The 54,634-nt window shown below is 37.5% G+C and overlaps 2 protein-coding genes across 4 annotated transcripts; both read right to left on the minus strand.

Moving 5' to 3' along the window:
• Window positions 1-409: 409 nt before the first annotated feature.
• On the minus strand, window positions 410-27,515 carry otoa (otoancorin). The gene is made up of 27 exons (XM_062991620.1): window positions 27,441-27,515; window positions 26,593-26,614; window positions 25,747-25,786; window positions 22,302-22,425; window positions 21,652-21,720; window positions 21,372-21,559; window positions 20,523-20,695; window positions 19,186-19,310; window positions 17,674-17,813; window positions 16,508-16,616; window positions 15,792-16,013; window positions 15,537-15,698; window positions 14,454-14,594; window positions 14,291-14,346; window positions 13,705-13,825; window positions 10,777-10,895; window positions 10,527-10,662; window positions 9,837-10,030; window positions 8,492-8,582; window positions 8,209-8,371; window positions 6,347-6,537; window positions 4,920-5,072; window positions 4,666-4,808; window positions 3,657-3,793; window positions 3,381-3,478; window positions 2,364-2,511; window positions 410-489 (listed from the first exon to the last, which is right to left on the minus strand). Exons 1-27 carry the CDS (start codon window positions 27,513-27,515, stop codon window positions 410-412), a joined length of 3,420 nt encoding a protein of 1,139 aa, XP_062847690.1.
• Window positions 27,516-36,413: 8,898 nt separating this feature from the next.
• On the minus strand, window positions 36,414-54,128 carry LOC134310319 (RIIa domain-containing protein 1). 3 transcript variants are annotated; one of them, XM_062991873.1, is made up of 5 exons: window positions 53,872-54,128; window positions 49,941-50,017; window positions 45,827-45,873; window positions 39,712-39,785; window positions 37,443-37,571 (listed from the first exon to the last, which is right to left on the minus strand). In XM_062991873.1, the coding sequence occupies exons 1-4, from the start codon at window positions 53,950-53,952 to the stop codon at window positions 39,718-39,720; spliced, it is 273 nt and encodes a 90-aa protein (XP_062847943.1). In that variant the 5' UTR covers window positions 53,953-54,128; the 3' UTR covers window positions 37,443-37,571; window positions 39,712-39,717. The 3 variants fall into 3 exon arrangements, with proteins under 3 accessions (XP_062847942.1, XP_062847943.1, XP_062847944.1); XM_062991872.1 differs by lacking the exon at window positions 39,712-39,785 and having other exon boundaries at window positions 36,414-37,571; window positions 53,872-54,124; XM_062991874.1 differs by lacking the exons at window positions 37,443-37,571; window positions 39,712-39,785 and adding an exon at window positions 42,733-42,817 and having other exon boundaries at window positions 53,872-54,127.
• Between the last annotated feature and the right edge of the window lie 506 nt (window positions 54,129-54,634).

Raw genomic sequence — 54,634 nt, forward strand, 5'->3', positions numbered from 1 at the left:
TTCATATAATTAAAGTAGTTTCTTTTTAAATAGCAGTAATTTTAAAACCTTTTATTAACCATGATTAAATAAATTAAACCCTTCATCCAATTTCAGACAAATATAATAAATGATTTTCATATTGCATGTTGTATCAGTAAATACAGAATAATATACGTAGTATAATTATTGGGCCCAATCTTTATCAAACTACCATTGCTTTCTGTAATTTACTCCTCCAAAAAGAACAAATGGTTGTAGTCACTAAATACAACCATCACTATTTACAGTGGATTCATTGCATGTACAGTAATTCTATTTAGTCTTTAAATTTCTTTAAGGCAAAATATAAAATTTTGCATTGATTTTTAGGGTCCACTGGAATATCTTCGTATACATTTTTATAGCAAGCCGTGCAGTGTTGTTTTCCTTAGAGAATATATCCCAGCAACAGCAGGATAAGTGGCTGCAGAAGAACAACAATTCCCACCATGCTCTGCTTTGGTGCCACTAGACAAAACAATAGACATAGGTTGAAAAACGTTTTCACACACGTCACAAACATTTTCTGTGTTTATGTAGTGTTGCTGCAAGTAGAGAAGCTAGTTATTATTTTTAATATTTTTGTTTTTATGCATTTTCTCCCCTTTTTCTCCTGACTTTTTTAGCGTATCCAAGTAGCCGACTGCATTTTTTCACCTGCATGAGGCGTGTTCATATGCGGATCAGCTTTGTGTACAGAGACACATCCTGATCAGCATTATACCTCGACTGTGCATGCGCCATCAATCAGTCAGCAGAGGTCATAACTGCCTCAGTTATGAGAAGTCCCTATCCATCTTCCACCCTGTATGAACAGCAGCCAATCATTGTTCATGTATGCGCCCAGTCTGCCGGTGTGCTAGCGTGTTTTTACTGCTGCGCCACCTGAGCGCCTCTAGCCCAGTTATTTTTAATGTATGATATTAGAATATAAACCATATAATCAAAGATATGTGGGCATCTGTCCATGAGCATATTGAACATTCAATTTCAAAATCATTATATGGAATAGGCATTTGTGGCTATAACAGCCTTCACTCTTCAAGGAAGAGTGTGTCTGTATAAATGTGTGTCCATTCAGATTATTTGTGACATTTAAACAGTTTAACATTAAAATGTTGCAATTTATCCAAAGGTGTTGAATGTGGTTGGTGCAGTCATGCTAAAACAGTAAAGGCCCCTCTTTAAACTGTTACCATGAAGCAAATAATTTATTTTATATACAGTAATTTTATTAATACACATGACTGAGAGTCGAATCTAAAAACAGATGATTTTATTAATTATAAAGAGTCAACACCAAACTTTTTACTATTCACACAGCAGAATTAATCTGTATGAGCATGGCAAAGTAAGGTTGGTTTAGTCAATGCTATTGCTCCAAATTTGCTGTTAGTTGCTGTACTGTAGAAGCAACAGTAATCACTAAGTTTATGGTAAATACACCCTAATGAATTGTTTCACATACAGAACATTTGTCATGCTATGATTTTTTTTTTGGTCCTTGAATTCAAGTATGTATGTGTATAATAAGAGGAATTATTTTAAAAAGTATTTTACCACTACTTATACTACTAAAACGCCCACTACTACTATCACTACAATAAAAATAATATTAACTTTTTTTGTAATTGATGGTTAAGACAAAGTTAAATAATATTTAAGTTTCTCTACCACTAAAATTAATAATCTAAACTGGTTTAGATTATAATAAGCAAGCAGATTTTTACAATACAGTGGTACCTTGTAACTCAATCTCCCCTAAACTCAAAATCTTTAAAACTCAACGCCCTTCTTTGAGAAATTTTTAACTTTAAACTCAACGTTTCCCTTAAACTCAACGTGTGAGACTGCTGCTTTGCTCAGCACTTGGCTTAAGCGGTGTGGTAAAACATCATGCGAACATGAGACGAATCTGCATTTGCTCCACATGTATCTGTGTTTAGCTTGATTTATCTCCTGTTTTACTTTTAAACTTGTGTTACAGTCAAGGTTCTAAGAAATGGTAAGAATGTGTGTTTAAGTAAGTTAAGTAATGTGTGAGGCTTGTGTTTTAGTGAATATTATATACTGTACAGTCAAAGAAAAAGGACAGTTCCAAAAATGATAGAAATTCCAAGACAGCCATATCAAAGTTGTTCTTACAAGTATAAAAAACTATTATATCTATACATTTATTAGTATATAAACATATACCATTCATCAGTGCTAACTAGGCAGCTTTTTTCTAGCTAAATTCATTTTAAGCAGCTTGCTCAACACTGATAACAGGTTGTTATTATTGCTGTTGAAAGGTTTTGGTATTAGTTTGTATTGTTGTGGTATAAAAATATATAACAAACCTCCATTTGGCACTGGGGTTGAAGACCTTACTCCGATTGATTCATCCACAGCGGCTCTTTGCTCTACTCCCAATGCAGCACGCTGGGACTGTGTTAGAGCCGCAGCATTGTCTGGTCCCAAAGCCCTCAGCTGACTTAATGACAGCACCTGATCAGAAAACAATAAAATAGTTTTAAACTGTGTTAAACAAATATTACAAGGTATTTAAGCAGGCTAAAAACTAGTTCTTGAACCAGTCTTAAAGCATGCATGAATGAAACCCACATGGACATGGGGGGGAAATAATAAACCCCACCAGTATTGGGCAGCACCAGTGCTGCACTCCAATGCTAACCCGGGAGTTAAATATCTTGTTTAAAGTTATCATTTATACACTACATGGCCACAATGCGGACCAAAGTATTTCACACACACATTGCTAATGTGTATTTTATTATATAAAATAAATGATATGCTTTCAACATTCTGTTCCGCCATGACTGTGCCCCTGTACACACAGTAAAGTCAAGCAAAACATGGTTGTATGGGTTTTGTGTAGAGAAACTCCTGTGGCTTGCACAGAGCCCTGGCCTCAACCTTACTGAACAACTTGTGGATAAACTGTAGTGATGATTTTGAGCCAGGCCTTCTCCATCTTGCCAACATCAGTGCCTGACATCTCAGCTGCTATGGACACAAATTTAAACACACTCCCACAGACACCTTTCAAAATGGAAAAGTAGAGGCTTTTATAGCTCGGTGCAGGGAGGCTAGTATCTTTAAATTTGGAATAGGATGTCCAGCAAACTTACTGTAGATAGAAAGAAGCAATAAATCATTGGTTAACCTGCAAAGTTTGAAAGCAAACTAAAAATAGCAATTCTGAAGAGTAAGGAGTCGAATGAAAGCAAAAGGAGTTTGATAAGTCAATTCATATACGCTGTGAAATAAGCCAGAATCTCTGTTGCTAGTTTGTGGGTCTGAAGTGTATTTAAAAGATAAGTAGACAAAATGAAAGGAAAAAGAGGGGGACTTACTGACAGGCGGTCAGGAGGGATAAGAGAAATGGCAGATGGAGAGATCAATGGCAGAACTGAGGGTTTCAGACTGGCTAGCTCAGAGGCATTCAGGGCAGCTAGAACCACAAAAATACAAATTAATAAATTACAAAACTGTTTACAAGACGTTTATGGTTTCTGTGTATCTTCTTATTACGTATTTATTAATGACTCATTAGTGTTATTTGACTAAAGGCATTTGTGTCCACAAGCTTATATACACTTGTAAGGGACATATTTGTCCCTTAAACAGACCAATTATGTTGCCCATGGCACTGATGTCAGCTTCCACCCAGCCTTTTGGATCACCGAAGGCAGCAATGGCTTTTTTCTTCAGACATTCCATGATGTTCGGAGGACACTGGGCTTTGCCTACATCCACCACTGCATCTCTGATTTACACAAACACACAGAATTAAAAATATTATTATTATTAAAATTATTATACATTTTTAAATATATACATTTCCAAAAATGATTTGGACAGTAAAATGTGCATGTTGGTTAAAATAACAAACTTGTCAACATTTATGCAATAAAAATAAATGAATACATGTGCCAGTCAATTTGTTGATGTGATTAACACAGCATATCAGAAATTAGAGCACTGTGGTATGTTGACCTGCTCTAAAATTGTGCTCGAGACCGTCTCAGTCAGGGCACTCAGGTGGCGCAGCGGTAAAACCCGCTAGCACACCAGAGCTGACATCTCGAGGTCGTGGGCCTATATGGACAAGGATTGGCTCGTCCATTGGGTTGGATGCCCAGGGATTTCTCATAACTGATGCAATTACGACCTCTGCTGGCTGATCAATGGCGCCTGCACAGAGACGGGGGATAATGGAGAATAGTGCTTGACTCTCCAAGCAGGAGACTGAGCTCCATATGAACTCGTCATGTGTGGGTGAAAAGATGCTGTCGGCTGTTGCACACGTGGCGGAGGGGGTGTGTGTTAGTTATGGCTCTCCTCAGTCAGAGTGGAAGTCAGCATCAGTAGAGAGGAAGCGTAATGCAATCGAGTAATTAGATACGACTAGATTAGGAGTTAAATTGGGAAAAAATGCAAAAAAAGACCATCTTGGTCTGGACCAAGTCAGGACTAAGACCCAAAACAACCAAGATTTTTAGTATTCAAGAACAACACAAATGTTTAGACTCTAAAATCCATGAGAACAAGATTAAGAACAAATGTTTTTGAAAGGGGGGCTGAAAGAATCCTGTTATTGTTTTTGTTTTTTTAATACTGTGTGGACTAAAACCTCACTTGAACTCTGTGGTACTGAGCTGCTCTGTCTCGTTAGGCTGCAGTCCACAGATAAAGTTACCCAGGCCTGACATATCAACCGCTCCGAGTTTAGATGCACGTATTCCAGTTCTGTTCGTAAAACCCCACCAGATGGCTTCCGCCTGCAAAAATGTTCACATTAGTGCTATCACTTCTAGTTCTAATTTTAAAGTATAATTGATTATGTTAATATAGTGCATCTTGGTCTAGCAGCATTTAACAATGTGTGTTACCTGCATTTGGTTCCATTGGCATGGGGATAGAACTTCCATAGTGTCCATTGAGGTAATGTTAAAGCTCTGGAGCTGTTTAGGATCAAAACTCACAGACACACAGCCCATCTCCAAAATCTTAGATTCATTCAGCTTTGTTACATCACCCCATGCCTGCAACACAATGCAGAATCATCATGTAGTATTTATAATACAACATAGGTCATTGATTAAGTAGTCATTACAAGAAATCCAGATTTTTTTAGTTCACTTTCTAGCAAACCTTTACACCTTGCCATTATGTTTTAAAGCAGCTATAGGACCAAAAGTATGTGGACATCCTTAGCCACACCCATTGCAAACAGATATATACAATCAATTATATAAAATACATTTACAGTACATGCTTGCAACTTTGTGTCAACAGTTTGTGAAGGTTAATAAAGCCTGGGTTTGGCAAATTTGGTGTTAAATCCAGTGGCCTACACAAAACTGCAACATTGTTTCCTCAGTTCCCCAACCATTAAAAAGTCTCATTAAACAGAAGATGAAACACATGAGTAAACAGTTCTTTTAGTTTGTTGCAAGCATCAAATTCTAAATATGTTTATATATTTACAGTGAAGTTGATCGGTGAAAACATTGAAAACCTTTTCTTTCTAATTTTGTCAGTTAAATAAAAATTAAAAAGAATGATCAGATTACAGATTCTTCTGTTTATTGCGTTTTACAAGAATGTCCCAACTTTTTTTGAAATTAGGTTTGTATATGTAACTTTATATATACGAGGTTCTTCAAAAAGTTTCTGCACTATTTTTAACTCTATTAAGAATTTAAAAAACACTTTTCTACATAGTCACATTCCGATGCATTTTACCCAGCATTGTACCAACTTCTTAATGCCATCAGCAAAAAATGTTTTTGGTTAAGTGTGTAGACACTGATGCACCTCTGCTTTCACATCATCATCACATGAAAATCTTCTTCCCCTTAAAGCTTCTCTGAGCATCCAAAAAGGTGGAAGTCAGATCTGGCTATATCCGGACTATAAGCTCTCTCTCAGTCTCTCAGACACGATCAATCACTACTCCTCCCACCCTCACCGTTTCTAACCAATGCAAGTGAGGTGAATTGGAGATACAAAATTGTCCATGACTGTGTTCGATATAACCTTGTGAACTGATGAACCTTGTGTGTACTGAGTAACTACCTGTCCTGTCATGAATGTAACCAAAGTGTAAAACATGACGTTAAAATCCTAATAAACAAACATATTTATGCTTATAAAATATCTTTTTTGTTTATATTTAATATGTATATATGTTAATATGTCTGAAGTCAAAAACCATTGTGTGTAAATTTTAAATGGTATAAGTGGTTAAATGTATAAGCGGTTAAATACTTTTTTCCCTTTACTGTATATCAGCAGTGCATGGTTGTGTATGTACCTCTATGGCTTTGTTTCTTAGTGCCACCAGTTGCTCTGCACTAAAGTTTCTTATCCCTCCCAGGATAGACATGCCATCTCGGAACGTCTGGACTGTCATGTTGGTCAGCTGAACAGGGCTCCAGAACGTGTTTGCTCTCCCCAGTTCCTCAATCACTGCCAAAGTAGGGGCTAACATAGAGGACAGTGTAGCTAAAGAAACAACAGACATGAAAAAGGAAGACGAGGAAACATGTCAGTATTGTCATGTCCAGTGGCTGTGGAAATAATGAATTTCACGCATACACAGTGGTCGCATTTCAGTCATTATTAAGAACTACAGTAGTACCATTGATAATCATTTTATTTTAGTGTACTTATAATAATCAGTATACAAACCCAAACAGATACAGTTTAACAATACTTTCTCGGTTATATGTAACTGTTATTGTGCAGACTGGTTCTGTTTTTGATGTGTTTTTGATGTGTCCCTATCCTTAACTGCTTAATTTATTGTAAAGCAATTGTTATAAATAAACCCCTAAACTAATTTATTTGTTAAATAAATTTTCCAAAAGACATATGGATTAGTGATTCAATTCGTGTTTGTATCACATTAAGTATTACAAGTTACATTACTTTGGGCATGTGTCAGGGTTCAACAGAGCGAGCAATATTCAACAACATTTTTGACTATCCGTTTGGTCTGTTTTTAAATATAGAAAAGATATTTTGGTTGGAAAGTGAGGGTGGGAGGAGTAGTAATTGGTCATGTCTGATTGACTGAGAGAGAGCTTATAGTCCAGATTTAGCGCCATCTGATTTCCACCTTTTTGGACGCTCAAAGAAGCTTTAAGAGGAAAAAGATTTTCATCTGATGATGATGTGAAAACAGCGGTGCATCAGTGGCTACACGCTGAACCAAAAACATTTTTTGCTGATGTTATTAAAAAGTTGGCTTGACGCTGGGAAAAATGCATCAGAAGGTGACTGTAGAAAAGTGACGTCATTTGTTTTTAACATTGTTAATAAATAGAATAAAAAAGTGTGGAAACTTTTTGAATAACCCTTGTACATTGTGGTGGACTTCTTATATGCTATATTGACAAAAATACTGGGACACATTTTATATTTTTTGACTTAATGTGTTTCATCCACAGCAATTGCTAACAGGAGTAATTAGTCAGTTATACAGTATACAAGAAATTTTTATGTGTTCAGCAGTTTAGGCATAGCCCTTTCCTGTTCTCTCATGACTGCGCCACAAAGTTTGGTTTAAGGAAACTCCAGTGACAGAGCCCCACTAAACAGCTTTGAAATGAACTGAAACATCAATTGGGGCTTTCTTGACCAACATTAGTGCCCATACAAATGCTCTTTTACCTGAACGGGCACAAATTCCCACAAACATACTCTAAAGTCTTATGAAAAGCTTTCATATAACAGTGGTTGTTGTTATGGCTGGAAAAATCACATAGAGGTCACTCTGTTTTAATACTATTTTTTGGATGATAAATGGGAAGTTGACCAAGCTTATAATCAGGTGTCCAAATATTTTTGGTCATATAGTGTATATAAAAATTTGGTAACCTACAAAAGGTTTTGCCTTAACTATAATGTTTCTCTAAACACGCTGGGCTAACAATACAAACTGGCCAACTGCAACACAGTTCTATCAAGAGAGCTAAATGATTGACATTATTGATCAATAAGAAAAAAAGCTTGCTGACCTAAATGATAATTCTGAACAGCTCTGTACACTATATGGCCAAAAGTATGTGGACACCTGACCGTAAACTTGATGGACATTCCATTTTAAAACCATAGACATTATTGTAAAATTGCCCTCCTTGATCTCTGCATTGTGTCAGTGTATAAACCCACCGGCTCTTTTGCGCCTCAGCTGGGGACTTGTAGTTGTAAGCTGGAACAGTTTGCGTTGCAGGGCCATAGGATCTGCCCAGGAGCGGAATTCCTCTGGAGCCAAAGGGTCAGCCTGTGGCGCCATGCCGTCCAGCAGTTCCGACAGAGATGCTTTTAGCCAGGTCTACAGTAAAGAGGTAGGTGTATGAGCTTAAAGGTTCTTCTTTTATTGTATAGTAGGTGTACAAGATAGATATAGAAGGAGAGAAAGTAGGGCTGACTGAAAGCACTACTCCTAACTCACTTTCGAAGGCATCATCTCTAGGGCGGTTTCATTCAGTAAGATGAGGGGTCCCAATGATTTCATGACTTCTTCTGACCAGGTAGATGGATCTCTGATTCAAATAACACAGACATCAAAATATTGAAGAAGGAAATCTTATTATATCAAGTACATGCCTCAGTATCACAAGTCTAGTCATGTCACTGATTTTTTTCTGATAGAATCAGGCTTCTTCCAACACAGCTTATTTATTTACTTATTTATTTATTTTACCAGACATTATTACACAATAAGGGCAATTTGTCCAACTTTTTAGATTTTGACCAAAGTAGTTTTACTGTCTAATCTATCCATCATTCCTGGTTTTACTGTTGGCTGAAGCGGAGACTGGATTGCTACACTTACATAACAACCAGTGGTCAGTAAAATGACAAGTAAAAAAACATGCAGTTGTCAGCGGGATATTCCGCTAGCACACCAGCGCCGAGATTCTGAACTCCTCAGTTTGAAACTCGGCGTTGCCACCGGTTGGCTGGGCGCCATCTGGCGGGCATAACTGGCAGAGCCTGCAGCAGATACTAATTGGCCACCGTATGTGCTAGGGTGGGACGACCGGACTATCTGTGGGTGGGATCTTCATACGCGAGAAGAGGAGGGCTGTGCACGTGTCGGAAGAGGCGTGAGCGGTGACATGCTCTCCTCGGATGCAATCGGGTATCCCTCAGCAGCAGAAGACAAATTGACTGTGCTAAATAGGGAGAAAATGCATTAAAAACTGCTAGTCCAACAAAGCTTACAATGTGAGGTAAGGTAGGTAGAGGTAACTTGCTCTAACCTACACCTGTGCTATTGGCTGGTTGAAGATCGTACATACAAACATGACTATGTCTGAGGGTGGGGGACTGGCTGAGGCCATGCAAAGGACTGGCATTCAGTCAAAGGTGTTTCTGAATTGCACAGGAACCATAAACTGGACCTACCACAACCCTGACCAGGATAAAGTGGTGGTGAAATGTGAAAATGAAATAAAAGTCAAATGTTTACGCAGAAGAAAGAAGTTCTTGCTCCAAATTAAGATCAAAGATTGTTGCTGGTGACATGTTAAAAAGCAGAAGCAGGGACTGTCTAGCACACCAGACTGTATATCCATGTCAGTGTAAAGCTTGTTGGGCTGTGGGCAGTGTCAAGTATAATAACTACACATCTACCTATACCTATAATGAGACTAAAAAGCCAAACAAGTATGTGTTTAAATGCCTCACAGAAAGTTCCAGATATAACTGAAATCCCAAGATTACTACGACATAATACCTTTTACTCTAACTTAAACATTAAATATGAGGCTCTGTAAGCCTGTGGACATTACCCATAGGTTTTCGTGAGCAGTTGGAACAGGGGTTCTCTGTTAGGTCTGGGGATGTGTTTGCAGGTTGCCAGTGCCTGCAGAGTGGAGTTAAGAGCTAGAGCGTTCAGAGATGAGATCCAGGTCGGGTCCACCTCACATACAAGAGGTCCCAAATATAAGACTTCCGCTGCTGACAGGTCAGCTGGACTCTTGCCCTGAGGAACAGAGATTAGATCAGTGCTTGTGGTTAATTGCTGCTTCTTGTCAGTGTGTTCATGTCCACTTTGTGGGCAGGATGTACTCTGTGGGCAGGTCAGAACCCCTGGAGCCGAGAGGGTTAAGGGCCTTGCTCAATTGAATATGAACCCGTTTGCAGAATGCTTAACCAAAGTACAATACTGTGGCTACCCAGACACAAAAAGGTGTTTTAGGTGTCTCATAGGCTGCAATATCCAATCAAATAATTGTTTCTTGTATTATAAATAGTTCTGTAGAAGAAATTACTGTAGTTACATAGTTTACAATAAATGTGTTGCATTTTACATGAGTAATACTGTAATAGATGTGAAGTTTTAATGTTAATATCAGTGTCTGATAATAGTGTATAATATTCAAATACGAAGGGCAAAGGACTGAGGTTTGAGTATCTACAAGCTCTTTAGATTTAATTCAAATTAGATTCGAATACAATGTTCGATAGATGTGTTGTACCAGACAGCTTAGTGCTTTGTTTTTGAGTTCCAGCCTTGATGGTGCCCTGTTAGGTAGGGAGGAGAGGTTTGCTTGATTCATTTTCTCCAGGAAACGAGGACACACAGCGGCTGGGAGTCCTTGAATCGCCTGTGCACTGTACACAACAACATGTGCTTATTAGATCTGTGTAATATTAATTTGTTATAAACTGCTTATTATGTTAATGAATCTCATTTAGAATGATTATTGTAGAGCTGAAATATCATACGGGAGGTGAATGAGCAAAGAAGCTGGAATAGCCTGTAGCTCTGAGTCGCTAACTGTCGTGAAATATAGGGGCCTCTGTGCTTCCAAACTCTGGAACAGTTTGAGAGCCATGCAGCGTATCTGAAACAGATGTGGAAACAGAAATGCGTTTCAATCATTTATCAATAGACAAAGAACAACTGCAGAAATCATTGGATCATTCTTTACAGGTTACAGAGTAAGTAAAGCAACCAAGACACCCCTTGTTCTTTCTCATCTGGAAGCACTACGTGCAAGACCAGTGGTTCTCAAACCTTTTGAAGCTCAAGACCATTTTATGTGCCAAATAAAGAAAACATCCACACACTCAAATAGATTTATTTCACTTTTTTAATGTGAAGCTTCTAAATTTCAATCAAACTAAACTCAAACTAAGACACATTTGCACAACCATATCAAGGCCTACATAATCCTCTTTTTCATTCTTATATTTTTATATGCTCTTATTGTACATACTTATACCTATATCCAGTATACATATTATATATTGTAAGTATTGTATATATTTCTATAATTATATTTTTTATTTATATTTCTATATTTATACATACTGTATACCTGTATGTATTGTTTATAAGAATAGATACACTACTGTTCCTATTATTATGCCAGATGCACAATTGGCACATACTTTTTTTGCTTGCCGTATGTTGTATATATGCACATTGTACTTTTGCTATCCATCCATCCATCCATCCATCCATCCATCCATCCATCCATCCATTATCTATCCATCATCCATCCATCCATCTATCCATCCATCCATCATCTATCCATCATCCATCCATCCATCTATCCATCCATCCATCCATTATCTATCCATCATCTATCCATCCATCTATCCATCCATGCATCCATCTATCCATCCATCTATCCATCCATCATCTATTTGTCCTCTATCCATCCATCCATCCATCCATCATCTATCCATCATCTATCCATCCATGCATCCATCTATCCATCCATCCATTCATCATCTATTTGTCCTCTATTCATCCGTCCATCATCTATCCATCCATCCATCTATCCATCCATCCATCCATCCATCCATCTATCCATCCATCCATCATCCATCCATCATCCATCCATCCATCCATTCATCATCTATTTGTCCTCTATCCATCCATCCATCATCTATCCATCATCTATCCATCCATCCATCCATCCATCCATCTATCCATCCATCCATCCATCCATCCATCTATCCATCCATCCATCCATCCATCCATCCATCCATTCATCATCTATTTGTCCTCTATCCATCCGTCCATCATCTATCCATCATCTATCCATCCATCCATCCATCCATCTATCCATCCATCCATCCATCCATCCATCCATCCATCCATTCATCATCTATTTGTCCTCTATCCATCCGTCCATCATCTATCCATCATCTATCCATCCATCCATCCATCCATCCATCTATCCATCCATCCATCTATCCATCCATCCATCCATCCATCCATTCATCATCTATTTGTCCTCTATCCATCCGTCCATCATCTATCCATCATCTATCCATCCATCCATCCATCCATCTATCCATCCATCCATCCATCCATCCATCCATCTATCCATCCATCCATCCATCCATCCATCCATTCATCATCTATTTGTCCTCTATCCATCCGTCCATCATCTTTCCATCATCTATCCATCCATCCATCCATCTATCCATCCATCCATCCATCTATCCATCCATCCATCCATCCATCCATCCATCCATCCATTCATCATCTATTTGTCCTCTATCCATCCGTCCATCATCTATCCATCCATCCATCCATCCATCTATCCATCCATCCATCCATCCATCCATCTATCCATCCATCCATCCATCCATCCATCCATTCATCATCTATTTGTCCTCTATCCATCCGTCCATCATCTATCCATCATCTATCCATCCATCCATCCATCCATTTATCTATCCATCCATCCATCCATCCATCCATTCATCATCTATCTATCTAGGGCAGTGAAAGCTCAGTGGTTAAGGTACTGGACTAGTAAACAGAAGGTTGACGGTTCAAGCCCAGCCACCACCAAGTTGCCACTGTTGGGTCCCTGAGCAAGGCCCTTAACCCTCAATTGCTCATTGTGTTCAGCTCATTGTGTAAGTCGCTTTGGATAAAAGCGTCTGCTAAATACTGAAAATGTAAATGTAAATGTAAATCTATTTGTCCTCTATCCATCCGTCCATCCTCTATCCATCATCTATCCATCCATCCATCCATCCATCCATCCATCCATTCATCATCTATTTGTCCTCTATCCATCCATCCATCATCTATCCATCATCTATCCATCAATCCATCCATCCATCCATCCATCATCTATCCATCATCTGTCCATCAATCCATCCATCATCTATCCATCATCTATCCATCCATCCATGCATCCATGCATCCATCCATCTATCTATCCATCTATCTATCTCATGGACCTGGCTTGTAACCCACTTATTACTTATGCTTAGCAGGTGGAAGTTCCTACACAAGAAGATTTGCTAGAACGTACTTTACATTAGTCCTAACTCATTTCTCATTCCAATATCTATAGATTTCTCATTCTTACTGTTTGTCAGTTTGCAAACTTTGCACTGGAACATTATCAAGTGGTGTGTACTACCTAGTGTCATCTATCGTTTTTCTTATGGCTCATTTATTCTCATTTATAATAAAAAAAAAAACATTTGTCGACCCCCTAATATCCAGTCAAGAACCCCGAGTGGTATCTAGTTTCAGACCCATTGTGCAAGACCCAGTAACCAGTGGTCAGCAATACTCTCAGTAAACAAGCAAGCAGCAATTTGATGATATAAGGTGTACTTGAGTGAATAAAAGGTTACAAACATAAGTACTATCTCAAATAAAGGCCCTCTTACCTGTGTTCTAGAGAGCATATTTTGAGAATTGGCAAGTGTTTGAGTTACTTCCAAGGAATCACTTTGACTGACATCTTCGATCATTTGGCAGGTCAAACCCTGCACAGCCTGGCCCAGCTTTCTATAAAGTAGAGCAGAATAACATGTCTACCAGAAAAAAATAATCAATATCACATTTATTCAAGACATTTTAAGTTCACAATTATGTCCATCATTTTTTAAAGTCACGTTTTTTTTAAGTAGGAGGAAGCCAAAGTACCCAGGTAGAACATGAGTGACCCCACACAGACAGTGACTGGACAATGGGATCAAACCCAGGTCCCTAGGACCCAGGCTGCTGTGCAGCACCCACTCTTCCACCTGCACCTTCCACTGTGCCTCATAGGGCAGTGGTTAAGGTACTGGACTAATAAATGGAACGTTGATGGCATTTAGCAAAGCTCTTCTTCAGTTGATTGGACTCTTTCTGGTTCCACTGTAGGTCACTTTGGATAAGAGCATTTAACAAATCCACTGACATAAATGTACTGCTTCAACCTTATATGTACTATCTAGTTATTTAATTTTCAATTCTGTATCAACTTACCTTACTTGTTCAGGTTTGATTCCATTACCCACAAGCTTCTTTACGAGGTATAGGGACTACAGATAAAAACAGATCAGAAAAAAGGATGAACATCAAAGTCATGAATCAAGTCATGAAGTGAAGTCATAAATGTAGATTTATATAACAGGACTTGTTCGTGTACCTGTGTGCGGGACCAGCTACGACCACCCAGCTGGTCCACAGAAGTGAGGTTTGCTTTGTCCAGAGTGGAGAGAGAAAGAAATGGGACGAGAGCGTTTGGAACCTCCCTCACTATATTAGTTGCATTTGCATCAGCACACATCTGAGAAAAAGGATACAAATGTAAAGATAAACTACACAATTCCAACACTGGTGTGGTTGGACATACAGATATACACTGATCAGCCATAACATTAAAACCACCTCCTTGTTTCTACACACATTGTCCATTTTATTGGCTTCACTTACCATATATAAGCACTTTGAAGTTCTACAATTACTGACTGTAGTCCATCTGTTTCTCTGCATGCTTTTTTGGCCCCTTTCATGCTGTTCTTCAATGCTCCTAGGTCCACTACAGAGCAGGTATTGTTTGGGTGGTGGGTCATTCTCAGCACTGCAGTGACACTGACATGCTGATAGAGTTTTTAAACATCTCACTGTCAGTGCTGGACTGAGAATAGTCCACCAGCCAAAAATATCCAGCCAACAGTGCCCCGTGGAAGCGTCCTGTGACCACTGACGAAGGTCTAAAAGATGACCAACTCAAACAGCAGCAATAGATGAGCGATCGTCTCTGACTTTACATCTACAAGGTGAACCAACTAGGTAGGAGTGTCTAATAGAATGGACAGTGCGTGGGCACGGTATTTAAAAAGTCCAGCAGCGCTGCTGTGTCTGATCCACTCATACCAGCACACTAACACACACTAACACACCACCACCATGTCAGTGTCACTGCAGTGCTGAGAATGATCCACCACCCAAATAATACCTGCTCTGTAGTGGTCCTGGGAGAGTCCTGACCATTGAAGAACAGGATAAAAGCAGTTTAAAAAGTATGTAGAGAAACATGGACTACAGTCAGTAATTGTAGAGCTACAAAGTGCTTCTATATGGTAAGTGGAGCTAATAAAATGGACAGTGAGTGTAGAAACAAGGGGGTGGATTTAATGTTATGTATATCAATGTATATTCCATAACTAAAACCAAAGTTGATGAATACTTGTATGTCCTGTAAAATCTTCACATATTTTATGCTTACCCCCAGCAGCAGTGACTTTTTCTGTAAACAAGACATCTTCTCACTTATGTTTTTCAGGCCATCATTTCCCAGCAGTCCTTGTGCTTTGACCTTCTTGAGTGCCTCACTGTCTACTCCTCTCACCATGGAGCCCAGGAACAGTAGATTTTCACCAGTGATATTCTACATCAACAAAAAATATATGGAGAATTCTGTTAAACTGGCGACAATGTGACGAAGACTAGCAAATGCTAGAAAGTATGTGTCTCTCCAAACCTTAGTCGTTTGCAGGAGTTTTTGGGCCAGGATTTTGGCCTGAGCTGGGTTCCAGTCGGCCTGACGCAGGTTAAACATAGATTTATTTAGGGCGTCGAAGCTACAGTTGGACAGCTTGGACGGAGGGAGGATGGACACACCGAAGCCCAGAGACTGTAGAAGCTCAGGGGTGGGAGGAGCCAAGAAATCCACTGTTAACTTCTTCACCAACTCTCTTTTGATCTAAAATAGTGACGCAGTTAGTGATGTAAAATCAAAAGCCCTTTTTTAGAAAGCAACTATATGGGCAAAGTCAGTGGGCACCTAATAATGAACCTGTTGATGTTAGAAATGGCTGTTAATACCCCTTCCTCTAGTTGCAGCTAGCCTCCAGTTTCCTTCCCTGTTTTTGCAATTGCAATTCCTCTATGACATGCACTACACCTCACTGGCTGAGGATGGTCACAGGCTAAGCTAGGTCAAGCTAGGCTTTTCGGACATGCGTGAAGCCGCAGTTGACACTTTTCACCTCAAGGTTTTGCTTTAATCAGGAGGTAAGGAGGTAATGCCACACCTAAACCCCAATTTCCTCAGACATTGCCAATTGATTCTGCTAAGTACCCAACCTGTCTCTAGCATCATTGACTCTGGAACCTGGGTCTTCACAAAGGTAGGCTGGCACATAAGCCTGCTGCATCACCCAAGTGAGAATGCTTCATTCTTACACATTTACTTACCATGTCGTTACCAGAGTTATCACAATCTCCTAGTTGGGACAGCAGCTTCTTACTTAATGTGTCATTCAAGCCCTGGGTGTCATCAAGGAAACAGAGTAGACTTCCAAGCCTGGACAGAGAAACAAGAGATTTTAAACCTGCTTATTGGTTCTGACCATAGAGTAATCTGTCAATATCTACAATTCTGTTATTAAAAAATGTACGGAACACTTCTAAATATAAGTAATGGCCAAAAGTATGTGGACACCCCTCTTAATTGTTGACTTTAGGTTTCAGTATAAAGTAAATGGGTATGTCTGAAAACCTAGTGTGCTGCCTTGCTGCCTACCTAAACAGCTGCCTAAGCAGAGAGGATTCTATTAAGACATTGAACTCATAAGGCAGATTATTTAGACAGCAATAGCTATGAGTGCGATTACGTCACCTATGAGCAGTTTTTGCTCATAGGTCATTCAAACCAATGGCCTGAGGCGGCACAACCCACTAGCATGCCAGCTAACATTTCCCTGACAAGTCTGAAGCTTTGCTCCGCATTCAGCTACCATACTGGTCATTTTTTGTGAGAAAAGTTGTGCCACACAGAATGTTGGGATTGCCTTCACTGCTAGAAAAGCATCGGATGCTCCCTCCTCATTCAGTCGGATTATAGGTGAGAATTAAGGCACCTCAGTAGGCAGCATTTTAATGTCTCTAAGAATTTAGACAGACTTCTTTTCGGGAGCTTGCGCAGGATGATGTAAAATGCGTTTATGCAGAGAGCTCACTAGGTTTTTAGACAGACCCAATGATATGCCTTTAACTGTGGAGAAACCCATATCATGTTCCAGCACAACTGTGCCCATGTATTTAATGTGAGGTCCATAAAGACATGTTTTGACAAGTTTGGTGTGAAAAAACTCCACAGGCCTGCACAGAGACCTGACCTCTATCCCACTATATATCTTTGGGAAGAATTGGAACGTCGATTGTGAGCCAGGCCTGCTCATCCAGCATCAGTGCCTGACCACACATACAGACACACTTCAAAGTCTTGTTAAAGTCTTTCCAAAACAATAAAAGTTTTTACAGTCGTGGGGTTTAGAATTTCCAAGCTTATAGTCAGGTGTCCACATAATTGTAGTCATACAGTATAAGAACCCTGGTATAACCAAATAGATGTGGCTAACCTGTCTAACTGGTTTAAAAAATTCTGTTTGAGGCACTCTAGTTTGAGTCGTTGCAGAAATATCCGGCCAGTCCCAGTGTTCATCTTGCCCACATTGCTAAAGGATTGCAGGAACTCAGGGGTTTGGAAAAACTTACACAGCTGTAAGAAAAGGCAAATAAACATACTTTGTTAATAAATAGTATTTAGTAGTCCCACCTACCACACACAAGCTACCAACCTGAGGGTGATGGCTTTTATAACAAACTAGATACCTACATTTCTTTGACATTGGGCATACAATTATAGTTCTCATAATTTGGCTTCCTTCAAACATGTCGAAAATATAATGAAAGTTGACTCATAACATTATATATTTTTTACACAGAAATTACATTATTCAGTGGTGCAGGTCTTAAGCTCTTTACACCAAGGTGGGCATCTAAAGGGATTAAACTTTGATACAAAGGCTCAAAATGTACAGTTCTATTTGAGGCTGGATGTAATCCAAGTCTTTGGTTCTGTGTTGTATGTCCTCATGAGTAAGCTTCTCTGATGCAGTTTCTTTAAGTTTGACACACATTGCTCAGTTTCGAGTAAATGGACACCCAAAATTAGGGAGCCCCATGTTACATATAAAGTGCCAATGTTCAAAGGTCTTAAAAGTTGATATATGCGGTTTATTACAAGTCTATCTAATAGAATATTAGTTATCAAATAGTTATACTGTAGAATATAAGTTGAATAAACATGACACAGTGCCCAAGATTTGATAGTCATTCTGATAATGGGCCTGGAAATCCCATATGTACAGTAATTAATTAAAAAGCAATTATTTAAAAAGGTCCAATCAACTGGAACTGTGACTTGCCTGGACAAAGATCCAAGTTTGTTTTGCCCCAATGCACAGTGCAAAAAATTGTAAAAAATAAAAGGCAAAAATAAATCCCCAACAATCACTGTTGGAGAGTTGCCAGGAGTTTGCTAAACACTACTGGGACTTTGACTGGAACCATGTTCTGTGGTCAGACAATATGAACATTGAGCTTTTTGGCAACAAACATTCAAGGTGGGCTTGGCATGAAAGGAAGGATGACTAAAATAGTCATTAAGTAATCAGAATTAATTTACTTTAGTGAATGATTGTTTTTTTTTTTACTCATCTTTACTAGGGGTGCCAGTCATCATGGAGGGGACTGGTTTTATAAATTTGTTTCATTAATATTAACCGCTTCATGGTCAGCGTTGCTCACCTGAAAACATTGAGTGCAAGGCAGGACTATATTGGACAGGGTGCCAGGGCTTCATTATGATTGTTGGTGTTATATGTATATTGTATATAATACCTAATTGTGTAAGCTATTCTCATTAGATTCCATTATTTATTACTGTATTAATTGATAATAGGATAGTTACGATATATACTTACAGATAGGCATACTATGTAAACCACTGTTACTTTATAGTGTTGTTAATAGGGAATATTTCTCCAGCCCCAAAAGTCTTATAAACAGCACTGGTGTATGAGACTAACCTCGTCTGTAGGGATGGCCTTTACTTCATCAACAGGCAGTTGTGAAACAAAACGTCCCATAATCTTAAGTGAATCAGCTTTCAGCCAAGGCATTTTTGGAGGACAGCCATCAGATAATGGATTAACTAAGAAATAAAATTATATTTTTATTGAAGTAGTAGTCATTACACACAAGTAGGTGCTTTATACTTAGACATTCGGATTCTATTCACATATAAAAATACTGTAAACAATGAACAATATACTTTGTTTTTCTCTGTCATGGTTTTATCTACATCATTCTCAATTTGGTTTTGTTATAACGTGGCTGGGGAAGTTATGTAATAGTGGACTCATCTTTCTCATGAAGTTAAATGAGATACTTTTGTCATTGCCTCTTATACTTAAATGCACTGTGGCATTTGATGTTATTAAAGAAATGGCTGTAGGTCTTGTATATGTACAACAGACAAAGCTACCAGTACCTTCTCAATATCATCTCATGTTCTCAATATTTCTTTTACTGGTGATTGCACAATTTTAACTGAACCACTATTTTTTCTTGTGTATTATCATATGTGTACTGCTGTTTGATGTCCACCAAATTTCTTAATAAATTGATGTTGGCATAAAAAGCACACAAACTAAACTCTAGAATTTGTTTCTAAATGTCACATTTGATAATTAATTTGCCAATTACTTAAAATGTTAAAATATTTAATTTATAAGATCATACAAGAAATATTCCATAACTTTCACAAAAAAAAAAAAATTATGTGTCAAATTAAGATCCATTTTTAATAGAGGAGTCTAATGAACAGTAGAATAAAATTACATGGCTATAAATTTGTCCAGCTGAATTTTGTGGGAAAAAAATGTTTGATATGTTATAAGGGTACCACACCAGCAAAAAACAAATGTACTTTGTTTACACTAATACAGTAAAGTGTGTTCATTTTGTTTATCCCTTTTTAAAGCTTAAAGGCAGTTGACATGTTGAAATTTTAACCATGACGTCATGCTTTGAGCCCCAGACTGGAAAAACCTGGCAACCTCAGAGATGTAAACTGCATGCAGATAAAGCCTTAGACAATTTAAATGAGTAAACTCATGCAAGTGTGCCTTCCTTGTCTGAATGCAAATTACTTCATGCAAGTATGATTAATGAAGCAATGTATTATCTCAGAAATCTCAAAAGTCTCTACACAGCTCTATGTAGGGTGTCCAGATACAAAAATTAAATGTGTGCATCATTTATTTAAGTCTGGTTATGAAGGAATAATCAGATAGACAAAGTACAAGTACATTCAAGGTGTGTATATACGTATATCTATATATATCGGTTGATGGAAACTTACAGAGTCCAGGTTTTACTGGGAGCATTGGAGTAAGGATGCTGGAGAGAACAGAACGACTTTGGTTTAGCTTACAGCTGGGGTCATTGTCTATCACTTTATCTTTCATCCACTGTCTGACTTGATCCTGTTGCCTTTCAGTCAAAGAGCTAAATATGTCATTGAACATTTTCATTCTAAACAAAAAAAGAAAAAAGAAAATTAATTGGATTAAAAAGAGTCAAAGAATTTTTTACAACATTCTAGTAGTTCCAGTGTTAAATGGCCAACAATGACTAATAATGTTCCCCATCATCTTTGTTGACGCTTGTGAATACATACTTTTAGTTAAATTTATAAATTAGATTTTTTTATGCACTGGACGTACACACTATGAGCATTTTATTAGGTACACCCATCTGGTATGCACATTCCTTGATGATTTTATAAGCTACACCTACCATACAGATGAATTTTCTGGCTATACAACTACTGACTGTAGTGCATATATTGATCTGTACACTCCCTCATACCCCATTTATCAATCATAATGTCCCCACTAACCAGATTTGGGTGGTGGACACAAGTAGAAATGACACTGTAGCGTGTGTGGCTCTTGTATATGTGTAGCAGGTGCAGGACTGTTGTTGGATTTTTATATAATAAATCCTGTTAAGCAAACTCTTTAAACCATGTCTTTATTGGTCTTGCTGTGTGTATGGGGCACAGTCATGCTGAAAAAGAAAACGGCCTCCCTCAAACTGCCACAAAGTTAATGTATTTGATACAATAGGTGTGGATAAAACACCTGAACTTATCAATTAGGACAGGTGTCCACATACATCTGGCCATTTTACAGACTTCATAACTTACATTTCAGCAAGTTGGGGCATCTGCACTGTCTGTGGTAGCACTAATGGAGTAGATGATGTCTCCAGGAAAGGTCTAGCTCCCCACAGAAGTTTTTTGAGATTCCCTACATCAAGCTGTGTAGCATTCGTTACAATGGTCATCCAGGACTGAGGGGCCACCAGAGCTCGTATAAAACAGTTAGATTTGTCCTTAATTGGAAGATCAAGAACAAAAGCATTCAGAAGCATTTTAAGAAGATCTAAAGATCTAGGCCTCTGTAAGTGATATCCAGAGTACTCACTGTGTTGTTCATCATGGGCTCAATCATTTGTGTCAGGTTAGTAGAGTTCCAGACTTTTTCTGTGAGGACCTGAAAGCAGTTAGATAGGAAAGAGCTTTTCATTTTCATTTTGAGTACACATAGCTATAAATGTTACTACTGTTGAATTATGAATATACTGGATGTCAGTTCCTCCAGGAATTTGCAGTTGCGAATTCAGAAAAATTAAACCAAATCCCACAAAATTATCAGGATTCGAAATTTTGTTCAGTCGCTCCATTATTTGCTTAATAAACATGTAAGTGGGACAGAAATGTATAATGTTTTTTTTCTTTCAGGGTTACCACAGTGAATCTGGTCCGCATACCTGATTTGGCACAGTTTTTATGCCAAAAACTCTCCTGACGCAACCCTTCTATTTTCATTTGGGCCTGGGAGCAGGACTGAGAGTGCACTGACAAGTGCACCTCCCAGTCGCTAAGCTGTTTCAGCCACCTCCAACCCCAGGACATAACCAATCATGTCTGTATAGATGCCCAACTGACTGATAGTACAGATAAGATTCAATCCCCAGATCCCCAAAGTCTTAATAAATCTGCAAGTTTGTATTTTGTATATATTCCTGATGGAACTGCATTGTATGTATGATTAGGTATATTTTTGCTAAATACCGATGCAGGGTCCAGCTCAGGTCTCACGGTGGTGCGAGGTACAGAGGAAAACAGAGCAGGTAGAGAAGAAAGAAGACCAGAAAACACTGGGATGGGGTTTCCTGACACTTGTTTTGGAAGAATGCTGAAAAAAAAAAGATGTGAAGTAACAAACAATTTATTTTAATTATGATACCTTATTAATCACCATTTAAAATTATGTACACTACATGGGTAAGGCTTTTCACAATATTTTGAAGTGTCTTTTTGAAGTGGCCCAATTGTGAGGTCAGGCACTGATATTGGAGGGCTTGCAACTGTGGTTTCATTATACCACAAAGGTGTTGAGTAAGGTTGGGGTCAGGGCTTGGTTACAGGCCAAATACATGACTGCACACAAAGGCATCCTGAAAAAGTGGAAACAACCACTTGTAAAAATATATTTTACATATTTTTTTCTATTTTATTTATGCATTTTCTCCCAATTTAGTGTAGTCAGTTGGTATTCTGCTGCTGGGGGATCCCTGATTGCAGTCGAGGTGGGTATATTGCTGCTCATGCCTCCTCCGACCCACTCACAGCCCTTAGCGGAAATTTTTTTTCACCCATGCATTCTGCACAGGCTCCTCTCTACCTGCTAACCAGGGTCCTTACACAGCGTATGAAGACCCCACCCACAAAGTCCGGTCATCCCGCCCTAGCAGAAACGTGTCTGCTGCAGGCACTGCCAGTTATGCCTGCTAGATGGTGCCCAGCTGACCGGTGGCAAACCGAGGAGCTCAGAATCTCGGCGCTGGTGTGCTAGCGGAATATCCTGGGCGCCTTATATTTTATATCATTGATTTTAAACACTTCTTAGTAATGGGTGTGGCTCAAACACACCCTTGGTTATTAGAAGGGGTGTCCATACACCTTTGGCCAGACAGTGTACTGTACTGGTGTGAAATGTGGACAAAACAGTTGCTAAGTCTCAAAGTCCTCAGCAGATGACATAATAAAGTTCAGGCCACACTGACACAGCTGGTAAAGTAGGTGTTGCACAGCAACATGGGTTTTGGGGACCTGACTTTGAGGATCAATGTTGTCACGACCTGTGAAGAGTTTTGCATGTACTTTTGCATACTCCAGTTTCCTTGCACCTCATACCAGGATGATGTAGTTACTTCATAAATGCTTGAATGAATGAGGTGACACAATGACGCAGCTCGTAAAGGGAGCGCCTCACAGCAGGATACGTAATCCCTTCAAACCTGTGTGGGTATTTTGGTTTCCTGCCACCTCTGAAACAAATGCAGAAGGTGGCTGTTCTAAACTGATCCTAGGTGTGAGTCAGTAAGTAAATGTACAAGTGAGTGTGCATCCTTTCTGGTAGCACTGGACCCATCATGAATAAAAAAATATATAATCTACTATAGGTATATACTGTAGATACCCTTTCTAATTACACTCATAGCTAACAGGTATATGAAGACTTGATTTAACAAGTATGGTGTGTGGAAACTTCATTGTCCTTCACAAAGCCATGGCCTCAAATTCCCACAGGCACTCTCAAAAATTGTGTGAAAAGTCTTTCTCATAGAGAGGAGGCTGTTAGAATTTCAAAGACTGGGCCAACTTCATATTTAAACCCAAGGATTTGGAATGGGATGTTCAACAAGCTCATGGTCCTGTGTTAACATACTTTTGGCCATATACAATATATGGACAATATATTGGTACACTCCTCAAAAATACTGACCAGCGTATCAGTTTTTTTGGGGGGGCTTTTTTCCAATTTTGTTGTTTCCAGTTCCCTATTACAGTTAATTTGCCGCTTGCACCATCTCCACACTGGCCGAGGAGAGTTGCAAACCAGCATTTGTGCCCTCTGGCAACAGTGAATTCTCACAGAAATCCATATTGTATGTGGAGAGTCACTATATGCTCTATCAAACCAAGAGTCACATTTGCACATGGTATTTATTATAACAGTTGGCTTCTTTCAAGGACCACCAATACTAGTTGGAACCGGTAATAGCTAGTTTAGGGTGTTTAAAATGTCAGGCTGATGCGACCTTTAATCGTGTGACAATTTTTGATATAATTGTAAGCAGCCCCGGTTCTGGACTGCTTTGCTTGGGGGGGCAGTAAAACCTAATGAGGGGGCATGTTGATAGTCATGTTTTTGAAGCCAGAAATATATTCAAGGCTTGATTTGTGCATGAATGATGACAGCCAAGCTATTGATACTGGCTTAAAGTGATGTATGAGGTAAAGAAATAAAAATGCATGTTTTCGAACTTAAACTTAAAACCCAATGATTAAAAAATACATGTTGATTATGTAAATGGAGAAAAAAGATTATCTAATTGTATTTCATTTTAATACGCCCCCTTAATTAAATTGCCATTAGTTCATTAGCCTAACCGCTAACGGCTAATAAAATAATTTAAGCAACACCTATGTAAGAGGTAAGTAACATTAAAGCAACGAAAAACCACAGTTAAGCAAATATTACCATGTGGAAGTCAGTTTAAACTCAGAAGAGTGTTTACCAGTATACCTGCCTCTCGCTCACACTAACAGAACATATACTGCCGAACTGAACTGTTTGGGGCAGTCTGCCGATTTTTATATGACTCAAAGAGCCAATCAGGAATAAGCAAGGAAATATCTTCACACTGTAAAACAAAATGCATTTTTGTGATTGGTTCAGAGATAATTTTAAAAATAGCCGTTGCTTGCATTGTGCTTGGGGGGGCAAAGACACAATTTGGGGGGGCAATGCCCCCCTCAGCCCCCCCTAGCGCCGGCCCTGATTGTAAGGTTTTTGCAGGGTGTTTTGGCGAGATAAGTTGACCCAGAGGGAACTCACCCTAAACTAGCTCAAACTGGTTTCAACTAGTATAGAGGGGTATTAATACCATGTGCAAATGTGACTCTTGCTTCGATGCTCCATTTTCATTGAACTCACTGCACTGTGTAAATAAACCTTTCTTGCTTAGTCCAATATTCAGGTAATTTTTGTATTATTTTATAAAGGTTTTTCCACCACAGATCATCCACCCCTTGTTCAGGCACCTCAACCTTTTTGAGAACAAATGAATTTTCCTAATGTATAAGAACAATTTGTTGTGTGTCACATAGGCTTGTACATTGCCAAAATAGGTGAGCCAATCGGTGAACTTTTCACATCATCCAATCATGAGTGTTGCTAGGCAGGATTGACATCCTGTATCAAAATGATGTGCAGTTTAAGAAAACATGATCTCAGAGTGTTTACATACTTCACAAAAAAACATAAATATCTGAATCATCACATATAGACTGCATATGAATGTGCTATGATGATTTTATATAGGTAAAAATGTGTTTCTGGACAGAACATAGCAGTACCATATATTAATACTGACTTATCATTAATTTGTAAATATTAGTTGTAAAATGTAGCATTTAGTGTTGTTATTTTGGCACATAATAAACCTACTTGTTTAGTAAGGAGTCCTTAAAAATGGGTGGTGCAAAACCTGTGAGAGTAAATTCATGTCAATCAGTCAGTACACATATACTGCATCATGCTACATGTTCACAGAACAAAATAAGTTTTAACTATCAACAAAAAAGCAACATAAATAAAAGCATAGTCACACGCTTCCACTATTTATTTAGCATTATTGTATGGGAGGAATGTCCAAAAGTATTTGGACACACCTCCCAATCACTTTAAAAGGGATTCTGGTGCTTCTGGTGCATCCATTGCTATCAACAGTTTGGGAAGGGGCTCTCAACTGTTGTGCCCCTGTTCAAAGATTGAGGTCCATAAAGGCATGTTTTGACAAAACACAAATCCCAATGTAACTAATTTGGCATAAATTAGAATGTTGATTGGTTGATTTGCCCTACCCTTGATTGATTAAATGATTTTATCCGATAGTAGACCCTGTTAAACCCACAAATGCCCAATTTCTGCTTTGTATTAATGTCCATGGTATGAAATAATATGTCTAACAGGCTCATGGTCAAAAATGGGATGCATACTTTTGAACATATAGTGTACAGTAGAATTGTAGCTCCAATGCAAGCAATGGGAGCCCAGTTAGGACCTTTGGTTTTCCTTTTGGAAATGTATGTAAAGTTTCCCAAACTGTCCAACAAATTACAAGCAAGAACATCTCAGTGAAGCCCATTTGACTACAACTAAATTTCAGACAAGGAAAACGGTTTTCTGTGTTTTCCTGCAGCCCAGGCAAACAGGACCTTCCTGTTGATTATTTGCATGAGGCAATATTTTCATTACCCACCCCTCTTATTTTCCTTAAGCCACAGCTCTTACCTTTTTTGGAGCACTCCATCATCTGTAGGGGAGAAAAGAGGGATGAGGTTTATTACAAAAAGTCACGTCTGTGAAAATCAGACTTTTTTGTCTTTTTTTGTCAGTCACCCTTTATTAATAATTATACATAAATACTACCTCAAATCTTTTTTAGAATGTGTTGCAGGAATGAAATGCAGGAATGGATGTTTATTAATAAATGAAGTAAAGCTGACCAGACAAAACATGAAATATCTTGGGTTCATGCTGTCTGCTATGACAAAGGCCATCGTAACTGTAAAAAACACATACCTTTCCATAATGTCCCAATTATTTCACTAATTTGGGGTTGTAGAAAAATACATGAATTTGTGATGTTTTTACCATTAGAGAACTTTCTACACCATTAAATGAAGAAACCCAGTGCTTTATGTAAATTATTGACCAAGAAGATTTATGTATATATATATATATATATATATATATATATATATATATATATATATATATATAATTTATTTGTCTTTTATCTTTTTAGAAAACCTACCATAGACATGTTAAGCTGTAAACGTTTCTGTGACTTGTATTATTCTGAAAGTATCTATGAATACATAAACATGTTTGGCCCAAAGGTCTATGGACCAACTGATTATTAGGTTTGCAGTTGCACATGGCAGGGCTAATACTTGAAAATGTATCATTATTAGGATGAATTCAGCAGAAATGAGTTGTTTTAAGTAAATTTGTAAAGTACAAAGCTGTACTAATGAGTGATATTTAACAAATTATAATAATACTCGATCCAATTCTTTGACGTGTAGGTTAAAATATAAACCTGACTGAACTGGCTGAACAAAAATGACAAGTACCATCTTTTGGGCATTTTCCTTGAAGTCCTGAGGCTCTGGAGGAAATCCTGGTGGTGGTGGTAAGCCCTGGGACATTACTGAAAACATAAATTTAAAACCATGTTTACATGCCAAGAGCATGTAAAACTCTAAAACTAACATTTCTGACAAACTACAGTAGTGAGAAAAAGTAATTGCCCCTTATCTGATTTCATCTGTTACTGCATGTCTGTTGCAGTAAATGATTTTTAATTAAATAAAACAAATTACATGGGTGTACGGGTGGCACAGCTTTTCCACAACTGCTGAGATCTTAGGTTCTACTCTTTCAGACAAGTACATGAATCTAAGAATATAAGAAAACTTTATTTGGCAATTTGGCATAAACAACATGAATCAATGAACCCAATCCGCCTTCGGTGGTGGTTTTGTAATGCTGTGGGGTATGTTTTCTTGCATTACATTGGCCCCCTAATACCAATTAAGCAATTATTTAATGAATTCAACAATAAGTTCAAAGTACTTTAATGGCCTACCCAGTCACCAGACCTAAATCCAATAGTTCACTTTAGGGATGTGTAAGAGTGGGAAATTTGCTGCGTAAATGTACAGCTGATACATTTTAAGGTTAAAAAGGTTTTAAATTCAAATGAAAATTCAATTACTCTTTCACAACAACGTACAAGACACTACCAGATACATTTATGGGTAGAATTAGCCATATTAAAATTTTATTTGCATAAACTCAGTTTACCTGCAACCCATGGAGCCAATAGGAAGAAAACAAAAGCTCCTTGGCTTGGACTCATTGTCGCTTCCACTTGATTGCTGTCACTGGTCTGGCAAATTAAAAATAAAAAGATTAGGTGTTTTAAGATTTTGAATACATATTAAACACAGCTTATTAAGTGCAGCTTGTTTGTAGTGTAAGGTGGATTTTTGTAGCTGTTTTTGGCAGCATCTGTCAATGCTTATATGCAATTTTTTTTATAATTTACAGGCAACTAACGACTATTCCACAATTTCCCTTCGGGGATCAATAAAGTAAATCAATCAATCAATCAATCAATCAATCAATCAACTAGATGGTTGTTTTAGCATACAGCTAATTACATTACATTTTGTAATTAGAATTGTGGCATACTAAATATAACTCAATACATATACAATTACATACATGAACAATTTTATTGTGTAAGAAGAAGTAGACACGTTTTGTTAAATGCTAGTATAAGGTGGCTACGGTAGGAGACCAGCTGGCCCAGACCAACACCAAATTTTCCAGAGTAGTAGACTAGCTGAACCAGCTAATAAGATAGTTGTGCAGGTGCAATTCTTGCCTCACAGCAAGAAGGTCCTGGGTTCGATCCCCAGGCGGGGAGTTCTGGGTCCTTTCTGTGCAGAGTTTGCATGTTCTTCCCGTGTCTGCGTGGGTTTCCGCCGGGAGCTCCGGTTTCCTCCCACAGTCCAAAAACATTCAGTCAGGTTAATTGGAGACACTGAATTGCCCTATAAGTGAATGGGTGTGTGTTTGTGTGTCTGCCCTGCGATGGACTAGCGTCCCATCCAGGGTGTTACTGTGTGCCTTGTGCCCATTGAAAAGCTGTGATAGGCTCCAGCACCGCACCCGCGCCCCTAATTGGATAAGCGAATAAGAAAATGAATGAATGAATGAATGCTAGCTAAAACTAAGTACAGAACATCGACCATTTAAAGAAAGTTGTAACTTTATAATACAATAATGAACCCTGTAATAATAAATATGTTTTCTTAATTAATTGGTTGGTTCTTCAGGATAAAGGTAAAGCAAACTAAACCAAAAACTAACTAATAAAACAAGGATATCAACAAATGCTGTGTTTCTTATTATAAACACTGATGAGCCGAACCTTTAGGACCATCCCTCAAAAATGTGCATGCCACCGCCTACTTCATAACACTTGTTCATGTCACAGTTAAATATATATTAATTGATGGAATGATGGTAGGTACTTTTACTACATGTGTTAAATGAAACAAATAAGGGCAGCATAAAGACCTAAGTGACTTTAATAAGAGCCAAATTGTTATGGCCAGACGGGTTCAGGTGATCAGAGGAGGGGCGAGTCACCCATCAACAAGTTGTTGACTCAGTAATGCCAGAAGCTGAACAAACAGTAGAACTATTGTGGCTCAAATTGCTAATTATTTTAATCCCGGTGAAGAGGTGGGACGTGTCACAACACAGTGAATCAGCTGCAAAAGCTTTTCACAATGATGAACTATTATCCACGCAATATGTGGACAAAAGTACTGTATGTGCAAATCCCTCCTAATTATATTTTTGTGAACCACAGCAGGAGCATTTATCTAAACACATTAATCAACACTGGTGTCCTTTTGTGTGCTCTAAACGTCCATCTAGTGCAAACCACGTAGGTATTTGCCATCATGTCCTCTTGTGTTAAGATCTTGCTTAATGATTTGTTTTATGTTTTACATTGGTATAGTTTCTGTAGCCATGCTTACGGTCTCAAATGTGACCTAAATGTTTTAAAAGCTTCCACCTATGAGGTTTTGGAAGGGCTGCTTAGATACTGATCGCCTGAGAACAATTCCATCGGGATTTAGATACAGAAAAACAGTGCCTTTGAATCAGAGCTCTAATTTCCACCACACTATGGAACAACAATCCACAGATTACATTTTTACAGTTTTTACATATATCCAACAACAAATACCACAGATTACATTTGGGATTATATAGTAATTCAGATTACTGATTGTGTTCAGTACAACTGAACTTCTTTTCTTCATTTTTATTATTTTTTTAATTACTTACACAGATCCTTGTTTTTTTTAACAAGCTCTTTAATAATGTTCCTTTTATTAAAATTTTTTTAACCTTATTTTAAAAGCACATTTCACAGCTTAATTTAGCCCTGTCCTAACTTTGTTGCAGGCATCAAATAAAAAATGAGCTTATACCTCCAAAACCAATCATTTAAAAAAACCACTTCATTTTGTTTTGTGCTTTTATGATGGATTACCTGTCAAGCACAATTTACCAGTCATGGATGTTTTGCTATTATTTGCATTTTACCTGCTGTCCCACCTTTTTTTTGGGTGGGTTTGGAACTGGGTTTGGAACTAAACAATAAATACATTCTAAATTTTACAGTTTGCGGTAAAAAAGCATTTATTTATAGAGGGTTTTTACAGTTTTATATACTTTTAAATACAGTCAAAAAGTCTTTTATTGTTTATTGTTTTTCTTTTTCTTTTTTATTCAATTTTCTTTTGCAGTCTTGAAGTCAATACTTAATTCTCTAGATTTTTTTGTTTCTAGATTTCTTTATATTTTTTATTTATTTATTTAATTTTACACCATGAAACATAAAAACAAAAATAGGTCTTTTCAATAGTATTTCTTCTTTTAAAAAACTATTTTTTAAACACAAATCTATGCAAATTTGTTCAAGAAACGCCTTGTTGGCATGAACAATATGTTGTGAAAAATTCCACTGCAAGAAATATTTGTATAAATATCAGTAACTATCACTTTGGTAACAAAATCATAGTCATTTGAAATAAAAAAAGTTATAAATAAAATAAATGTCAAATAAAATCAGACCACTTTTTAAATCCTTACACTTTACCCTTAAAAATCTACATTTTATTACCTCTTTATTTCAAAACTAGCTGTAAAATTAGAGATCTACAGGTTTAATTTTTTTGTTATTATTTTTATCACTTAAGTGGCTTACAAAGAGTCCTGACCTCAGCCCCACTAAACACCTTTTGGATAAATTGAGAGCTTGATGCTTATGCCGTGTTGGCGCCTGAGCTCACAAATGCTGTATTAATTAAATGGGCACAATATTCCCAAACACACTCCAAAGTTGTTTGTAAAGCCTCAAAAGAAACATAGGTGACTCCATAATAATGCCCATGGTTTTGAAAATTAAAAAACCAACAAGCTCATTGTTAGGTGTCTACATACTTTCAGCTATATAATGTAAATTATAAATCCCCTGGTACAAAAACACATCTTAATTATTCACAACTTATTAAATATTAATTTCTAAAGTAGACAGGTGTCAGAGTGGCACACCTGGTAAAGTAGGTACAGCACAGCAATGTGGGTCCTTAGGACCTTCTGTCTGTGAGGAGTTTTTTAAAGCTCTCTATTTACTCTGGTTTCTTCTCACCACACGTAAACATGTACAAGGTGGATTGGCTGCTTTAAAGTGACCCTATGTGTCAGTAATTGTACGAGTGAGTGTGTGCTACCCTGAGATGAGCTGATACCCTGTCCCGAGTGTATTTGTGCCTTGGGACAAGGGTTTTAAGGTTATGCTGTCTTCACTAAGACCCCAACCAAGATAAATAGGGGAATTAAAACCTCAGCATATGTACCACAATCCTAACAAATTCAGTACCAGTGTCATCTATCTATTTTTAAGCAGAAATATCCATTATTTATTGTTTTCATTTTCACTAACAGAGTCATTCTGGTCAGGATTGCAGTATATCCAGCACCACTGGGAACAGTAGATGTGAGGAAGGACTCCTACTCACACATTTGTTTAGGAAACCCATCCAGACACTAGGAGATTATGCAAACTCCTAGCAGACAGTGACACAGGTGCGTGTACCCTGGTTTCTAAAGCCAGTGTTAATGCGCAGCAAACTACCAATTGTGCCATTCAGAAACTTTAAATTGTGTTTTATGCATAAGCACCTTACATTTTTACATACAACAGTCATCAAATATATTATCAGGCATCAAAAACATACTTTTAGACCTCAAATCTAATTACAGTTTGTAATACTTACTAAATGTGGTTCTCTCTTCACTCTTCTCAGGATGAACAGATCAGGTTGCTGTGCTGAATGTAAACTGCTGCAGGTTGCTGGAGATACCCATACAGGTGTCATGGGAGGAGCAAGTGTGAGTCAAAGCATTCTACCCCACCCAGCCCTCAACAGTACCTCAGGGATCTCCCCCAAGTAAAGTGTCAAATTTACTCCTATGATGAGATGACTCCAAATATTACAAGAACATAGACTTTTTAAACTATAGTAAAATGATTAATACACTATATGGATTAAAGTACTGTATGTGTGTAAACACCTGACCATGAACTTTAAAGATACGGTTTTAAAACTATAGACATTAATATACAGTGGATTCAAAAAGTATTTGGACCTCCTGACTACACACTGGATTGCCATTTTGACCTTTGCTTTAACTATCCTTGAGATGTGTCTCAATTTGACTGGACATAGTCTGTACAGGCACTCACCTGGATGTGAATTATACAGTGACAATTGGTGGGGTCAATACATATACACCGATCAGCCATAAAATTAAAACCACCTCCTTGTTTCTACACTCACTGTCCATTTTATCAGCTCAACTTACCATATAGGAGCACTTTGAAGTTTGACAATTACTGACTGTAGTCCATCTATTTCTCTACATATCTTTTTTTTTTAGCTTTCACGCTGTTCTTCAATGGTCAGAACCCCCCACAGAGCAGGTATTATTTAGGTGGTGGATGATTCTCAGCACTGCAGTGACACTGATGTGTTAGTGGTGTGTTAGTGTGTGTTGTGCTGCTATAAGTGGATCGGACACAGGAGCGCTGCTGGAGGTTTTAAATACCGTGTCCACTTACTGTCCACTCTATTAGACACTCCTACCTAGTTGGTTCACCTTGTAGACGTAAAGTCAGAGGAGATCACTCATCTATTGCTGCTGTTTGAATTGGTCATCTTCTAGACCTTCATCAGTGGTCAAAGGACGCTGCTTACGGGGCACTGTTGGCTGGATATTTTTGGTTAGTGGACTATTCTCAGTCCAGCAGGGACAGTGAGGTGTTTAAAAACTCCATCAGCGCTGCTGTGTCTGAGCCACTTGTACCAGCACAACACTCACTAACACACCACCACCATGTCATTGTCACTGCAGTACTGAGAATTATCCACCACCTAAATAATACCTACTCTGTAGTGGTCCTGTGGGGGTCCTGACCATTGAAGAACAGTGTGAAAACAGGCTAAAAAGGTATGTAGAGAAACAGATGGACTACAGTCAGTAATTGTAGAACTACAAAGTGCTCATATATGGTAAGTGGAGCTTATAAAATGGACAGTGAGTGTAGAAACAAGAAGGTGGTTTTAATGTTATGGCTGATCAGTGTATAACACAATAGCTAATAGTTTTTTTGTTTTTTTTTAATAGAAGAAGCTTGACCCAACCTTGAACCTTTCTAAAGTTTGCCATTTGGACAAATTGGGCAGATGAACCAAACAGTTACTCTAAAAGAGCTCAAAAAGTCCCAGACAACCAACTCTGCAGCACTTCATAAATCAAGCTTTACATCTTTATAGGTTTCGAGTCTGTCTGGCTGTACAATCACGCAGCCCCTGCTCCTCCTTTTTCTTTGTCATTGTGATCTACAACAAACTTCGGTCGAATTTCGAGGTGCTGAAGTCAGTTTCTTGCAGGCCAGTTTCTAAGCGCACGGTGATATAAGATCAAATGGCTGCAGACAATGACACGTTTGTTCTAGAACCTTAGTTTGTATGGCAGACCTGTGTTTTGGTGGTAACTGGATTACATCAGACCATCCAGACAAGTTTCCTAGGGCAAATGGAACGTCATTGTCATATATACATATACACAATATATGTACAATCAGCCATTGTATGGTGCCCCTCACACCTAGAGGGTTAAGCTTTATCCTTCCAGTATTCCATATACTTTTCATTAAGTGAAGTTGAACTTACCCATCTATTTATCATAATTACTTACAATGAACTAGAAAGCCACAAAGATTAAGGATATTATAGAACTTTCTGTGCCAAAATGAAATCTGTATAAAGGTTTGTAGACTTTATGCCTCTAATGCATGTAGTCTACTCTGATAGGTAAAGTCAAACTAGCCCTAATTATACACCGATCAGCCATAACATTAAAACCACCTCCTTGTTTCTACACTTGTTTCTCCATTTTATCAGATCCACTTACCATATAGAAGCACTTTGTAGTTCTACAATTACTGACTGTAGTCCATCTGTTTTTATGCATGCTTTGTTAGCCCCCTTTCATGCTGTTCTTCAATGGTCAGGACCACCACAGGATCACTACAGAGCAAGTATTATTTAGGTGGTGGATCATTCTCAGCTGTGTGTGTTGTGCTGGTATGAGTGGATCAGACACAGCAGCACTGCTGGAGTTTTTAAATAGTGTCCACTCACTGTCCACTCTATTAGACACTCCTACCTAGTTGGTCCACCTTGTAGATGTAAAGTCCAAGAAGATCACTCATCTATTGCTGCTGTTTGAGATGGTCATCTTTGAGATCTTCATCAGTGGTCACGTCACAGGACGCTGCCCGCGGGGCGCTGTTGGCTGGATATTTTTGGCTGGTGGACTATTCTCAGTCCAGCAGTGACAGTGAGGTGTTTAAAAACTCCATCAGCGCTGCTGTGTTTTATCCACTCATACCAGCACAACACACACTAACACACCACCACCATGTCAGTGTCACTGCAGTGCTGAGAATGATCCACCACCCAAATAATACCTACTCTGTAGTGGTCCTGAAAGAGTCCTGACCATTGAAGAACAGCATGAAAGGGGGCTAACAAAGCATGCAGAGAAACAGATGGACTACAGTCAGTAATTGTAGAACTACAAAGTGCTTCTATATGGTCAGTGGAGCTGATAAAATGGACAGTGAGTGTAGAAATTAAAATTTTTGTTTTTAATATTTTGAACCAGCAGTTAATAAATAATAATAATAATAAATTTGTAAAATAATTAAAACGTATTAAAGTATTAATCAATCATGTGTATGAAACCACTACAGTCAAAATAAAGAAGTATATAAAATAAATGTTTTCAGTTCCAGATTGAAATGTTTACTTGCACTCAAGTGGGATTCAGTAAGAACAATTAGTACTGTCGCAATTTAAGTGACCGTGAAGGCCCTGTGAGACTCATTAGGACTTCAAAACACATATAATGATCCACACTTGAGTAAACCCAGTGTAAAATAGGTGACCCAATAAGAAACCTGAGAATACATTTCAAATGTGGTTTATCATATGGCCAAAAATATGTGGACGCCTGACCATGGGCTTGTTGGACATACCATCCCAAAACCATACAGGCATTAATATAGTACTAAACTTCCCTTTGTGGCTATAACAGCCTTGTCTTGAAAAGCTTTCCAGAAGATTTTAAGCATATTTATTTACAGTGTGATTGTAAGGTTAGGCACTGATGTTGGACGACATTACATGGCTCACAATCGACATTGCAATTAATTTCTTAAATGTTCATTGGGGTTAAGGTCAGTTTCTAAAACTGTTGCCACAAAGTTGGAAGCATATAAGTTTGGGGTGTGTTTGAAATTTCCAAGCTCAATTATTATCGAGTGCTTTACCCAGCTGTCTGGCAGCAGCAACCATGGTACTGACAAGGTCACTCAGATCACATTTGAATGTAAACATTAACTGAAGCTCCTGAACTTTGTCTGTATGATGTTGTGTACTGTGCCGCAGTCATATGTCTTGGTGAATGGATAATTATCTCAATGAGAAGGTGTACAGGTGTTCCTAATAAATGGCCAGCAAAAGTGTATGAATATATTAACACTTTTGGAGATTCTGTCCAGTTTTGTGCATTTTACCATCATATTCATTATTTAATATCTATAAATTTAGGTTTGTGTGAAATAATCGTCAATTCCACTTTGAAAGCGCCCTCATAAATCTGTGTTCAGCTGGATTTTCCTCACTGTTTCACTTTTAAACTTGTGTTACAGCTCAGGGTGCTGAGAAACTTCTCTTAATTATTACTGCTCATAAGTTCTCTCGTCTAATAAAATTCCTCGCTCATGTAAATGCACCTTTACTGAACGGAATACGGTATTCCAAGATCAAGCATCTCCCCGATTAAGAGGCATAAGGAAACAATAAATAAGTAAAGGTAACGTGCAAGTTTTATTGCATTTTTTATTGATTTTTAATTGTATTCAATTGTATTTCAGTGTTTTTATATTATTGTGTTCTTTTTAGTGAATAAGTGTCAAAAAGAACCCCATTATTTTACATAAACCTAAAAAATATGCAGTTTCACGGGACCATGGAACCCATCAACAGGCTTTCCATACATCCTTTAAGGAAAAAAATACCTTGAAACTTGACGCCAGTCCCAGAACCAGTTGACGTCAAGTTCACACTGCACGACTTTCACAGTGTTTAGTTCGCTGTACAGTTCACACTACACATTTTGTTCTTTTGTATTCAGGATTCTTTTAAGTTGTTGTGGTTTTCACACTACATGATTGATTGGTGATTGGGGGGGGTCACACACTACATGATCTACTACCAGGAGGAATCTCAGATGAGACTGTCTGGTCTCCCAAACAACATTTTGTCACAAACACACACAAGAACTAATAATGGGTACAATAATATCATGTGAGAGACGGGTAATTTCCCTCCAAAAACAGACGTCAGCAAGAAGCAAGAGGTGCACATTGCAAAGAGGAAAAAGTAAAGAATCTGGGTGAAGGAGTGGATTTGGCTAAATTGCCAGCAGGGATCACCTGTACTGAAATAATTGGGGGTAAACAAATATTTTTGCAATGGAAAGGAGCCGTTACGGTTTGGAATGGACGATAAGATCACAAATACTGTAAAGCTTGTGTGTATTCTAATGTATTCTGATAGAAACTTTATTTTCCATGCTTTCTGACATTTATCAGCTTCCCCTGGGTTTCACCTCGCACTGTATCTTGCAGAGTCTGTGAGCAATCAACAATTTTTCGTTGAACAGTTCACACATAGCAATCGAGAGCCGATTTTCGAGCCCCGAGTGAACGCCGATATGTCTCAGAGCTGGCAAATCTGTCTGCGACCTGTCTGCGAGCAAAAATCAGGGCAAAAATCGTGTAGCGTGACCTAGGCATTATTGTGCCAATGAAGGACTGCTTGCCCACTGGTAAAACAAATGGCAACAGATCAGTAAATCAATGTTTATTAAAAAGATGTTTTTAAAATGCTCATAGGACAAAAATCATATTTTCCTTGTAGCACTCTCATCTAACTTCATCTGAATTTTTGCTGGTAGGTCTTGGTCACTGAAGTGATCTGAAAGATAGAAAATAGAATATGTTTACTCTTTAATGTACAGTCGAACTGGTCAGCAGTTTGCATACATTAGTTTGTAGGAGACATGTAATATATATAGCCTAAAGTATTTGGATACCCCTTCTAATTTGAGTTCAGGTTTTCCAGCCACACCCATAGCTTACAATGGACCAAACTCATTTCCAAGAAAGATGCAAATTAGAACAAAAAGCAGTGATTTGTGAACTGTAATTTTACATGTGTTTGAATACACAACACCACCAGGAAGAGATAAATAAAGGCATGTTTAATGCCTTAACTTTTTTAACTTTTTAAAAAAATGTAATTTTGAAAATATAAGCTCATTTCTAATTTAATGTCTGCAACACATTCTGAAAAAAGTTGGAACATGGGCAATTTTTAAAAAATCAGAACAGCTGATGGTGTGATTGTGTATTAAAAATGATTCTCAATTCCTAAGAATCCAAAGAAATCTCTGTGCATAGGCAAGGCACCACTGCATTAAAACTTGACATGCTTCTGTACTTAACCACAAAGGCTCACGAATACTTCAGAAAACCTTTGTTAATGAACACAATTTTTAGCTGATTCTACATCGATCAGGCATAACATTATGACCACCTTACTAATATTGTGTTGGTCCCCCTTTTGCTGCCTCATACGCAACAAACTGTGATGCACTGTGTATTCTGACATACTTCTATCAGAGCCATTAACTTTTAACTTTTGTCTGTTGGATACGGGCCAGCCTTCGCTTCCCACATGCATCAATGAGCCTTGGCCGCCCATGATCCTGTCGCCGGTTTACCACTGTTCCTTCCTTGGACCATTTTGATAGATACTGACCACTGCAGACCGGGAACACCCCACAAGAGCTGCAGTTTTGGAGATGCTCTGACCCGGTCGTCTATCCATCACAATTTGGCCCTTAAACTCGCTTAAATCCTTACGCTTGCACATTTTTCCTGCTTCTAACACATCAACTTTGAAGATAAAATGTTCACTTGCTGCCCAGTATATCCCACCCACTAACAGTTGTTATTCACTTCACCTGTCAGTGGTCATAATGTTATGCCTAGTCGGTGTATAACTGCAAGTTAAGTCACTACTATCCAAAGTGGAAGCATAACATCGAAAAACACAGATGTATCGGCAGATACTCAATTTGCAGTATCGGTACTGGACATAAAAAAGTGGTATCGAGCCAGCCCTAGTAGAAACAAGTGGCCGGCAACTGCAGAGAAAGTAAAACCCCTCATTAAAAGGGGTCAAGCAGTTCAACTTTCTTTTACCAAAAAACAGCACTGAGATTTGTTTTCTAATGCTTGATGAGATTTGAGAACTCAAAGCATGGAAAGAAATGGAAGCCTATTACCTTACCCTATTACTATTTTTGAGATCTGTACAGAGCTACCAAAACTTCAGATTGTAATGCTTGTCTAAAAGGTATACAGAGGTGACTAGCTGTAGTCAATTACAATTCCTAAAGTGGAATTTGGAGGTCACGCCACAAAGTTATTATTTCTATACCACCACGATGGTTTTGAAGCACGTTAACTTTTAACCTCAGCTATAAGTGTACTTCTCTTTTTTGTACTTAAGGCTCAGCTAAAATGTAGTATTGGGTAAGGTTTTTAGACATGTGGATGCAAATAAGCTGAGAAGCGTTCCATCAAGTTCTTAGGAAACTCGGAAATCGTGCGGTATGGACATAGCAATGGCATCTTATGGAATATCTTCCAAAAACATATAGAACCTAACCCTACCTTTCACAACCCTAAAGTGGCCCATCAGTGACTATTTTAGGACTAACGTCTCACTTATAGGTTTACAGACTTTACTACTAACTCAGAAAGGCAAGTCCAGACTACTAAACTGCTGGACCAAACAGCAGTGGGTGTTGGAATTGGTTTGATTTTGACACCCAGTATCTAGCAGGACAGAAACCATTTTAAAGCACTGAAACAGAGGGTGGAGGCCAAACAAATTAAGAGAGCTTAAAAGGATAGGATGACTTTGCTAAGGTCTTGATGACTAAAGGCTCACATGAATGGAAGAAGAAGGGATCAGCAGCGCAATGAATATTTACATTGTCAGCACTGTGACACCACAAAGGTCTTTGCTAGGCAAATAGTTTTACCTCATTCTATGCATGTTCCGAGAAAGTAGACGTGCAGGGGTGTAAACGAGATTGAAGTTGATTACAGAAAGATGCTAAAAGTCAGGAATATAAATATACACACAGGTATAGGGGATTCACTTTATCACATATTCACTTTATTTTGTTACAAAAATTAGCTTTTAGCTTTCCATTTGCCTGTAATATATCAGCAAAGTACTTTATTTTCTCAGACATTCAAATGACCCAGGTCTAAATATTCTAATGTTTACTGCTTTGTTTTTTTTTTGTTATTTATCCTAACACGTCTTAGGGTGTGTTTATACTCGTCAGCTTTGAATCGATTAAAACGAACCCTGGTGCGATTTATTGAACCAATACAAAAATATGGAGTGAAGACTTTCCAAAAAATGCTCCAACATCCCAAACACAAATCTGTTCGGATTTGTATGACGGCATTTTCAAAGAATTAAAGCTGTTCAGGAAGCAAAGGCTGGTTCCACTCCTTATTGGTTCATTGATTTAAATCCAAAAGGATTTCCTCAGACCAAGGCAAGCATTTTTAAGCAGGTATAATTAGCCTTTTGCGTCAGAGATCCCTGGTTAATCAATGTTTTCACTGAGGATTACCCATCTGTGACTAAATATAAAATGAAGTAAGTAAGTATGTAAGTAAAGTTTATTTATATAGCGCTTTTCTAGGACCAAGCCACAAAGTGCTTTACAATGCGGTAAAGTATAATAAAATAAAAACACAAAAATTAATACTCATAAAAGTTACACAGAGACAAAAATACATTAATACAATAGCACAAATAACTAAAAATTAAATCCATTTCTATTACCTCCTACCCTTTTCTTACACTTTTCTTTGAATTCTTTAATGCCATGTGAATTATATACCCAGAGAGGAGGCAAATAAAAAAAACCCCCCTAAATATATTAATGAAGAAACAGTTAAGCAGTTAAAAAAATAACATAATTTCATGCTCTGCTTGTACATGGCCTCTTTTACAATAGGCATGTCATGATTATAACCTTTTGGCTGAAAATTATTATTCATACACATAATTATGGGCAACAAATACATCTGCTGACCTAACAACACTTTTTAATTTAGACAGTATTAAACAATGTTAATCCACTATTTTGTTGCTAAATTTTACAAGGATTTATTTGGTCTAAGCATAAATAGTTACAAATACAACCCCAAGCATTATTGCAGAAAAGCACATTGAAATCTTATAGCAACGTATGCTGCCTTCAAAATATCATCATATTCAGAGACGCCCATTAAATTTTCAACAAGACAATGCAAAACCACATGCTGCACACATCATTAAGGCATGGCTGCGAAAGAAGAGGGTACGGGTACTGGACTGGACTGCCTGCAGTCCTGATCTGTCTCCAATAGAGAATGTGTGGAGAATTTTGAAACAAAAAATGCAACATCGACGACCCCGTACTGTTGCACATCTTAAGACGTGTTTGCAGGAAAAATGGGACAAAATAAAAGCTGAAACACTAAATCACTTGGTCTCCTCGGTGCCAAAACGTCCTTTAAGTGTGAAAAGGAATGGCAACATTACAAAGTGGTAAATGCTTTACTGTCCCAACTTTTTTGGAATGTTGCAGACGTGAAATGCAGGAATTAATGTTTATTAATAAATAAAATGAAGTTGAGCAGACAAAACATGAAATATCTCAGATTCATCCATCAAGTAAATGTAAGACACTCTCCTAAAAAAAACTGTGTTCTTTTATTATTTGCTTTTTCCATGCCATCCCAACTTTTTTCTGATTTGGGGTTGTAGTTTATTTTTTAAATTATTATAAAAAATGTCAAACACTTATATTTAATATAAAGTTGCAGCTTCATCTCTTCAAACAGTCTGCCTTGAAATGGACATTCCAATTAATTCCAAAATTGTTTAATGGGTTTGAAGTCAAAGCTCTGTACAGGACACTCAAAAAATAATGTCTTTTTGACCTTGCTTGGTGAACAGGGGAAAGTTTTGCCACAAAGTTGGAAGCATATTATTAAATGTATTCTATTATTATATAATATATTTATTATATTATTCATTTTTTTAAATCATTAAGAGATTAATTAAGATAAATTAGAGATAAGATAAATAGTCTCTGTGATAATGTGCCAAATGCAAGATTTCATTATTATGCCGATGATACTGTTATTTATTGTTCAGCTAAAACTCAAAATCAGGCTGTAAGTATTCTGCAGAAAAACTTTGAAGTTATACAACAGAGACTTTTTAATCTGAAATTGGTTTTAAATGCTGATAAAACAAAAGTAATGGTGTTTACAAAGTCAAATAAGATGCCATCAAATCTTCCATCAATAATCACCTTGTCGGGGAGTGTGGTTGAAACTGTATCCACATATAAATATTTGGGTTTAGTGTTAGACAGTTCTTTGACATTTAAGGCTCATATTACTCAGCTTGCAAAGAAATTAAAGGTTAAATTAGGCTTTTATTTTAGAAATAAATCATGTTTATCCTTTCAAGCAAAGAAAAAGCTTGTCTGTGCTACTTTTTTACCAGAAATTAATTATGGAGATGTCATTTATATGTATGCACCCATATCTTATCTACGTTCACTAGACACTGTTTATCATAGTGCACTGCGATTTATTACAAAGTGTTCGTTTTCTACGCATCATTGTGTTCTTTATGAAAAAGCATGCTCTGTCCTCATTAACCACACGAAGATTAACTCATTGGTACACTTTAATTTATAAGTCTATCTTAGGTTTATTACCTTCTTATTTATGCAATTTTATAAATCGTAAAGAACCTGGAAATTACTGTCTGCGCTCTCGCACCTTGTATCTTCTTAGGGTCCCCTTGGCACGCACGAAATTAGGGAAACAGGCTTTTAATTATGCAGCACCATCAGACTGGAATATACTGCAGAATGTTTTAAAATTGCAGGATTTGGTGAATTTAAGTCATTTTAAAAACATGTTGAATATGGACATAGGTAAAACGGTTTGTAATTGTTTTAAATGATCATTGTATTGTCAATATTATGTATTCATGTTTGTCGTATGTTTGAGTAGGTGTAACTATGTACTATGTTGCTGCTTATCTTGGCCAGGACTCTCCTGCAAATGAGATTGTAAATATCAGTGAGATTAATTTTCCTGGTTAAATAAAATAAAATAATAAATAAAATAAATAAGATGAATGTAAAGATAAATTCATACATTTGTCCTAATAGTTTCTGTAAAAACTACAGGGCTGTGTGTACTGTGTACTGTTGTGACTGTACTTGTTTTTACAAGCTTCTATGGTCATAGTGTGCCCATGGCTGAAGAATTTTAATACTCTATCTGTTTTCATTAGTAAAATCAGGGTTTAGTTTCTGTTTTCAAATCAGCTGTCCATTAGAACACAAATTAATTTGCATGTGCCAGTGTTTCATAAATCTGTTTTAATCGCTTAGTTCAACAGGCCGATCTGTATTTGCATTTGTGTGTAAAGCTCATAGATGTGCATGTACTTATTGTTTAATACATTCCAAATTCTACTGTCCAGGGGATCTACAATCATTATTATTAGGACACCTAAAAAAGAAGCCTTAGTGATTGTCAAGAACATGCTTGGGCGCGTACCTGTAAATTACGCTAGCCCACTAAGGGATCCAGGGTTCAAATCCCCAGTGGTGCTATCAGCCAGCTGATTGGCTATGTCTGGTGGGAATAGTCAAGGTGTCGTTCAATAACTGGATGGATTGGGTGTGTTCCTGCATTGCGCCCAGGGATCCCGGGAAAACCAGACCCACCACGATGCCCACCAGGACAAAGTGGTGGTAAAAATATTGGTAAGCCTGTTAGAAATGGGTGTTACCAAAACACCTGAATTCAATAGTAAGGAGAGCTGTCCACATCCTGTTGACCTTTTAGTGTATAAACATAAATAAAATTAGATATGCTTAGATATGTTTTGAAATATGTTAATATTTCTAGATTATAAAAAAAGAAATTGTATTAAAAAATAATTGCAACAAATTATTAATTTAGCAAAATAATAATAATAATAATAAAAGTTAATGGTAAAATAATAACATTGAATAAAATAAAATAATTATTAAAATTAATTTAATAATGAATACATTTAACAATATACTGTAACTCCTAGACCTATCTTTGTCCATAAGTCAATATTTTGGCAAGCTATCACATATGAGGGATCTTCAAAAAGTTTCAGCACTTTTATATTTTCATTGGAAATGGTGAGGGTGAGAGGAGTAGTACTTGGTCGTGTCTGAGAGACTGAGAGAGAGAGCTTATAGTCCAGATTTAGTGCCATTTGATTTCTACCTTTTTGGACGCTCAAAGAAGCTTTAAATCAGGGCCGGCGCTAGGGGGGGGCTGGGGGGGCAAATTGTCTCTTTGCCCCCCCAAGCACAATGCAAGCAACGGCTATTTTTAAAATTATCTCTGAACCAATCACAAAAATGCATTTTGTTTTACAGTGTGAAGATATTTCCTTGCTTATTCCTGATTGGCTCTTTGAGTCATATAAAAATCGGCAGACTGCCCCAAACAGTTCAGTTCGGCAGTATATGTTCTGTTAGTGTGAGCGAGAGGCAGGTATACTGGTAAACACTTTTTTTTTTACAGAATTAGTATTCTTTTGTTTTCTTTATATTTTAATTTCCCAATAATATAAATATTCTCACTCATTCCTATTTCCACGTTTGAATATTCTCAGTCTGTGTGTAGGTACATTTGTCAGCTTTGACTTAAATTTGTATTAAAGCCTTTCAAGAAATAGAGTTGTTCTATTAGTAATGGCAATTTAATTAAGGGGGCGTATTAAAATGAAATACAATTAGATAATCTTTTTTCTCCATTTACATAATCAACATGTATTTTTTAATCATTGGGTTTTAAGTTTAAGTTCGAAAACATGCATTTTTATTTCTTTACCTCATACATCACTTTAAGCCAGTATCAATAGCTTGGCTGTCATCATTCATGCACAAATCAAGCCTTGAATATATTTCTGGCTTCAAAAACATGACTATCAACATGCCCCCTCATTAGGTTTTACTGCCCCCCCAAGCAAAGCAGTCCAGAACCGGGGCTGCTTTAAATGGAAGAGGATTTTCATGTGATGATGATGAAAACACAGAGGTGCATCAGTGGCTACACACTCAACCAAAAACATTTTTTTGCTGATGGTATTAAAAAGTTGGTACAACGCTGGGAAAAATATGCATTGGAAGATGACAATGTAGAAAAGTGATGTAATTTGTTTTTGAAATTCTTAATAGAGATAATAGAGTTTAAAAAGTGTGGAAACTTTTTGAAGAACCCTCGTAATAGACACACCAGAAGGCAAGCACTGTTTGATACCAACCTTTATTTAACTGAAAATGTACAAAGAAATGACTTTCAACATTTTTACTGACCAACAAGTATTGTGTAAATATAATACAATTTTGGAATACACTCAAAAATGTCAGGTCAGGCCGCTCAGGTGGCGCAGTGGTAAAAACACATGCTGGAACCAGAGCTGGGATCTCGAATACATCGTATCGAATCTCAGCTCTGCCTGCCGGCTGGGCTGAGTAGCCACATCAACAACATTTGGCCTGTTGTTCAGATAAGGGTTGGGATATTAAAGCCGGATAGGGACTCTCTCATAACTAATGCAATTACGACCTCTGCTGGCTGATTGATGGCGCCTGCACACAGTGCTGATCCGCATTGCACTCGTCAAAGTGTAGGCGACAAAATGCATGCGGCTACTGCCCACGTGTCGGAGGGGGTGTGGGTTAGCTTCGTTCTTCTGGAGAGGAAGCATGACGCATTTTGGGCAATTGGACACGCTAAAAGGGGAGAAAAATGCATAAACAAAAATATATTAAAAAATGACAGGTCAGAGGCGTGTTTACCACCGTGTTACATCACCTTTCCTATTATTTGAACTTTTCAATTGTTTGCAAACTAAATATGGTACGCACCTTCCATAACATGACAGACACTGGCTTTGCACTGTTTGTTGATAAAAGTCTGGACTGTCATTTTTATCTTTGGCACAGATACCTTGATATTAGTGTTAAATTTGAATAATTTCTCTGTGGTGTAAAGCAAATGACTCACCTGCAGCAAATTCATGAATATCCACTGGTTTTTGTACAAAAACATTTCTGTGAAAAAAAACAGACACCTATTAAGAAGTAAAAAGAACATTGGTTATGGAAGAGAACCCAAGCTGTTACCATACGTTGGCTGCATTTGATTCACAGCAAATCTGTTTTTGGGGTTTTTGACTTGAAATTGTATGAACTTAAAAAGATAAGGAGGTAAGTAAGTAAGTAAGTAAGTAAAATTTATTTATAAAGCACATTTAAAATGACAGAGTCAACCAAAGTGCTGTACCATACAAACATAAAATACCGAGAAATATAAAAAAATAAAAAAAAAAATAAAAAAAAAAATAAAATAAAAAAAAAATAAAAAAAAAACATAAATAAATACTTAACAAGATTGCACAACACTTAAGAATCAAATGACAATTTAAAAAAGTGTGTTTTCAGTCTTGATTTAAAAACTGTAAGAGAGGGAGCAGACCTAATATTCAGCGGTAGGCTATTCCATAGCTTAGGAGCAGCAACTGAGAAGGCACGATCACCCTTCAGCTTCAGTCGTGACCGAGGAACAGCCAGCAGTAACTGGTCTGAAGATCTCAGAGACCTAGATCCCGAGTAAGAACTAAGTAACTCTGAGACATATGATGGAGCTTGCCCATGTAATGCCTTAAAAACAAACAAAAGAATTTTAAATTTGATCCTGCAGGAAACAGGAAGCCAGTGAAGTGAAGCCAGAACCGGAGTAATGTGATCCCTTTTCTTCATTCCAGTCAACATTCTAGCAGCAGCATTTTGTACAAGCTGCAGACGTGACAATGATTTCTTGCATATACCCAGATACAATGAATTACAATAATCAATTCTAGAAGATATAAAAGCATGGATGACCTGTTCCAGGGCTTTAGCTGGCAAAAATGCCTTGATTTTTGAGATTTGTCTGAGCTGGTAAAAGCTACTCCTAACAACAGAACTGACTTGGTGATCAAATCTAAGTTCTGGGTCAAAGATAACGCCAAGATTTTTAACTGTAGTTTTCACATAGCTGGATAAGACTCCAAGCTTTCCAACGAGATTGTTTGTCAGTTTAGGTGGTCCAAGCAAAATAATCTCTGACTTCTGCTCATTTAATTGTAAAAAGTTGCTGGACATCCAGACTTTTACATCATTAAGACAACTGCTGAAGCAGCTTAACGCAGACATGTCATTGGGTTTCAGAGGCAGATAAATCTGAGTGTCATCCGCATATAAGTGGAACGATAAATTGTATTTACGAAATATGTTTCCAAGTGGAAGCATATACAGGGAAAAAAGGACTGGCCCTAAAATAGACCCTTGTGGGACACCACTACCAACAATAGCAGGTGAGGAGAAATAATTTCCAATATTAACTGTCATTGTCCTGTCTTTTAAATACGATCTGAACCAGTCAAGCACTGTACCATGTAGACCAGCAGAATGCTCGAGGCGTTTAATGAGAATGTCGTGATCAACTGTATCAAAAGCTGCACTAAGGTCTAATAGCATCAGCACAACACAATTACCTGAGTCTACAGCCAACAGCAAATCATTAGTTACTTTGAGTAAAGCAGACTCTGTGCTATGTTGAGCCTTAAAACCAGACTGAAAAATTTCAAAAGTGTCATTGCAAATTAAGTGTGCAGACAGTTGAGAATATACAACTTTTTCAAGTATTTTCGAGAGAAATGTCAATTTTGAGATAGGTCTAAAATTACTAAAGACATTTGGGTCAAGGTTAAGTTTTTTTAAAAGTGGCTGAACAACTGCCTGCTTAAAGCAAGTAGCAACACTGCCTGTGAGCAAACTTACATTTATGATAGATAGGACACTCGGACCTGTCACATCAAATGTCTCTTTTAAAAGACATGAGGGGACGATGTCACCTGGTGAGTTTGTAGATTTCATCTGGGATACTATGTCCTTTAGAAAAGTGAATGAAACTTGTTCAAAATGTTCGAAAGAGACAGGACACTGAAAATCAAGTGAAAAATCATGTGCAAGGGGTTTTATAGCAGGTCTGATCTTCTGAATCTTATCAATAAAAAACTGCAAAAAATCTTCACATGCTTTAGGCGATGCAGTAGGACCAGAACAGACAGGGTCATTTAAAACTGAATTAATAGTATTAAATAATACTTTAGGTCTACTATAGTTGCGAGAAATAATTTCAGAAAAGTATTTCTCCCTCGCCGCCTTTGCCTCATTTTGGAATTGAATCAAACAGTTCTTTAAAATCTCATAGGATATTTGTAATTTGTCTTTCTTCCATTTTCTTTCAGCACGTCTACATTCTTGTCTAAGGACTCTGCTAGCTTCATTAAACCAGGGCTGAGACTTAAATCTGCTTAATCTGATTTTAAAAGGGGCAACAGAGTCCAGAATAGAGGAGCAGGACAAATTAAAACGAGAGACCAGGTCATCAATTTTAACATTTAGTGGTGCTACCTCAATAGAGCTAGTAGCAGGGCTGTTCAGATAAGCTTCTGAGAACAGTCCTGCCGTGAGCGAATTAACAGGCCGATAGCGGTGACAAGGTATTTTAGCAGCAGATTTCTGGCCTGGTAACACAGCATTAAAAATAATTGGCTTATGGTCAGTAAAAGTTACATCCTCAATATTAATGACATTCATTTGGAGCCCACTGAAGAGAATTAAATCCAAAATATGGCCCATCTTATGAGTGGGACTATTAACACACTGCTTAAAGTTAAAAGAATCAAGGAGATTAATAAAATCATTGACCATAGGTTTTGTAGGGCAACATATATGAATGTTAAAATCGCCCAGGATTATTAGGCTGTCAGCCAATGGCATTATAACAGACAGAAAATCTGAAAATTCAGAAAGGACCCAGTGCTGTGAGAACATGCTATAAGTCTTTTTATTGCCCATTTGCATACTAAAATGTGTATTTTAAAAAAGTCTGCTGATAAATCATTGGGTTTACAGTTAACTATTCTACAATTTCTGTTCTAAAGAAATTTATAGGTTTTCTCTCTGCTTTTTGTTGGTGGTCGTGGTCCCCGTCCCACTGTCCAACGTCTCTCTGTTGTCCTTCATCTAAATGCAGCTATATGAGCTAAATAAGTGATTTTTTATATAAACCTTTATACTAATTATGGGTAAGTGCTTAAATTAACTTTAATCAAATAGAGAAAGTCCTGCCCATTCAACACCATGTGTTTAACCACGTTTTAAACAGGCAAACCCCGGGGCGGCACGTTGCCTCACAGCACTGGGTCCTTTCTGTGTGGAGTTTGCATGTTCTCCCCTGCGTGGGTTTCCTCTGGGAGCTCCGGTTTCCTCCCACAGTCCAAAGTCATGCAAATTGGAGATACAAAATTGTCCATGACTGTGTTTGACATTAAACTTGTGAACTGATGAACTTTGTGTAATGAGTAACTACCGTTCCTGTCATGAATGTAACCAAAGTGTAAAAACATGACGTTAAAATCCTAATAAACAAATAATAGGCAAACCCACCAATATTATAGTTTTTAGATAAAGCAAATAATTCCATTTTTATATTGGAGTAGTGGGGGTCGGGGTTGTCCAATCCTGGCTCCACCAAGCAGCCAGTTTTGGGGACTTGAGCCAGGTTCTTAACCCTCTCAATTCCAGAAGTGGCATACAAAGACTGACACTGTGCTCTGAGCCCAATTTCCAAAAAACAAACTGGGTTATGTGGAAAAAAGGAAATAAAAAAGAATTCTATTATTAATGTTTATATTTTGGATATTTGGGCATTTACAAGGAAAGTATAGTATAAAAAGGTATGTAAGTATAGAAAATTTTATGTGTGGCGGTTGCAACCATCCTTGGTCAGGAGTGGAGGTCTGCAGCAATATAGACAAATTGCAATAGAGTAATTGGAGACGACTAGGCTGGAAGGATAATTGTGTGTGTGTTAGACCCACAGCTGTTATGTTGACAGTAAGTTAAAGGTAAAATGTAATTGCTATAGGCAGTAAAGTATTTACCTATGAGCTTTTACTTTGTGTAGCTATGATTCACATGATTACATGACTACATGAACTATGAAGGTATAATATTGTAATTTCATTTTAGATTTCATAATGAGAAATTGCCATCTGATCATTCATTACCTTAGAAAATCACTCAGCAGCATTTCTATCTCTGGATGAGCTCTCAGATACATTTCATTAGCTATTCTCATCTTGATCTAGAAAAAAAGAAAACAGTATTAAACACTATCACACAAATTATTCAAACTATCATTTAAACAATGTAACCTCTTAATATGCACATCCATGATATGAAAGATTACAAAAAAGCATGTTTAGACTTTGACATAGCAATGCTTGAATGGAAACTAAATGTGTTAATGTGGTAAAAATACACCAATCAGCCATAACATTAAAACCACCTCATTGTTTCTACACTCACTGTCCATTTTATTAGCTCCACTTACCATATAGGAGCACTTTGTAGTTCTACAATTACTGACTGTAGTCCATATGTTTCTCTACATATCTTTTTAGCCTCCTTTCATGCTGTTCTTCAATGGTCAGGACTCTCCCAGGACCACCACATAGTAGGTATTATTTGGGTGGTGGATCATTCTCAGCCCTGCAGTTACAATGACATGGTGGTGGTGTGTTAGTGTGTGTTGTGCTGGTATGAGTGGATAAGACACAGCAGCACTGCTGGAGTTTTCACATGTCCACTCAATGTCCACTCTATTAGACACTCCTACCTAGTTGGTCCACCTTGTAGATGTAAAGTCAGAGACGATCGCTCATCTATTGCTGCTGTTTGAGTTGGTCATCTTCTAGACCTTCATCAGTGGTCACAGGACTCTGCCCACAGGGCGCTGTTGGCTGGATATTTTTGATTGGTGGACTATTCTCAGTCCAGCAGTGACAGTGAATTGTTTAAAAACTCCATCAGCGCTGCTGTGTCTTATCCACTCATACCAGCACAACACACACTAACACACCGCCACCAAGTCAGTGTCACTGCAGTGCTGAGAATGATCCACCACCCAAATAATACCTACTCTGTAGCTGTCCAGGGAGAGTCCTGACCATTGAAGAACAGCATGAAAGCAGGCTAACAAAGCATGCAGAGAAACAGTTGGACTACAGTCAGTAATTGTAGAACTACAAAGTGCTTCTATATGGTAAGTGGAGCTGATAACATAGACAATAAGTGGTGGTTAGAGGTGGTTTTAATGTTATGACTGATCGGTGTATATATGAAACCACTTTATTTTGCTGTGCTTCACCCAGTGAAATATATGAAAACTATTAAGGTTCCAACTGTTGTTCTCTCGTAAAAGCTAGGATTTAAAATTACAACATTTTTATTACCATATATACCCATAACAACTAAAATACTACTTTGCTACATACTGTTATTGCAACACAAACTATTAAACCATTGTCATAACTCATTACAGTATTACAACATTGCAAAGCATTGCTGAAACCTTGATGCAACCTTATTTACATTAATGCCGTCCTGGAACATTGTGCCTTTGTTTTGGTTGTTGCGATGCAAATTGAAATATTATTATTGCCTGGTTTTACTATTTATAGGTATGTACTTGAGTGTATGACAACTACTGACACCATTCCTTCCCAATCCGAAATGAAAATGTTTTATTTAGAGTGTTTATTTATAGACAAAAATAAAATGTAAATCCAAGAAATAAAGCGAGTGATTTTAGACCTTGAATGACGAATAATTTTAGGGACCACAATCCAAATGTTCAGAAATCAGTATTTGGTCGGACAATCCAGCTTTCATGTGTCTTGGTATGCTCTCTATCAGTCTGTAGGGCTCATGTTGAGTAACTTTATGCCAAACCTGGAGCAAAAATTCAAGCAGCTTGGCATTGTTTGATGGCTTATGACCATCTATGTTCCTCCTGATAACATTCCAATGGTATTCAATAAAGTTCAGGGCTGAATATTGGGCTGCAGGGCTTGATCTGGTGGTCCATGCACATCTTAACTGACCAAGCTGTGTGAAATAAAGCACTGTCCTGCTGAGAAATGCAATCATCAGAGATGGCGTCACCATCAGAGCAGAAGGAGCACGTTTTCTTTTAGAATAACCTTGTAGGTGACTTAGACTTATGCATCCTTAACAAAGATAAATCTGCCCAATTCCAGAATGCGGGTACAGTGGTGTACTGTAATAAAATAATAATACTTTGTTACAGTTCTTAAGTATTTTTTGGCGTATCTGTACTTTACTTGGGTTTTTTAATTTATATTAACTTTCACTTTTACTCTGCTACATTTCCTAAATAAAATGTATACTTTTACTCTGATACATTTGCCCTAAGCAAATTCCTTACTACAAAATAAAACTGCAAGAAATTTGGTAGGTAAATGATGTAAGATGTGTGACAGGCGGCAAGCAGGCAGGTTTGGCAAATTTGTGATTTGCGCTTGTAGATGTGCAAAGTGCAAACAAGCTCTCTAAAAGTGATGGATACTTTTTGATTTCCACCCAACAACAGGCATGTCGGATGTTAGCAACATGAGTAGTATTCCAGTTGATGATAAGAAACAAACACCCCTGTTCCATATTTACAAAAAATGTTTTTACATGTCAGAGTGAACGATTCTTTAGATAGGACAAAATGCCTCTTACGTTTACCCAAAGATACGGAAATATTGGCATTGTAGAACTCCCCATCCCACTGACAAATGTGTCTTCATGTAACTTCTGTATTACACGGGCAGAAAAAAGATTCATGGTATTAAGGAAAATGTACGACTTCAAAAGTGCCATACGTTTTGTTAAACTCTCTTGAGTTTTGTACAACCCAAATCAGAAAAAAAACTGTTAGGACAGTATAAAAAAATGCAAATAAAAAAAGACGCACCCAGATATGAACCCAAGATATTTCATATTTTGTCTGGTCAAGTTCATTTCAATAGTTATTATACATATTTATACATGCATTTCAGGCTTACAACTCATTCCTAAAAAGTTGGGACGGGGCAATTTATGGCTAGTAATGAGGTGACATGGCACAAGTCATGTTCAGAGGGAAAAAATAAATTGTATTTTGATCTACAAATCCTTGTTGTGAAGACCTTGATTTTCAAAATATTGAACGCTTGCGGTTTTATTAACAGCATTTACTTGTACTTCTACTTGTATACTTAAATATACTTTGTATATTTTTGTGTTTAATGTTTAATGTATACATTACTTGTATACTGTATTAATACTAGAGAGATACCATCAGCCGGAAACAAATTCCTTGTGTGTATCCACATACTTGGCCAATAAATCTGATTCTGATACTTTTAATACTTAAGTACATTTAATATCAGAAATTTTTTTTTTTTTAATTAGGTACATTACACAGCAGATACTTTAAGACTTTAACTCAAGTAATATTCTAAAAGGTGACTTTAACTTCTATTAAAGTACATTTCTGGTAAGACGTTTGTACAGTAGTTTTACTCAAGTATGGTTTTAAGGTACTTTATCCCACCACTCTGCGGGTAGCTCCAAAAGACTATTTAGACTAATGTCGAATCTAAGACACATTAAAATAACAAAAAAAAAGCCTTAAAAACTAAATTAAATTCAAGAAAAAAAATCGAAATGAAGCGTTTTTATAATGTTACGTGTCAACGTAGATTAAAAGTTTATATATTCTACACATGCAGGAATTCGTTTGTCCACTAGGGCGCTATAATGAGCACCATCCATCAACACAGCTGGCTACAAATCTTTATCGTGTCTCCAATACTGCCGAAAATAAAACCGATATCCCCTACGAACACTTTTGAATTCGATGTAATTTATTATTCGATACAACTTATTAGCACAACAAATGTGCTGTATATCTATTTCACTTAAAAGAAAGTGTTTCTCTGTGAGTCGACTCACTACGCCTAGCCAAAAGAACCGATTGAAAAACCTAATTCGAAGAGCCGATTCATTTGTGAACGACGCATTCCTGACCAAACATCAAGCTTTCTACTTTAGAGCGTTTTGGTGTAAACTGTGTTTCTTATACTCTAGACAATAAAATGTGAGTACCTTAAACTGGCGCAGTTGCTCCTGCTGTTCAGGGCTAAGTGCTCCAGGGTCAGGCTTCTCCAGGCCGTTATTCTCCGCCATAGCTGCTTGTTGTCTTTCTCACACCTGCTCCAGACAGTGTGACCCGGTGTCGACTTGTTGCTAGGTAACGCAACGCGTTTTTAGCTCTGTTCGATTCAACACTACTCGGAGTCGACTCCGATTTAGATTTTAAATGTTGACATTCACTTGTGTCGATTCCAAGACTCGTTTTCACATGGTGCTGCTTCACAGACAAATTAACGATTTTTGATTGCCATTGTTTATTTATAAATATAAATAAAAGTATCAACTTTCAGTTAGAAATGTAGCACTGCTACAAACCAACTTAAACCAGTGTTAAATTGTTTGCTAGTTTTCTTAGCTGGTTAAACTGGTCTCCCAGTCTAAAAAGCTGGTCAGCCACTGTCCCTTCTAAAATTCGTGCTATTATTTGAGCATAGACTTTGGAGAAACAACATTAGCTAAGTGTTTTTTTTTTTTTTTTTTACAGGAATTAACCAAACTATTTTTTGACATATAGCAGGTATCATTCTCTGTCTTTGGTATCTATCACAACTGCTATGTTTGTATTAGCTGTAAGAAGTACAGCAAAAAGTGTGCTTATAAAACGGATAGTTACGGTCCTAAAATCTGATTGGCTGAGCTGCGTTCGAAGCCGTTGTAAAATCCCCGATAAACGCACACCTAGGACCACCTCACATCATTCCATATTAATACGCCA

The sequence above is a fragment of the Trichomycterus rosablanca genome, chromosome 3, assembly GCF_030014385.1.
Source record: "Trichomycterus rosablanca isolate fTriRos1 chromosome 3, fTriRos1.hap1, whole genome shotgun sequence".
NCBI classification, from domain to species: Eukaryota; Metazoa; Chordata; class Actinopteri; order Siluriformes; family Trichomycteridae; genus Trichomycterus; species Trichomycterus rosablanca.

Excerpts from the sequence above, each read along its gene's own strand:
- otoa (XM_062991620.1), bottom strand. The coding sequence starts at position 27,515 with ATGTCCCAGGGCTTACCACCACCACCAGGATTTCCTCCAGAGCCTCAG. Across the intron at positions 13,826-14,290 it reads ATCAAACCTGAACAAGTAAG|AAAGCTGGGCCAGGCTGTGC; the intron begins GTAAGTTGATAC and ends TCTACTTTATAG. Across the intron at positions 4,809-4,919 it reads GCCAATGGAACCAAATGCAG|GCGGAAGCCATCTGGTGGGG; the intron begins GTAACACACATT and ends ACATTTTTGCAG.
- LOC134310319 (XM_062991872.1), bottom strand. The coding sequence starts at position 53,952 with ATGGCGGAGAATAACGGCCTGGAGAAGCCTGACCCTGGAGCACTTAGC. Across the intron at positions 45,874-49,940 it reads CTGCTGAGTGATTTTCTAAG|AAATGTTTTTGTACAAAAAC; the intron begins GTAATGAATGAT and ends TTTTTTTCACAG. Across the intron at positions 37,572-45,826 it reads TATTCATGAATTTGCTGCAG|ATCACTTCAGTGACCAAGAC; the intron begins GTGAGTCATTTG and ends TCTATCTTTCAG.